This window comes from Miniopterus schreibersii, assembly GCF_964146895.1.
Source record: "Miniopterus schreibersii genome assembly, chromosome: X".
Lineage (NCBI taxonomy): Eukaryota > Metazoa > Chordata > Mammalia > Chiroptera > Miniopteridae > Miniopterus > Miniopterus schreibersii.
This window is the reverse complement of record NC_138104.1, coordinates 45254277-45326365: the sequence shown is the minus strand read 5'-3', so window position 1 is coordinate 45326365 and position 72089 is coordinate 45254277. Positions and strand designations below refer to the sequence as shown.

General features: G+C 34.5%; 1 protein-coding gene across 1 annotated transcript; it reads left to right on the top strand.

The window, feature by feature from the left end:
* Positions 1 to 34394: 34394 nt before the first annotated feature.
* On the top strand, positions 34395 to 64172 carry CYLC1 (cylicin 1; the record flags this gene model as incomplete). The annotated part of the gene is made up of 4 exons (XM_081125368.1): positions 34395 to 34596; positions 46681 to 46799; positions 48180 to 49649; positions 64140 to 64172. The coding sequence occupies 4 exons, from the start codon at positions 34395 to 34397 to the stop codon at positions 64170 to 64172; spliced, it is 1824 nt and encodes a 607-aa protein (XP_080981494.1).
* Positions 64173 to 72089: the final 7917 nt, after the last annotated feature.

Here is a 72089-nt window from a genome sequence, read left to right as displayed (position 1 = left end):
CGGAAATTGAACCCCGATCTCCTGGATCCTAGGCCGATGCTCTACCGCTGAGCCACACCTGGCCGGGCATGCTCTGATCTTTATTATTTCCTTCCTTCTGCTTACTCTGGACTTTTGTTGTTGTTCTCTTTCTAAGCTTTCAGGTTGTAGGTTTAGAGTCTATTAGAAGTTTTTCTTGTTTTTTGAGATAAGCCTGTAGTGCTATGAACTTCCCTCTCAGGACTGCTTTCATTGTGTACCATAGAGTTGGAGGTGTTGTGTGTTCATTTTCATTTATTTTCAGGAAGTTTTTGATTTCTTTCTTGATCTTTTGGTAACCCATTCACTGTTTAAAAACATTCTGTTTATCCTCCATGTGTGTGAATGTTTTTTAGTGTTTTTATTGTGGTTAATTTCTAATTTCATGCCATAGTGATCTGAGAAGATGCTTGATATGATTTCAATCTTCTTGAACTTCTTAGAGACTTTTGTGTCCTAACATGTGGTCTAACTTTGAGAATGCCCTGCGTGCACATGAGAAGAATGTATATTCTGCAGCATCGTGGTGGAATATTCTGTAAATGTCAACTAAATCCATTTAATCTAGTGTGTCATTTAGATTTATTGTTTTGTTTGGATTTTTTGTTTGGAAGACCTATCCAGTGAAGTCAGGGGGACATTAAAGTCCCATAGTATGAATGTATTGTTGTCGATCTCTCCCTTAAAGTCCTCTGGAAGTTGTTTATGAATTTAGGTGCTCCTATATTGGGTGCATATATTTTTATCAGGGTTATATCCTGTTGTTAGATTGAGCCCTTTATTATTATGCAATGATCTTTCTTGTCTGTAGTTATGTTTTACATTTTGAAGTCTATTTTGTCCAATATAAGTATTGTTACCCCAGCTTTTTTTTTCATTTCCATTTGTAAGGAAATTTATTTTCCATCCCTTCACTCTCATTCTATGTGAGTCTGTTTGAAGTGATGTCTTGTAGACAGTATATATTTGGGCCATGTTTTCTTATCCATTCAGCCACTTTATATATTTTTATTGGGGCATTTAATACATTTACAGTTAAGGTTCTTATTGAAAGATATTTATCTATTGCCATTTTGTTTCTTTATGCCTATGTTTCTCATTGTTTTTATTTCTACTTCTAATTACAGCAGTTCCTTTAACACTTCCTGTAATGCTACTTTTGTAGTGATAAACAGTTTTAGCTTTCTTTTGTCTACGAAGCTCTTTATTTCACCATCTATCTTGAATGATAATCATGATGGATAGATTACTCTTGGTTTTAGATCCTTGTTTTGCATTACCTTGAATACTTCAAGCCATTCCCTCCTGGCCTGTAGAGTTTCTGATGAGAAGTCAGCTGAAAGCCTTATGGGGGCTCCTTTGTAGGTAACAGATTGCTTTCCTCTAGCTTTGTTTAAGATTCTCTCTTTGTCTTGAATTATTGGCATTTTTATTTATGAGGTATCTGGGTGTGCCCTCTTTGGATTCTCCTTCCTTGAAATTCTCTTTGTTTCCTGAGCTTGTGTGTCTGTTTCCTTGACCATGTTAGGGAAGTTTTCTGCCATTATTTCATCAAACAAGTTTTCTAACAGTTGCTTACTTTCGACCTTCTCTGGTACTCTTATAATGTGAATGTTGTTATATTTCTTGTTGTCTCACAGCTCCCTTAAACTGTCCTCCTGTTTTTCAATTGTTTTTTCTTTTTGGATCCCTGATTGAGTGATTTTTTCCTACCCTGTCTTCTAATTCGCTAATCTGATCCTCAGCTTCCTCTAATCTGCTGTTTACTCCTTCCAATGTATTCTTTATTTCTGCTATGTCATTCTTAATTTTCTTCATAGTTTCAAAATCTTTTTCTCATACTCTTGAACATCCTTACAATCAGTTATCCAAACTCTATATCTGATAGATTGCTTATCTCTGTTTCATTTAGCCCTTTTTTCTGGAGACTCCTCTTCTTCTTTCATTTGGGGCTTGTTTTTTCTTCTCATTTTAGCTGCCTTTTTAGGTTTGTTTCTAAATATTAGGCAGATATGCTAGGACTGTCAGTCTTTTTGGATGGTCTCTGGTATAGGCCAATGTCAGACACAATTTGTGACTGGCCCTGAGTACCCTGTTTGGGGCTATCAATAGCCCTCACAATCAGCTTGAGGTCTTTTCTGCTGGGACTGGGTGTGTTTGGACAGGACCAAGATGCACACCTAAGTCTACTTTTCCAAGGCCTGGGTCCAGAAGCAGATCAAGCAAAGACTCAAAGCACTCCGAGATCTGCCTCTGCCTGCAGGCTGATTAATGTGATTCTGGTAATGAGCTTCAGGCTGTAGAAGCTCCACAGATTAAGGGAGATGTTTTCCAGCAGGGTGAGGCAATTCCTTCCACCTCAGGCAAAAGCTGAAAATAGTCTGCCTGAGAAAGTTGTCCTCGACAGTCTAGGGTAATCACTCAGCACAGAAATCCAGATGTGTGCCCTCTGATCTCACTCTCCAGAGCTCACAGCCCCAGACTCTCCCCACACATATCCAGCCCACTCCACCACCCCCTCCACCAGAACCCAAGGTGAGTGGCTGCACACAAAACTGTATGTCTTGGCTCTTTATGAGAGTGCTTGCAGGTCCAGCTGCCTCTTTCTGGAAAACAGAAATTCAGCTGCTTTTCACAGTCAGATGTTATGTGGGCACCTTTCTCAGCTCTGGTGCTCTTGCCTGGGAGCCCAGATTGGGGTTTAGGCCCCAGAGTCCTCTGTCAGAACCCCCAAAAGCTGTGATATTCCTCCGGACCTTCAGCTGCTGCCTGTGGGAGCCCAGTCAGCCCTCTCACCTCTGCAGTTCCTGACAGTCCCTGTGCAGTTTCCACTTTTCCTCCTTGGTTATGCAGATGTTCTCCAGCTAGTCTTCATTTGTTTTTCAGGATGGTTTTCCTATGTTTTAGTTGTAAATCCAGATTGGTCCTAGGAGAGTGTCAGTGTAGCTTCCACTCAGTCTGCTGCCATCTTGGATCACCTCAATTCTTGGATCTCCTAGAATTCTTAAATCTTCTTATTGAATTTATTCTTCCAGTATTATAAAATATTCCTATTTATCTTTATTTATTTTATAGTTAACTTAGTTTGAATTTAGTATAATTCCATAAACTATTAGAGTGTGGAAAGTATCTCTGTTGCATTTTTCTATTTTGGGTGTCTTTATACATTTTAGATCTAGCTTTGATAATCCATTGTGACTTTTTTCTTTCAAATGGTGTACTTAATCAATATTTATTTATATTTTTGTGGTAAGAATATTTAATATAAGATTTACTTTCTTAAAGAAATTTTTGAAATTCATCTTTGTTGTTGAAAATGTTACAGATGTCCCCTTTTCCCCCCATTGATCCTCTCTACCCTGCATCCGCCCCATCCTAGGCCTTTCCCATACTATTGTCTGTGTCCCTGGGTTATGCCTATAATTTCTTTGATTAATCTGTCCTCACCCACCCTCGTCTTCCCTCTGAGATTCCTCAGTTTGTTCCATGTCTCAATGTCTTTGGATCTTTTTTGTTCATCAGTTGATTTTGGTCATATATTCCACATATGAGTGAGATCATGTGACACTTTTCTTTCTCTTACTGGCTTATTTCACTTAGCATAATACTCTTCAGTTCCATCCATGCTGTCCCAAAAAGTAAGAGATCCTTCTATTTTACAGCTGCATAGTATTCCATGGTGTAAATGTACCACAACTTTTAGCTTTTTTTTTTAATCCTAATCCGAAGATATTTTTTCCAATGCTTTTCAGAGAGAATGGAAGGGAGAGAGGGAGAGAGAGAGACATCGATGTGAAAGAGACACATCAATTGGTTGCCTCCCACACGTGCCCTGACAGGGACTGGAGATCAAGCCTGCACCTGAGGTACATACCCTTGGGTGTAATGGAACCCGAGACCCGTCAGTCCACAGGCCAATGCTATAACCACTGAGCCAAATCAGCTAGGGCTACCACAGCTTTTTTATTCACTTATCTGATGGGCACTTGGGCATTTTTCAGATGTTAGCTATTGTGAATTGTGCTGCTATGAACATAGAGGTGCATAAATTGTTTCTGATTGTTGTTTTTGGTGTCTTAGGATATCTTGCTAGAAGTGGGATCACTGGGTCAAATGACAGTTTCATATTTAATTTTCTGAGGAAACTTTGTACTGTTTTCCATAGCAGATGCACCAGTCTGCATTCTCACCAGCAATGCACTAAGGTTCCCTTTTCTCCACAACCTTGCCAGCCCTTGTTTGTTGATTTGTTGATGGTAGCCATTCTGACAGGTGTGAGTTATCTCATTGTTGTATTATTTTACATTTCTCTGATGATTAGTGACTGAGCATTTTTTCATATATCTCTTGGCCATCTGTATATCCTCTTTGGAGACGTGTCTAACTTAGTTTTTTGCCCATTTTTTAATCGGATTGTTTGTCTTCTTTTTGTTAAGTTGTATATGTTACTTGTATATTTTGTTATTAACCCCTTATCAGATATGTCTTTGTCAAAGATGTCCTCCTATACAGTAGGCTTCCTTTTTGTTTTGCTGACGGTTTCTTCTGCTATGCAGCAGCTTTTTAATTTCATATTGTTCCATTTGTTTATTTTCTCCTTTGTTTCTTTTGCTGTACAACATGGTAATGTTAACTATAAACACTTTGTTAAACAGAATACTTCTAGTCCTTATTCATCTTAGTACATTTATATTTAATGTAATTACTTTACATTTAGATATAAATTTCACATCTTATTTATATTTATGTGTTGTATGTTTTTAATGAATTTGACAAGGGTGTCTTTATTTTATTTTTTAAAAATATTTATTGGGGTGACATTGGTTAATGAGATTATATGGCAATTAATTGTTCATTTCTGTGATACATGATCTGTATATTGCAGTGTATGCTCATCACTCAAACTCAAATTATCTTCCATCACCAATTTGGCCCTCTTTACCCTTTACAAACCTCCACCATTCCTCCCTCTAAAAACCACCATACTGTTGCCTGTGTCTATGAGTTTCTATTTTATACCCCATATGTGAGTAAAATCACATCGTTCTTAACTATTTCTGACTGACTTAGCATAGTATTCTCTAGGTCAATACATGTCACAAATGACAGTATTTCATCTTTTCTTATGGCTGAGTAGCATTCTATTGTATATATGTTCCATATCTTCTTTATCCAGCCCTCTGTTGCAGAACACTTTGGTTTTTTTCCATGTCCTGGTAACCATAATTAATGCTTCAACAAACATGGGTGCATATAGTTTTTCAAATAAATGTTTTCCATTGTGGGAGGTAGATATTCAGAAGAGGGGTTGCTGAGTAATGAGGTAACTCTATTCTTCTGTTTTTAAAGAACCTCCATACTGTTTTTCATAGTGGCTGTACCACTTAACATTCCCAGCAACAGTGAATAAGGATTCTTTTTTCTCCACAACCTCTCCAAAACTCAATATTACTTGTCGTATTGAAAATAGTCATTCTATAAGGTATGAGGTGGTATTTCATTGTAGTTTTGATTTGCATTTCCTATTAGCTAGTGAAGTTGAACATCTTTTCATATATCTGTTGCATGCTTTTCTGTTTTCTTGGCAGAGGTGTTTGTTCAGGTCCTATGCCCATTTTTTAAAAATTGTTGCATAATTATTATTTTTTTATTATTGACACTATTAAAGGTATCCCCATTCCCTCCTCTAGTCCACCTCCACCCAACTCCTGTCCCCCTTTCCCTCTAGCCATCACACACTGTTGTCTGTGTGTAAGAGTTATGCATATATGTTCTCTGACTAATTCTTTCACTCTCTTTCTTCCAGTCTCCCCTCCCCCCCAGCTCTTCTGACATTTTTTAGTAGGTTCCATGTATCCATGCCTCAGGTTCTATTTTACTTGTTGGTTTGTTTTTTAAATTTATTTATTTATTTTATTAAATGTATTCAGGTGACAATGGTTAATGTGAATATATAGGATTCAAGTGTGGGTTTCTATGTTACAAGATCTGTTTATTGCTTTGTGTGCACACCACCAAAGGTAATATCTTCTCCTGTCACCATATATTAAGACTCCCTTCATCCCCCAACTCCTTCTCCCTGGCAACTACCACACTGCTGTTTATGTCCACAAGTTTCAATTTTATATCCCACATATGAGTGACATCATTTGGTTCTTAGCTTTTTCTGACTGACTTATTTCACTTAGCATAATATTCTTGAGATCCATCCATGTTGTTGCACATGGCAGTATTTCATCATTTCTTATGGTTGAGTAGTATTCCATCGTGTACATGTACCACATGTTTATTCAGTCCTTTATTGCAGGACACTTTGGTTGTTTCCATGTGTTGGCCACCGTAAATAATGCTGCAATGAACATAGGGTTGCATATTTCTTTGCAAGTACATGTTTTCCAGTTTTTTTGATATATAAACAGAGGGACTGTTGAGTCATATGGTAGCTCTATTCTTAATTTTTTGAGGAATCACCAGACTGTTTTCCGTAGTGGTTGAACCAGTCTACATTTCCACCAGCAGTGAATGAGGGCTCTCTTTTCTCCACAACTTTTCTAACACATGTTATTTCTTGTTTTGTTGATAATAGCTACTCTAACAAGTGTGAGGTGGTATCTCATTGTAGTTTTGATTTGCATTTCCCTAACTGCTAGTGAGGTTGAACATCTTTTCTTATATCTATTGGCTGTTCATATGTCTTCTAAGGAGAAGTGTCTGTTCAGGTCCTCTACCCACTTTTAGATTGGGTTGTTTGTTTCTTTGGTGTTGTTTTATGAGTTCTTTATATATTTTGAAATTAAACCTTTGTCTCAGTTACTCTTTGCAAGTATCATCTCCCATCTGATTGGTTGCCTCTTTGTTTGTTTGTCTGTTTCTTTTGCTGTGCAGAAGCTTTTTAGATTGATACAATCCCATTCTTTTATTTTTGCCTTTACTTCCCTTGCCTTGGGATCAAGTTCATAAAATGTTGTCTGTGATCAACGTCCATAAGTTTGGTACCTGTGTTTTATTCTTTTGGGTATCATATTTAGTTCTTTGATCCATTTTGGGTTAATTTTTGTACATGGGGAAGGATTCTAATCTAGTTTGTTTTATTTGCACGTGGCTTTTCAGTTTTCCCAGCACCATTTATTCAAGAGACTATCTTTACTTCATTGTGTGTTTCTGGCTCCTTTGTCGAAAATTAACTACCCATATATATGTGGTTTTATATCTGGGCTTTCTATTCTTTTTCACTGATCTATGTGTCAATTTCTGTGACAATACCATAGTGTTTTGATTATTGTAGCTATATAGTGTAATTTGAATTCAGGTAGCATGGTACCTCCAGCTTCGTTCATTTTTCTCAGGATTTCTCTGTCTATTCAGGATCTTTTGTGGTTCCTTACAAATCTAATGATTTCTTATTCTATTTCTTTACAAAATGACATGGTATTTTGATGGGAATTGCATTAAATCTGTATATTGCTTCTGGTAATATGGCCATTTTAACTACGTTGATTCTTCCAATCCATGAACAAGGGATATTTTTTCATTTTGTTGTCTTTTTAAATCTCTTTTAATAATGCTCTGTAGTTTTCAGTATATAGTGTATATAGGTTTTTCACATTCTTTGTTAAGTTTATTCTTAAGTATTTTATTCTTTTGGTTGCATTTACAAAAGGAATTATTTTTTTATTTATTTTTCTGAAGTATTTTAGTTAATATACAGGAAGGAAATGGATTTTTCTACATTGATTTTGTATCCTGCAAATTTACTGTATTTTTTTTTTATTGTTTCTAATAGTTTTTTTGGTGGAGTCCTTAGGGTATTCTATATACAGAATCATGTCATCCTCCAAAAGTGACAGTTTTACTTCATCCTTCCTCATTTGGATGTCTTTTATTTCTTTCTCTTGCCTTATTGTTCTGGCTAAGAATTCCAGAACTATGTTGAATAAGAGTGGTGAGAGTGGACAACCTTGTCATGCTCCTGATCTTAGATGAAAAGCTTTCAGTTTTTCACCATTGAGTATGATATTAGCTGAGGGTTTATTATATATGGCTTTTATTATGTTAAGGTACTTTTTTCTATTCCTAGTTTATTGAGTTTTTGTTCAAAAATGGACGTTACATAGTATCTTGTGCTTTTTCTGCATCTATTCATAAGATCATATGATTTTTTATCCTTTCCTTTGTTAATGTGCTTGATTTACATATGTTAAACCACCCTTGTGCCCCTGGAATGAAGCTCACTTGATCATAGTATTTTTACATATATTGTATTAGATTTGCTAGCATTTTATTTAGGATTTTTGCATCTATATTCATCTGAGATATTGGTCTGTAGTTTTCTTTTTTTGTGTGTGTTATCCTTGCCAGGTACTGGTGTCAGGATTATATTGGCTTCATAAAATGTATTAGAAAGTATTGCCTCTTCTTCAATTTTTTGGAAGAATTTGAGAAGGATAGGTATTATATCCTTGAACTGTTGGTCGAATTCACTGGTGAAAACATCTGGTCCTGAAGTGTTTTTTTGGGGGGAGGGGAGGTGCTTGATGGTTGTTTCAATTTTCTTGCTGCTGATCAGTCTATTTAGATTTTCCAATTCTTCATGATTTAGTCTAGGAAGGTGTTAAGTAAAGACAATAGGAAGTAGGTGTCCCTTTGTGCCTTCCATTTGTCGTGTTCTAGGAACATTCTACCCTGGAGCACCTAGACATTGACTCTTTTTCAGCAGCAGTTAGCTCCAAACAGCCTACCCAGCCTTCCTGGTTGACCCATAGCTGACCCACTGGTAGAATGCATGAATAGAAACCCATAGAGTTGCCACCCCTCCCCCGTGGTTTTGGTAACCACATGTAGGCTGCCCCATTGCTATAGAAAACTCGATAAATTAAGCGCTTATAAAAAATACTATAAGAATAGCTTCCTGAGGGGCCTTAGAACTCTCCAATGGGGCCGCTAACCGGACACTCCTGAAGCCAAGGAGCTGCCTCAGTTCCCCTGAGTCTTAGAAACACTCTTTGGGTGGTGAGGACTTGCTTTACCCTTTGTCTTACTTTGCTTTACTCTGACTGTTTTGCTTAATCCTCCAATAAATAGTGTTTTGTTGTCTTAACTCCATCTCAAGTGTGCATGGTAAATGTGTATTTGACCTCTAAATTCTGTGGCCACATAAGATGTAGCCCCTTGTCCCTACAAAAGGTTATATATTTCTAGAAACCTATCCATTTCTTGTAGGTTATTGAATTTGGTGGCATATTGTCATTCATAATAATCTAGTATAATCCTTTTTATATCTGTGATGTCTATGGTGACTTCTCTCTCATTTCTAATTTTGTTTATATGGTGCTTTTCCCTTTTTACTTAGTGAGTCTAGCCATGGGTTTGTCAATTTTATTAATCTGTCCAAAGAACCAGCTTTTTTTTTTAAATTAATTTTTGTATAGTCCTTTTGTTCTCTATTTCACTCAATTCCGCTCTAATTTTTATGATTTCCTTTCTTCTGATGACCTTGGGTAGCTTTTCTTCTTCTTTATCTAGTTCTTTGAGATGTGATTTTAGGTTGCATACTTGTAATTTTTCCTGTTTCTTGAGATAAGCCTGTAATGATATAAATTTCCCTTTTATTACTCCTTTTGCTGCATCCCAGGAGTTTGATATGTTGTATTGTCATTCTCATTTGCCTCTATATAACTTTTGATCTCATCTTTTATTTCTTCTTTGATTCAGTCATTTTTCAGTAGTTTGTCGTTTAATCTTCATATATTTGTGGGTTTCTTTATTTCTTTTTTTTGCAGTAGATTTATAATTTCAAACCATCATGGTCAGAGAATATGCTTGGTATAACTTCAATCTTTTTCAATTTGTTGATGCTAGTTCTGTGCCCCAACATATGGTCTATCCTTGAGAATGTTCCATGTGCACTGGAGAAGAATGTGTAATCTGATGTTCTGGAATGAAAGTCTCTGTAAATGGCAATTATGTCCATTTGGTCTAGCGTTTCATATAAGGCTGATATTTCTTTATTGATTTGCTGTTTGGTTGATCTGTCTAGAGCTGTCAAAGGAGTATTAAGGCCCCCAACTATGACTGTGTTTTGATCTGTTTTTCCCTTTAGTTCTGTGAATAGTTGCTTTATATATGTTGATGTTCCTTGGTTGGGTGTATATATATTAAGAAGTGTTATGTTTTCTTGATGTAGTGTCCCCTTTATCATTGTAAGTGTCCATATTTGTCTTTTGTTATCTTTGTTGTCTTGAAATCTATTTTGTCAGATGCAAGTATGGCTAGAGCCTGCTTTTGATGGATGTTATTTTCTTGGAAAATCATTTTACACTCTTTCACTTTGAATCTACCTTTGTTTTGGCAACTTAGATATGTCTCTTGTAGGCAGCATATGACTGGGTTTTGTTTTTTGATCCACTCTGCTTCTCTGTGTCTCTTTATTGGTGAATTCAGACCATAAAAGAGACACAGAGAAGCAGAGTGGATCATTTTATCTATAGCCATTTTATCTTTTGTTTACTGTTAGCTCTGTGCCTCTATTTTTTTGTTTTTTGTTTTGTTTTGTTTTGTTTTTTATTTGTACTTCTGTCTGCTGTTTTGTTTGCTGGCATTTCATAGTCCTTTCCTCTGTGTCCTCTTTTTTTAATCTATGTGTCCTGGTTTGGGGATTTTTGTGTGTGGTTACCATTAGGTTTAAAAAGAATAATAAAGAACGATAAAAAGAATAATAAAGTTACATATATACAATAGATTTTTTTCTTTCTAGTGCATCTGATGTTCATCTTCCTTTGCCAGTTCAGACCTTTATCCCCTCCACCTTTATATATTTGCTGTCACAAATTATCCCTGTTTATGCTGTATTTTGGTGATCTTACTTGCAGTTCTGTTAAGTTATGATCTTTTTCTCAAGTATAATATCTCCCTTGAGTATTTCCTGCAATGGAGCTTTTCTGGCAATAAAATTTCTCAGCCTCTGTGTGTACAGAAATGTCTTTATTTCTCCTTCATATTTAAAGGATGATTTTTCTGGATATATTATTTGTGGCTGATAATTTCTTTCTTTTGTATGTTTGGATATTTGGTTCCACTCTCTTCTGGCTTGCAGAGTTTCTGATGAGAAGTTGAATAAAATTCTGATGGGTTTCCCTTTGTAGGTCACCTCTTTCTTTTCTCTGGTTGTTTTGATAATTTTTCTGTCATTAATTTTTTAACAGTTTTAATACAATGTGCCTTGGAGAGGACCTCTTTTGATTTAGGTAGCTAGGTGTTCTGTTTGCTTCCTGGCTTTGAGAATCTAGTTTTTTCTATAGTTTTGGGACATTTACATCCAGTATTTTTTTGAATAAACTCTTTACCCTTCTCCCTCTCTTCTCCTTCTGGCATGCCTATTATTCTAATATTATGTTTTATAATGGAGTCAGATAGTTCTTGTAGGGATCTTTCATTTTTCTTTATGCTCAGGTCTCTCTCTTCTTCCCTCATTTCCAGATTCTTATTTTTGATATCACTATTTTTTCCTCCATCTGGTTGACTGTTTTCTATGCCTGGTAGTTCATTCTTAATCTTAATAGCATGTTTTATTTCCAGGGTTTCTGATTGGTTCTTTTTTAAAGTTTCTATCTCTGTAAAGTACTCATTTTTTCATTGATTTGTTTTCTGAGTGCACTGAATTGTCTGTCTGTATTTTCTCACATCTCAGAACTGCAATCTTGAAATGTCTTTCATTTATATCACATATTTTCATGTGTTCCAGTTTGCTCTCTCAAGTATAATACTCCCTTGAGTATTCTTTTTGATCATTCTTGTTACCATGGTTATTTATGGTACTTGCTACTCTCCTTTTTCTAGACATAAATTTCCCTTCTATAGCAGTAGTGTTTCTACTATTTTCCACTAGATGGCACTGAATGGCAAGATATTTTTTACCTTTTTTATCTCCCACACTTGACCTCTGCGTCTTCCCTAACCCACAATAACTATGCTGCTTGGGCTTGGGGCTTGTTTTGTCCTTCCCATAATGGCAAACTTGGACCCTAAGTTTCTAGTCCCAAGCATCAAAATTGGGGACCAGTCACAGAAAAAAGTTCCCTGACCTAACACCGAGGGCATCAGGTGGCAATTTGTGGGAGTCTAAGGGTTAGCAGGGCTCTGTGGTTTCATTTCTTTGTCAGATATACCCCGCCTGACAGTGAACAGCCTTGCGGCAGAACTCCACATCCTGTCATGTTTCTGCTGGTTCAGTCACTTTTTACTCTCTTTGTCTTACTGGACTGTCTCTTGCAGCTCTTTGTTTCTCAGGTCCAAAGGAAATGCCTGATACTGCCAGCTTCCTCCCCACTCCTGGCCCCACCATGTTGTGAGCTCCTGGCTGCAGTACTGTGCCTGAGGGCCATCCAAGGTTTCCTCACTTCTTGTCATCCTGCTTATTCCCAGTTTCCCACCTTTAGATGTTTTGATGTGCTGGTTTCTTATGCATGCCTCTGTGTTGAGCAAGGAACTCTTTGTTGAGTTATTGGTGGTAAGTTTGTTGAAATTTCAGGTGTAGAAGCCAAGGGTATCTCTAACTCTGCCCTTGCTCTGATGTCACCTCACATGTCTTTTGTCTGTTTGTTTTGTTCATTAGATTCCACATATAAGTGAGATCATATGGTACTTGTCTCTCTCTGACTAACATATTTCACTTAGCATAACACACTCCATGTCCATATATCCTCTCACAAAAGGTAAGAGTTCCTTCATTTATAGCTGTGTGGTATTTCTTTGTGTAAATGTATCACAGCTTTTTAATCCACTCACCTACTATAGGCACTTAGGCTACTTCCAAATTTTTGCTATTGTAAAAAACTCTGCAATGAACATAGGGGTGCATATACTCTTTTGAATTAGTGCTTTGGTATTTATAGAATATATTCTCTGAGGTGGTATCACTGGGTCAAAAGGCAGGTCCATTTTTTTACTTTTTAAGGAAACCCCATACTGTTTTCCCCAATGATGCACCATTTTGCATTCCCACCAATAGTGCACTTGGATTCCCTTTTCTCCGCAGCCTCACTAGCATTTATTTTTGTTGATTTATTGATGCCAGCAATTCAGACAGGTATGAGATTATACCTTATTATAATTTTAATTTGCATCTCTGAAATGATTAATGAGATTGAGCAGTTTTCATATGCCTATTGACCAACTATATGTTTTCTATAGAGAGGTGTGTATTCAGGTTGTTTGCCCATTTTTAATTGGATTGTCTTTCTGGTGACTATAATATATTGAGATATCATCACTCAATTCCCACTTTGCTGAGAGTTTTTATTATAAATAGGTGCTGAATTTTTTAAATGCCTTTATACAGCTATTGATATCATGTGATTTTTATCTTTCAATTAGCTTCTGTGCTGTATCACATTTATTGATTTGCGAATATTGTACCAACCTTGCATCACCAGAATAAATTTCACCTTGTCATTGTTTATGACCTTTTTAATGGTATTGTTGTAATATTTTTTGAGGCTCTGAACATCTATATTTATCAGGAATATTGGCCTATAATTTTATTTCCTTGTAGTATCTGTATCTGATTTCAAATTAAAATAATGCTGGCCTGGTTAAAAGAGTGTGGAATTCACCCCTTTTCTAGAATATTTGGAATAGTTTGAGAAGGATAGGTGTTAGTTTTTCTTTAAATGTTTTGTAAAATTCTCCTGTGAAGCCATCTAATTTAGGACTTTTGTTTGTGGAGTTTGTTTGTTTTTATACTATTGCTTCAATTTCATTTCTTGTTATTGGTCTATTCAGTTTTCTGATTTTTTCTGATTCAGTTTTGAGAGATTGTATGATTCTAGAAATTGTTCATTTTCCCTGAGATATCCAATTTGTTGGCATATAGTTGTTCATATTATTCTCTTATAATCCTTTTTATTTCTCTGGTGTCAGTTGTTACTTCACCTTTTCCATTTTTGATTTTATTTATTTGGGTCCTCTCTATTATTTTTTTTATGAGATTGGCTAAAGTTTTATCAATCGTGTTTATCTTTTCAAAGAAAGAGGTCTTGGTTTCATTGTTCTTTAGTATTATTTTTTAGCCTCTATGACAGTTATTTCCACTCTGATCTTTATTATTTCCATCGTTCTACTATTCTATTTGTTCTTTTTCTAGTTCATTCAGGTGTAGGGTTAAATTTTTTATCTGAGATTTTTCTTGCTTCTTGAGGTAGGACTGCAATTTTTCTCAGGATGACTTTTGGTATGTCTCATAGATTTTGAATTTCTGTGTTTCCATTTTCATTTGTAGACAGCTAATTTTTTATTTCTTCTTTGGCCTCAGTATTAACTCATTCATTGTAAAATTACATGTTATTTTCCTCCATGTGTTTTACTGTTTTTAGTATGTTTTTTTAGTTTCATGCCACTGTGATCTGAGGATATGCTTTATAATTTTTCAATCTTGAATATAATAAGATGTATTTTGTTTCCTAAAATGTTGTTTACCTTTGATAATGTTCCATATGCACTTGTGAATAATGTATATTTTGCTGCTTTGGATTGCAATGTTCTGTAAATATCAATAAAATTTATCTGATCTAGTGTGTTGTTTAATGTTGCTGTTTCCTTATTGATTGTTTTTCTGGAAAATCTATTCAGTGATGACTTTGGGGTGTTCAAGTCTCCTACTATAAATGTATTGTGTTTGATATCTCCCTTAAAGTCCACCAAGTTTTTTTATATATGTAGGTGCTCCTATATTGGATGCACATATGTTTACCATGGTTATATCCTCCTGTTGGATCAATACCTTTATTATTATGTAGTGACCTTCTTTGTCTCTTGTATGACCTTTGTTTTGAAGTGTACTTTCTTAGATATAGGTATTGCTACACAAGATTTTATTTCATTTCCATTTACTTGGAATGTTTTTTCCATCCCTTTGCTTTCAGCCTGTGTGAATCTTTTGTTCAGATGTGGATCTCTTGTAGAATGTATATATATGGGCTATGTTTTCTTGTCCATTCTGCTACCACTATTTTGCCTGGAACATTTAATAAATTCACATTTATAGTTATTATTGATAGGTATTTACCTATTGTTATTTTATTTCTTTATGCCTATGTTTCTCTCTCTCTCTTTCATATTCTACTTAAAGCCATCCTTTTAATATTTGCTGCTTTGATGGCAATGTACTCTTTTAGCTTTTTTTTTTTTTTAATTTGGGAAGTTCTTTTACTCACCTTCAATTTTATTTTTTTAATTATTTTTCCATTTAAAAAAAATGTCTTTATTGATTTCAGAGAGAGGAAGGGAGAGGGAGAGAGAGATATCAAATCATCGGTGATGAGAGAGTCATTGACCAGCTGCCTCCTGCATGCCCCCTACTGGGGATCAAACCCTTAATGTGGGCATGTGGTTTGACCAGGAATTGAACTGAGATCTCCAGTATCATAGGTCAATGCTCAACTGCTGAACCACACCAGCTGGGCTTCACCTTCAATTTTAAATGATAGCCATGCTGGATAAAATAGTTCTCCATTTTGGTTTGTACGTTTTATTACTTTGAACACTTCATGCCAATCTCTTCTGCCCTGAATTATTTCTGTTGAGAAATCACCTGACATCATAAGTGAATCCCCTTGTAATTAACTGTTTCTGTCTTGCTCCCTTTAAAATTTTCTGTTTTCTTTAAACTTTGCCATTTTTATTATAAGGTGTCTTTGTATGGGTCTTTTTGGGTTCATCTTGATTTGGATTCTTTGTGCTTCCTGAATTTATGTGACTTTTCCTTTTATTATGTTAGGAAGGTTTTCTTTCATTAATTTTTCAAGATTGTTCCTTATCCCTTGCTCACAGTCTTCTCCTTCTGGGACGCCTATGGTTGATAATGTTAGTTTCGTGTTGTCCCAAAGTCCAATAAACTATCTTCATGCTTTTTATTTTATTTTATTTTATTTTATTTTATTATTTTATTTTATTTTTATTTTATTTTATTTTAATTTTATATTTTATTTTATTTTATTATTATTTTATTTATTTAAAAAATATATCTTTATTGATTTAAGAGAGAGGAAGGGCAGGGAGAGAGAAAGTTGAGACATCAATGATAAGAGAGTTGTCCTTGATCAGCTGCCTCCTGCACGCCTTTGACTGAGAATTGAGCCTGTAACCTGGGCATGTGCCCTGATCAAGAGTCAAACTGCGATATCCTCATCCTAGGTCGATGCTCAACCACTGAGCCATGCCCAGCCTGGTTATCCTCATGCTTTTAAACTTTTTTCTTTTTGTTATTCTGATTAGATGTACTTTCTTACTTTGTCATCTAAATGACTGATTCAATCATCTGCTTCATCTACCCTACTTTTTTTTAAATAATTTTATTTTTGTTTAAAATATTACAGATGTCCTTTTTTTTACCCAATGACCCGTTATACCCTGTCCCTTCTCCCTCCTCAGTCCCTCTCCCCACCATTGTCCGTGTCCTTGGGTTGTGCATATATGCATATAAATTCTTTGGTTATTCTCCCCCCCTCAACCCACCCGCCCTCCTCCATCCCTCTGACCTTCGTCAGTCTCATCTATGTTTCCATGTTATTGAATCTGTTCTGTTCATCAGTTTATTAAGTTCTTTAGATTCCACCTATAAGTGAGATCATGTGATGTTTGTCTTTCGCTGCCTGACTTGTTTCACTTGGCATAATATTCTCTAGGTCCATTCATACTGTCCCAAAGGTTACGAGATCCTTCTTTTTTATAGCTGCGTAGTATTCCATGGTGTAAATGTCCCACAGCTTTTTTATCCACTCATCTACTGATGGGGACTTGGGCTGTTTCCAGATTTTAGCTATTGTAAACTGTGCTGCTATGAACATCGGGGTACATATATTCTTTCTGATTAATGTTTCAAGATTCTTAGGATACATTCCTAGGACTGGAATCACTGGGTCAAAAGACAGCTCCATGTTTAATTTTTTGAGGAACCTCCATACGGTTTTCCATAGTGGTTGCACCAGCCTGCATTCCCACCAGAAGTGTACTAGGGTTCCCCTTTCTCAACACCTTCCCAAGCACATGTCGTTGTTGATTTGTTGATGGTAGCCATTCTTATAGGTGTGAAGTGATACCTCATTGCGGCTTTAATTTACATCTCTCTGATGATTAGCGACGTTGAGCATTTTCTCATGTGTCTCTTGGCCATCCGTATGTCCTCTTTGGAGAAGTGTCTATTCAAGTCCTTTGCCCATTTCTTAATTGGGTTGTTTGTCTTCCTCTTGCTCAGTACTATGAGTTCTTTGTACACTTTGCAAATCAGTCCCTTATCACATACATCCTTGGCAAATGTGTTTTCCCAGACTGTGGGGTTTCTTTGTATTTTGAGGCTGTTTTCTTTAGCTGTGCAGAAGCTTTTTAGTTTGATGTAGTCTCATATGTTTATTTTTTCTTTTGTTTCTCTTGCCCTAGGAGATGTATCAGTGAAAAGTCCATTGCGTGGGATGTCTGTGACTTTACTGCCTATGTTTTCTTCCAGGATTTTTATGGTTTTGTCACTACATTTAAGTCTTTTATCCATTTTGAGTTTATTTTTGTGTATGGTGGACTAGTTTCATTTTTTTGCATGTATCTGTCCAATTTTCCCAGCACCACTTATTGAAGAGACTGTCTTTATTCCATTGGATACTCTTGCCTCTTTTGTGAAATATTAACTGACCATAATGGCGTGGGTCTATTTCTGGGGTCTCTGTTCTGTTCCATTGATCTATATGCCTGTTGCTGTACCAATACCAGGTGGTTTTGATTACAGAGGCTTTGTAATACAGTTTGAAGTCTGGTAATGTGATCCCTCCCACTCTCTCCTTTTTTCTCAAGATGGCTGCAGCTATTTGGGGTCTTTTTTAAATTCCATATAAATTTTCAAAATGTTTGTTCTAGATCTGTGAAATAAGCTGTTGGTATTTTAATAGGAATTGCATTAAATTTATAAATTGCTTTGGGTATTATGGACATTTTAATGATATTAATTCTTCCAATCCACGAGCATGGTATATTCTCGCACTTGTTTAAATCTTCTATTTCTTTTTTCAATGTCACGTAATTTTCCGAGTACCAGTCTTTTACATCCTTGGTTAAGTTTATTCCTAGGTATCTTATTTTTTTAGTTGCAATGGTAAATGGTATTGCTTTTTTAGTTTCTCTCTCTGAAAGTTCATTGTTGGTGTATAAGAATGCCATTGATTTCCGGATGTTGATTTTTGTATCCAGCTACCATGCCAAATTCGTTTATCATATCTACTAGTACTTTGATGGAGTCTAGGGTTTTCTATGTACAATATCATGTCATCTGCAAATAATGACAGTTTTACTTCCTCTTTTCCAATTTGGATACCTTTTATGTTTTCTTCCTGTCTGAGGGCTGTGGCCAAGACTTCCAGTACTATGTTCAACAAGAGTGGTGAAAGTGGACATCCCTGTCTTGTTCCGGTTTTTAATGGAAATGGTTTTAGTTTTTGCTCATTGAGTATGATGGTGGCTGTAGGTCTGTCACATATGGCCTTTATTATATTGATGTATGATCTCTCTATTCCTACTTTGCTGAGAGTTTTTATCAGAAATGGGCGCTGGATTTTGCTGCATGTTTTTTCTGCATCTATTAATATGATCATATGATTTCTGTCCTTCATTTTGTTTATGTGATGTATCACATTTATTGATTTGCAGACATTGTACCAGCCTTGCATTCCCAGAATAAATCCCACTTGGTCATGATGTATGATCTTTTTAATGTATTGCCAGATCCAGTTTGGTATTATTTCAGTGAGAATTTTAACATCTATGTTCATCAGGGATATTGGCCTGTAATTTTCTTTCTTTGTAGTATCTTTATCTTGTTTTGGGATTAGGATGATGCTGGCCTTACAAAAACAGTTTGGGTGTTTTCCCTCCTCTTGAATTTTCTGGAATAGTTTGAATAGACGAGGTGTTAATTCTTCTTTGAATGTTTGGTAAAACTCACCTGTAAATCCATCTGGCCCAGGACTTTTGTTTGCTGGAAGTTTTTTGATTAGTGCTTCAATTTTATTAGTTCTTATCGGCCTATTCAGGTTTTCTGCCTCTTCTTGATTCAGCTTTGGAAGGCTGTATGCTTCTAGGAATTTTTCCATTTCCCTCATGTTTTCCAATTTGTTGGCATATAGTAGCTCATAATATTTTCTTACAATACTTTGTATTTCTTTTGGTTGAGTTGTTATATCACCTCTTTCATTTCTGATTTTATTTATTTGGGTCCTCTCTCTTTGTTTCTTAGTCAGTCTGGCTGAAGGTGTATCAATCTTATTTACCTTTTCAAAGAACCAGCTCTTGGTATCATTGATTTTTTTTGTATTGTTTTTTTAGTCTCTATGTCATTAATCTCTGCTCTGATTTTTATTATATCCTTCCTTCTACTTCCTCTAGGCTTTTCTTGCTGTTCTCGTCTAGTTCTTTTAGTTGTGTTACATGGTTCATTAGATCTTTTTCTTGTTTCTTGAGATAGGCCTATAATGCTATAAATTTTCCTCTCAGGGCTGCTTTCGCTATGTCCCATAGGTTTTGGGTTGTTGCCTGTTCATTTTTGTTCCTTTTCATGAAGTGTTGATTTCTTCCTTGATCTCCTTGGTAACCCATTCATTGTGTAATAACATGCTATTTAGCTTCCATCTGTTTGAATATTTTTGAGTTTTTTTATCGTCGTTGATTTCTAGTTTCATGGCATTGTGATCTGAGAAGATGCTTGATATGATTTCAGTCTTCTTATATTTGTAGAGACTTGCCTTGTGCCCTAACATGTGGTCTATTTTTGAGAATGTTCCACGTGCACTTGAGAAGAATGTGTATTCTGCTGCTTTAGGTGAAATGTTCTGTAAATGTCAATTGAATCCATTAGGTCTAGTGATTCATTTAAGGTCTATGTTTCCCTGTTGATTTTTTGTCTTTATGATCTGTCCAATGCTGACAGTGGGGTGTTAAAGTCCCCCACTATGATTTTGTTGCTATCAATCTCCCCTTTAAAGTCCCCCAAGAATTTTTTTATATATTTAGGTGCTCCTGTATTGGGTGCATAAATGTTCATAAGGGTTATTTCCTCATGTTGGATTGATCCCTTTAGTAATATCTAGTGACCATCTTTGTCTCCTGTTATGGTGTTTATTTTGAAGTCTGTTTTGTCAGAAATAAGAATTGTTACTCAGGCTTTCTTTTCCTTTCCATTTGCATGGAATATTTTACTCCACCCCTTCACTTTTAGCCTGTGTGAATCTTTTGCTTGCAGGTGGGTCTCTTGTAGACAGCATATATTTGGGTCCTGTTTTCTTATCCATTCAGCTACCCTTTGTCTTTTGATTGGACCATTTATTCCATTTACATTTAAGGTTACTATTGATATCAACTTATTTAATGCCATTTTTCCCCTTTATGTTGATGTACCTTTCTCTCACTATTCCTTCTTTTTCTTAAAGCAGTCCTTTTAGCATTTCTTACAATGCCGGTTTAGTGGTACTGCACTCCTTTAACCTTTTTTTTTTTTTTTGTCTGGGAAGATTTTATTTCACCTTCAATTTTAAATGATAGCCTTGCTGGATAAAGCAATCTTGGTTGCATGTTCTTGCTTTTCATTACTTGCAGAACTTCATGCCACTCCCTTCTGGCCTGAAGAGTCTCTGTTGACAAATTAGCTGTCAGCCTTATGGGGGTTCCCTTGTAGGTGACTGCTTGTCTCTCTCTTGTAGCCCTTAATATTTTCTTTGTCCTTGACATTTGCCATTTTAATTATGATGTGTGAGCCTCTTTGGGTCCCTCTTGTTTGGAACCCTCTGTGCTTCCTGAACTTGTGTGGCTTTCTCCTTCACCAGCCTGGGGAAGTTTTCTATCATTATTTCCTCCACCAAGTTCCATCCACCCTACTTTTAACTTTTTCCAGTGTATTCTTGATGTTCAACTTCCAAGATATGGTATTCTTCATTTCCAACTGGTTCTTATTCATGTTTTCTATTTCCTTATTCATGCTGTTGTAGTTCCTACTAAGTTTCTTGTAATTCTCACTAAGTTCCTTGAGCATCCTTATAAATATTCCTTTGAACTCTATCTGTTCAATTGCTTGCCTCTGTATAGTTTAGCTTTTTTCTGGAGATTTATCCTGTTCTTTCATTTGGGGCCTCTTTTTTGTTTCTTTATTTTTGCTGTCTTTTTTTCTATGTATTTTTTAGATTTGTTATGACTCAGTTTTCATGGGGTGACCTTATGTACTAGGTGTTTTGTGGAACTCAGTTTTTAGTCTCTTTGATCACCTGAGCTGGATGCTCTAAGAATGTCTCTTGTGTGGATTTTGTGGGCCTCCTTGTTATAATTGGATGTTGATTGCTGTGGGCCTATTTGTAGTGGAGTTTGATCCTCTGGCTGGCTGAATCTGAGGCACAGTTTTGACCATATCATGCAAGCTGTTTCACAGGTGCTTACAGAAAAAAATAAAAACAATAAATAACTTCAAAATAAAAATAAATAATAAACCAAGAACAACAAAAACTACAACAAACGGGGAAAAAAAGAAAAAAGAAAAAAAAAGAAAAATAATAATATTAAAGGAAAAAAAAAGAATAAGAGAATAAAATGGAAGGAAAGACAACATGAAAGGAAAGAAATAGAAAAAAAAATCAATATTAAGACAAGAAAAATGGAAAATGAATCAGAAAAAGAAAAAGAATGAAAATAGAAAAGAGAGAAATAAGAAATATGAATAAAAAAAGAGAAGATAAAAGAACAGCAAAAACAATGAATTAGAAAAGAAAAAAATTAAGAATAAAAAAGAAAACTGTGAAGCTTGTTGGATCCTGCTCTGGTGCTGTCTGAAGCTGGCCACTTAGTGCTCAGGTTCTGGGCTTTCCAGGAGAGTTTTGGGTGCAAACCAATGTCAAATGTTCTCTGGTGACTGGTCCTTGGAAACCTGTTCAAAGCTATAAATGATCCACAGTTTGTGGCTGCCTCTGCTGGGCTTGGCTGGGTGCAGGAAGTACAAATCTGCAACCAAGGCTGGCTTTTACCAGCACAGGGCCCAAGGGCTGGTGACCAAAAGTTCCAAGGCTCCTTAGTATCTGCCACTGCCTGCTTCCACCTGCTGGCTGTTTGTCAGTCTTAGTCACTGAAAAGGCTTAATCTCTGAAAGAGTCTCTGATGAAATCTGGAAGTTAAGGCCACTGGAACTCCCATGGTTGTGAGGTATCATTCACACTTCAGGTAAGATGGTGTATTTCCCTGTCCCTGGGCCACACGTCTGATTCTGATCCATATTTTTTCCTGACCTCAGCATGGCAGAACTCCTAGTAGTCAGACTGGTAGAGACTATAAAGTCCAGAGCTTAGGTCTGCCAGAAGCTGGGGAGGTTGCTTCTATAGGATCTTCCATGTGGTTCTCTGGAATGTAGAGGGAATGATCCTGCCCCAAACCCAGTCAGTGACAACCCCTGAGACTGCCCATGTCCTAAGCCCCAGCCTATGCTGCTGACTCCTCAGCCAGGCTTAAAATGCAAGGTGGGATGATGGGAATTCCAGAGGATGAGGACAGTGGGATTCCATAGTTTGGGGTGATCAAGATTCCAGGGGATGGAAGTAGTTGCGTTTCCCTAGTCTGATGTTTCTGGGATGGGGTTGTTTCTTCCCCCCAAAAAGCTGCTGCAACATTGGAGGATGCCCTAGCACTGGGATATTGGTGGCCACTCCCCTATATCTCTCCCCAAAACCAGACACCCTATATTCTCCTCAGGTGATTACAGTCCTCATTGTCCTTCATCTGCCAGAACCCTTGGTGAGTGGCTGTGAACAAAAATTTTGTGCATCAGTCCTTTAAATGTGTGGCTTTGTCTCCAGCATGCTCTTCCAATCCTTGGTTGACAGAAAACCTCTACTTTTCACAGGTGGATGCTTCATGGACACCTGTTCCCCGCTCTGGTGTTCAGGACTTGGGAGGCATGAATGGGGTCTATGCTTCATGCCTCTCAGTGGGAACCTCCTGAAGCTGAGTTATCTCTCTGTAACTTTTGCCTGCCACCCATTAGCGTGGTGGCCAACTCCTTTTACAATTCGATCCTTCCTGCCAGTCTTGAGGTTGCTTCTATTGTCCTTGGATAAAAGTCTCCTGAGAGACTCCAATAACTAATTCAGGATCATGGTCCTTCAATTTAGTTGTAACTTCCAGTTTGATTTTGGGAGGTTTGTGAGGAAGATCCACATACTCTTGAACCTCTCCCTCTGCCCAATATTTTTGTTGTTGTTAATCCTCACCAGAGGATATTTTTTCCATTGATTTTTCAGAGAGAATGGAAGGGAGAGAGTGAGACAGACAGAGAGAAACATTGATGAGAGAGACCCATCGACTGGTTGCTTCCCGCACACACCCTGGGGTGGGGAACAAACCTGCAATCCAGAGTTCTGCCCTTGATCAGGAATCAAACACATGACCCTTTGCTATGTGGACTAATGCTCTAACCACTGAGACATACCAGCCAAGGCCTTCTGCTGAATTTTAATTGGATTGTTTGTTTGTTTGCTATTGAGTAGTATGAGTTCTTTATATATTTTGGATATTAACTTTTTGTCAGTACTTTTATTTGTAAATATCACCTATCAACCAGTTGTTTGCTTTTTGGTTTGTTGTTGGTTTCTTTTGCTGTGCAGAAACTTTTTAGCTTGATACGGTCCCATTCATTTTTTTGCCTTTGCTTCCTCTGCCTTTGGCAAGGGTTCAATTCATAAAATCTTCTCTAAGACCAAATTCCATATATTTATTTCCTATGCTTTCTTCTATGTATTATATTTTTTCATCTTATATTTTGGTCTTTGATCCATTTTGAATTAACTTTTTGTACATGGGGACGAATTGTACTCTAGTTTCACTCTTTTGCATGTGACTTTTTGATATTCTCAGCACCATTTATTGAAGAAACATTCTTTTTTCCATTGCATGCTTTTGGCTTTTTTGTCAAAAAATCTTTGCCTATATACATGTGGTTAAATTTTGGGCCCTCAAATCTGTTCCATTGGTTGGTGTGTCTATCTCTCTGTGAATTATATATGCTGGGTTTGTTTAAATGGTACTTTGGAAAATATTTTTTTAACTGAATTTAAGATTGGTTAATAAAATTATAGAGGTATCAGTTAATGCAATTCTATAATGCATTAACTGTATATTGAAATGTATGTTCACCACCCCAAGTTAAGTCTTATTCCATCACCACTTACCCCCCAATACCAACTTCTGCCTTTTCCCATTTAACTTACCTTGTTGTCTATGAGTTTTATTTTACTTAATCCCTTCACCTTTTTCACCCATACCTACAACCTCTCTACCTTCTTAAAGCTCTAAGTGTCTTCTTTACCTATGATTCTGTTTCTATTTTGTTTGTAAGATTATTTTGTTCATTAGGTTTAACATATGAGTGAAATCATATGATTCTTGTCTTTGTCTGACTGGCTTATTATAAAAACAGACATACAGATAAATTGAACAGAGTAAAAAGGGCCCAGAAATGAACCCATGCTTATATGATCATTTAATATTGAACAAAGGAGGCCAAAATATACAAGGTAGGGATAGATTATATAATAAATAGTGTCAAAAAACTGGATAGATACATGCAAAAAATGAAAGTAGACCACCTTCTTACACCACACACAAGAGTAAATTAAAAATAGATTAAAGACTAAATGTTAGACTTGAAATCACAAAAACCCTAGAAGAAATCATAGGTAGTAAAATCTTGGACATTTCTTGAACAAAAAAAGTGGGACTACATCAAACTAAAAAGCTTTTGTACAGAAACAGAAATCATGAAAAAAATTGAGACAACCCACTGAATTGGAGAACAGGTTCACTAATGATACATCTGATAAGGTATTCCTATCCAAAATTTATAAAGAATTTCTAAAACTTAACACCAAAAAAGCAAAAAATACATTAAAAAATGTGGAAAACACCTGAATAGACACTTCTCCAAAGAGGATATACAGATGGCCAATAGACATATTAAAAAGATGCTCAACGTCACTAATCATTAGAGAAATGCAAATTAAAACCACAACTAGATATCACCACACAACTGTCACAGTGGGTATCAACAAAAAATTAACAAACAAGTTCTGATGAGAATGTGGAGAAAATTGAACACTTGTGCACTCTTGGTGGGAATGCAGATTGGTGCAGCCACTGTGGAAAACAGTATGGAGTTACCTCAGAAAATGAGAAATGGAACTGCCTTATGATCCAGTCATTCCACTACTGAGAATATATTTTAAGGAACCCAAAACACTTATTAGAAAAAATATATGCTCCCCTATATTCGATGTAGCATTATCTGCAATAGCCAAGATTTGGAAGCAGCCTAAGTTTCCATCAGTAAATGAGTGGATAAGAAGGCTGTGGTGTAGCCCTAGCCAGTGTGGCTCAGTGATAAGAGCATCAGCCCACAGACTGAAGGGTCCCTTGTTTGATCCGGGCCAAGGGCACATACCTGGGTTGCAGGTTCAATTCTCCGCCTTGACTGGGGTGTGCATGAGAGGCAACCAATCTTTGAATCCCTCTCACATTGCTGTTTTTCTCTCACTCTCTCTCTCCCTCCCTTTCATTTTCTCTTAAAAGCAATGGAAAAAATATCCTGAGTGAAGATTAATAAACAAATCTGTGGTATATTTATATATTGGAATCCTACTAGGCCATAAAAAAGATAGAAATCTTGCCCTTTGCAAAAGCATGGATAAACCTGGAGAGCACTGTGCTGTATTATCAGTGCTCTGTAGTAAAATTTGAAGTCAGGTAGGATGATACCTCCTGCTTTGTGCTTTTTTCTCAGGTTGCTCTGTCCATACAAATCTGATGATTTCCTGTTCTAACTCTTTAAAAAATTCCCTAGAGATTTTGATGAGGATAGCATTAAATTTGTATATTGCTCTGGGTAATATGGATATTTTAACTATATTGATTCTTCCAATCCATGAACGTAGACTATGTTTACATTTCATTTTATCTTTTTCAAACTTTTGAAATAATGCTTTGTAGTGTTTGGTATATAGGTCCTTCACTTTCTTTGTTATGTTTATCCCTAGGTATTTTATTCTTTTTTTTAAAATTGGAAACGTGACTATAATTTTCATTTTTTCCTGAAGTTTTATTCTCACTATATAGAAGTACAGTGAATTTTTGTAAATTGATTTTGTATCCTGCAACTTTATTTGTTTATTGTTTCTAAAAGTTTTTCAGTGGAGTCTTAAAGCATTTTCTATATAAATAATCACATCATCTGCAATAAGTGGCACTTTTACTTTTTCATTCTTAATTTGGATGCCTTTTATTTATTTTTCCCTAGCCTGATTGCTTTTGCTAGAACTTCCAGTTCTATGTTAAATAAGAATGATTAAAGTGGACATTCTTTTTTTCCCCCTATCTTAGAAGAAAAACTTCTAGTTTTTCACCATTGAGTATGATATTAACAGAGTTTATTATATATGGTCTTTATTATATTAAGGTCTTTTCCTTCTATTCCTGTTTTATTTAGTGTTTTAGTCATAAATGGATGTTGTATCTTATGAAATGTTTTGTCTGCATCTATTGATAAGATCATATTATTTTTATCCTTGTTTTGTTATTGTAGTTTATTGCATTGATCTATTTGCCTATGTTGAACCATCCTCATGCCCCTGGAATGAAGCCCAATTGATTGTCATGTAGTACTTTTTAATGTATTGTGTTAGATCTGCTGGCATTTTATTTAGGATTTTTGCATTTATATTTATCTGAGATATTGGTCTGTAGTTTTCTTTTTCGGTGTTATCCTTGCCAGGTTTTGATATTAGGATTATGTTTTCCTCCTAAATGTGTTAGGAATTACTCCCTTTTCAATATTTTGAGAGTTTGAGAAGACTAGGTATCAGATATTCTTTGAATGTTTGGTAGAACTCACTAGTGAAGGCATCTGGTCCGATGCATTAATTTTGAGGAAAGTTTTGCGTTGTGTATTAATTTCCTCACTGTTGATCATCTATTTAGACTTTCCAATTCTTCATTATTCAGTCTAGGAAGGTGGATATTTCCAAGAACTTGACCATTTATTCTAGGTAATTGAATTTGGTGTTGATAGTCTTTCACAGTATTCTTTTATGATCCTTTGTATATCTATGATGTCTGTGGTAACTTCTCTTTCATTTCTGATTTTGTTTATATGGGCATTTTCTCTTTTTTCCTTAGTGAGTCTAGCCAGGGGTTTGTCAATTTTACTAATCTTTACAAAGAATCAGCTCTACGCTGTATTAAATTTTGGTATAGCTTTTCTGTTCTTTATTTCATTCACATTTTCTCTAATTTTTATTATTTCTTTTCCTCTGCTGACTTTTGGTTGCTTTTGTACTTCTTTATGCATTTATTTAGGGTATAATGTTGGTTGTTTCCTTGAGATTTTTTTTTTGTTTCTTGAGATAGACCTGGAATAATACAAACTACCCTGATATAACTGCTTTCAATGCATTGCAAATGGTTTAATATGTCATATTGTCATTCTCATTTGTCCCTATATATCTATTTTTATTTTTGGTTTTATTTATTTTTATTTTTTTAATGTTCAAAATATTACAGATGTCCCTTTTTCTCCCCATTGACCCATTCCACCCCACTCCAAATCCCTCTCCAATCCCTCACCCAACCATTGTCTGTGTCCTTCAGTTATGCATATATGCATATACTTTAATCTTTCTCCCTCGAACCATCCACCCACTTCCTTCACTCTGAGATTCGTCAGTCTGATCCATGCTTCAATGTCATTGAATCTATTCTGTTTATCAGTTTATGAAGTTCTTTAGATTTCACATATAAGTGATATCATGTGATGTTTGTCTTTCTCTGCCTGGCTTATTTTGCTTAGCATAATATTCTGCAGGTCCATCCATACTGTCCAAAAGATACAAAATCTTTCTTCTTTACAGCTGAATAGTATTCTTTGGTGTAAATGTACCACAGCTTTTTTATCCACTCATATACTGATGGGTACTTGGGCTATTTCTAGATTTTAGCTAGTGTAAATTGCACTACTATGAACACAGGCGCACATATATTCTTTCTGATTAGTATTTCATGATTCTTAGGATATATTCCTAGAAGTAAGATCACTGGATCAAAAGGCAGTTCCATTTTTAATTTTTTGAGGAACCTCCATATTGTTTTCCATAGTGGCTGCACCAGTCTGCATTCCCACCAGCAGTGAACCAGGGTCCCGCTTTCTCCACATCCTCACTAGCACTTGTCATTTCCTGATTTGTTGATGGTAGCCATTCTGACACATGTAAAGTGATACTTCATTGTGGTTTTAATTTCCATCGCTCTGATGATTAGTGACATTGAACATTTTTTTATATGTCTCTTGGCCATCTGTATGCGTTTTTTTGAGAAGTGTCTCTTTAGGTCCTTTGCCCATTTTTTAATTGGGTTGTTTCTTTTCCTCTGGTTGAGTTGTATGTGTTCTTTGTGCAATTTGGAAATTAGCCTCTTATCAGATACATTTTTGCAAATAGGTTTTCAAATACTATTGGTTTTCTTTCTATTTTTGAAGCTGATTTCTCTTGATGTGCAGAAGCCTTTTAGTTTGATGTAGTCCAATATTTATTTTTTCTTTTGTTTCTCTTGCCCTGGGAGATGTATCAGTGAAAATTCCACTAAGTGAGATGTCTGGTAGTTTGTATTATCAGGATGTTTTCTTCCAGGATTTTTATTTTTCAAGACTTACATTTAAGTCTTTTATCCATTTTGAGTTAATTCTTGTGTATAGTGTAACTTGGTAGTCTAGTTTCTTTATTTTGCATGTACCTGTCCAATTTACCAACACCATTTATTGAAGAGACTGTCTATACACCACTGTATGCTCTTATCTCCTTTGTCAAATACTAACTGACCATAATTGTGTGGATCTATTTCTAGGGTATCTGTTCTGTTCCATTGATTTATATGTCTGATGTACCAATATCAGGCTCTTTTTACTACAATGGCTTTGTAGTACAATTTGATATCCAGTAAAGTGATCCCTCCCAATCTCATCTTCTTTCTCAAGATGGCTGTGGCTATTTGGGGTCATTTTGGTTCCCTATAATTTTTGGAATATTTGTTCTAACTCTGTGAAATATGCTGATGGCATTTTAATAGGAATTACATTGAATCTGTGAATTGCTTTGGGTTATATGGACATTTTAATGATATTAATTCTTCCAATCCATGAACATGGTATATTCTTCCACTTGTTTATATCTCCCTCTACTTCTTTTTTCAGTGTCCTATAGTTTTCCATGTACAGATCTTTTACATCCTTGGTTACTTTATTCCTAGGTATCTTAATTTTTAGTTACAATTGTAACTGGTATTATTTCTTTAGTTTCTCTTTCTGAAGTTCATTGTTGGTTTATAAAAATGCCATTGATTTCCTGATGTTAATTTTGTATCCAAGTACTTTGCCGAATTCATTTACCAAATCTAGTAGTACTTGTTGGAGTCTTTAGGGTTTTTTATGTACAATATCATATCTGCAAATAATGACAGTTTTTCTTCCTTTTCTCCAATTTGGATCACTTTTTTATGTTTTCCTCCTGTCTGATTGCTTTGGCAACGACTTCCAAGGCTAAGTTGAATAAGAGTGGTGAAAGCAGATATCCCTGTCTCCTGCTTGTTTTTAAGGGATATGGTTTTAATTTTTGACCATTGAGTATGATGCTAACTGTAGGTTTATAGCATATGACCTTTATTATGTTGAGGTATATTCTCTTTATTCTGAATTTTCTGAGAGTTTTTATCAAAAGTGGGTCCTTTATTTTGTTGAATGCTCTTTCTGCATCTATTAATATGATCATATGAATTTGTCCATTGTGTTTATGAGATGCATCACATTTATTGACTTGCAGATATTTTACCAGCCTTACATCCCTGGAAAATATTCCACCTGGTTGTGGTGTATGATCTTTTAAATGTATTGCTGGATCCAGTTTGCTAGTATTTTGATGAAGATTTTAGCATCTAGGTTCATCAGGGATATTCGCCTATAATTTTCCTTTTTTGTAGGGTCTTTATCTGGTTTTGGGATTAGGATGATGCTGGTCTCATAAAAAGAGTTTGAGAGTTTTCCCTCCTCTTGAATTGTCTAGAATAGTTTCAGTAGAATAAGGGTTAATTCTGCTTTGAATGTTTGGTAAAACTTGCTTGTAAATCCATCTGGGCAGGACTTTTGTTTCCTGGTAGTTTTTGATTACTGCTTCAATTTCATTAGTTGTTATCAGCTTATTTAGGTTTTCTGCCTCTTCCTTACTCAGCTTTGGAAGAATGTATACTTCTAGGAATTTGTCCATTTCACTCATGTTGTTGAATTTGTTGACATATAGTTGCTCATAGTATTTTCTTACAATCCATGTAATTCTGTTGAGTCATTTGTTATATTGCCTCTTTCATTTCTGATTTTATTTACTTGGGTATTCTCTCTTTGTTTCTTGGTGAGTCCAGCTAAAGATGTATCAATCTTATTTATCTTTTCAAAAAAAATGTTTTTGGTTTCATTGATTTTTGGTATTGGTTTTTTACTCTCTATGTCATTAATTTCTTCTCTGATCTGTATTATTTCCTTCTTTCTACTTCCTCAGGGCTTTTCTTGCTGTTCTCATTCTAGTTATTTTAGTTGTTGTGTTAGATGGCTTAGTAGAGCCTTTTCTTGTTTCCTGAGGTATGCAAGTACTGCTATGAACTTTCCTCTCAGGACTGCTTTCTCTGTGTCCCATGGATTTTGGATTGATATCTGTTCATTTTCATTGTTTTCCAGGAAGTGTTTTTTTTCTTCCTTGATCTCATTGGTAACCAATTCATTGTTCAATAACATGATATTAGCCTCCATGCATTTGAATATTATTGAGTTTTTTTTATAGTGGTTGATTTATAGTTTCATGCCATTATAATCTGTATTCTACTGTTTTGGAAAGAAATGTTCTGTAAATGTCAATTAAATTCATTAGATCTAGTGTTTCATTTAAGGTCTGTGTTTCCCTGTTGATTTTTAGTTTTGATGATCACTTCAGTGATGACCCTGGGTCTTAAAATATCCCACTATGATTGTGTTTCTGTTGATATCCCCCTTAAAGTACATCATGAAATTTTTTATATATTTAGGTGCTCCTATATTTGGAGCATATATATTTAAAAGGGTTATTTCCCCCTGTTGGGTTGATCCCTTCAGTATTGTGTAGTGAAGATCTTTGTCTCTTCTTTTCTTTATTTTGAAATCTATTTTGTCAGAAATAAGTATTGCTACTCCAGTTTATTTTTCATTTCCATTTGCATGGAATATTTTTTTCCATCCCTTCACTTTTAGCCTGTGTGAATCTTTCACTATCAGGTGGGACTCTTATAGACAGCATATATTTGAGCTTTGTTTTCTTATCCATTCAGCTATTCCTTGTCTTTTGATTTGAGCATTTGTTCCATTCACATTTAAGGTTACTATTTATATATACTTATTTAATGCCATTTTTTCCTTTTATGCTGACGTACCTTTCTCTCACTATTCCATCTTTTTCTTAGAGTAGTCCTTTTACCATTTCTTGCAATTCTGATTTGGTGGTACTGAACTCTTTTAGCCTTCTTTTGTCTGGGAAGCTTTTTATTTCACCTTCAATTTTAAATGATAACCTTTCTGGATCAAGCCATCTTGGTTGCAGACTCTTGCTTTTCATTACTTTGAGAACTTCATGTCAGTCCCTTTGGGCCTGAAGAGTTTCTGTTGAGAACTCTGTTGTCAGCTTTGTGGAGGTTCCCTTGTAGGTCACTTTTTGTCTCTCTCCTGCAGCCCTTAATATTCTCTCTTTGTCTTTAGCATTTGCAAATTTAATTATGATTTGTCTTGGAGTGCGTATCCTTGGGTCCCTCTTGTTTGAAATCCTCTGTGCTCCTGAACTTGTGTGGCTTTCTCCTCACCAACGTAGGGGCGTTTTCTGTCATTATTTCCTCCACTAATTTCTCTATCCCTTGCTCTCTTTCTTCCCCCTTTGGCACCTTTATGCTGCAAATGTTGTTTTGCTTCCTGTTTTCCCGAAACTCCCTTAAACTGTCCTCATGCTTTTTAAGTGTTTTTCCTTTTTGCTGCTCTGATTATTTTTTCTTACCTTATCTTCTATGTCATTTGTTCTATCCTCTGCTTCATTGAGCCTGCTTTTAATTCCTTCCAGTGTATTCTTTATATCAGATATAGTATTCTTCGTTTCTGCCTGATTCTTATTTATGATACTTAGCTTTTTTTTTCATATTTTCACTAACTTTCTCAACCTTTCCATTTAGTTTTTGGTTGTTCTTATTAATTTTCTTGATCATATTTATAACCAGTACTCTGAACTCTTTTTCTGATAACTTGCTTACCTTCATCTTATCACTGTCTTTTCTGGTGATTTTTCCATTTATTTAGTTTGGGGGTTGTTTCTTTGTTTCCCTGTTTTGGTGCCTCTTAATATTTGTATCTGTCTATTAGATATATTTGCTGTCTCCCAGCCTTGTGGGGTGAGATTTTATAGTATATGTCCAGGGGTACACAGTGGTATGTTTTCCCTATACTTTCGAGCAATTTGCTCCATGTGTGTCCCTTTTGTGGTTGTCCCTTTTGTGATTTCTTTGGGCTCTCCTGTCTTGTGATTGGGTCTAGATTGTTTTTTACCCTCTTTGGGGAGTACTCTCCTCTCAGGTTTTCTAACTATGTGTCTCAAGCCCAACAACTTCCTGTGATATGTTGTACAGGTTTTGGCAAGGCAATACAATAAACAACCAAACTGCCAAAAAACAAAAGTATCTTACAAAATATTTTTACAATGACAATGAAAACATCCCAAGAAAAAATAGAATTGGGAGAGTGAAGTGAGAACACAAATGCTAGACCCCAAAAAAAGAGAGAGAAAAAAAATAGACAGAGAAAATGATATTATTGCTAATAGTAATGAAAGATAAAAAAAGTAATAATAATAAACTAAAATAAATTGTAAAAAATAAGGAAGGGATTGGAGATTTAAAAAAAAAGCAGAGAAAAGGTTCTGAAAGAGGGGAGAGCAAAAAATAAAGGGTAGTGCATAAGAATAGGAAAATAGTGGAAAGTGAAAAAATAAAAATACAATAAAGAGACAAACAGAAACAAACAATCAAACAATAACACAGGAATACAAAAAGGAAGAAAAAAAAAGAAAGAAAAAAGTTATGCCAATGGAATGAGAAGAGAGAGAGATAATGCAAGGGCAGGGAAGAAGTCCAATAAGATATATGGGGAAAACAATAGAGTAAAGCAGTAAACTTATTGGTTATAATGATAATGTCCTAGCAATTAAGCAGAGAATATCAAGAAAATCTTGATGATAGAACAAAAGATAAAACAAAACAAAGCAAAAAACAAACAAACAAAACAAGACAAAAAAAAAAACAACAAGCAAATCAAAACAAATTAAAAATAATAATTAAAATTTTTAAAAATAAAAAAACTTTTCTCTCTTTTTCTCAAGGAAAAAAAACCCAATCAAGATAGTTTCAACTGGGCAGCTTATTTTCTCTGAGGCTCACTGTTGTGCATGTTGATTTCAGTTCTCCTGGGAGGTACTTGTGTATCAGCCAATGTCAGGAGCTGTCTAAGTTTGGCTTTGGTGTCCTTAGGTAGTTGGCTGATCTGAGGCTCTCTGTGGTGCACCTCCACCTGTCAGCTATTTTGCCTCCCCCTTGTGGTTGCCTAGTCTTACTCGAGAGTCTTCTGTAGAGTCTTCAGGGTGCAGGATGGCTAGTGTAGCTCAGAATACTGATCCCCTTACTTAGAGATTTTTCAGTCAGGCACCCACTTTGCAGAAGTTAGTCTCTGCTTCAAAGCCAGCTCCTCAGTCTCTACCCTATCCTCCAATTTTAGTTCCCCATATAATGCCTACTGCAGTTTCAGACGGACTTCAGTCTATTTCCTTTTCTGTATGGACAGTTTCAGTGGCCTGGGCTCAGTGGGTTTGATTAAAAAACATTTCAGTGAGCACTTTGCTTGCTGCCCCCAACAGGGACTTTAAGCTTTTCCTCTAGTTCCCAAACAACAGACCCTGAGAGTCTTATTCTTGTATTGTTGTCCTGTGAGCTGTTCTCCCTTACCTCTCAGGACTGTGCCCTGTGGGGGATATATGGGGTTTCAGTGAGGTGAACTAGCTCCTTTCCTGTTGGAGGTGCTGCTTCTAGCCTGCAGGAGAGGCAGGCGTGCTCCGACCCTCCTTTTCCAGATGTGGTTGGCTAATCACAGGTGGTGCTAATTTCAAACTCTCCACAATGCAGACATAAATCTCAGCATTCACTGGTCTGTCTTCCCAACGGAAGCCAGAAAGATGGACATCCATTCAGAGATCAAAACCTCAAACATGCACAAAGCAACACACAACAGAGAATCTGACCTGCAAGGTGCTGTTGCCCCTGTGCCTCAGTACCAAACATTAGGGGTCAGAAAGTCAGACCCACTGAGGTCCCCTGGACAGCTGATCTCAGTAAAGCTGGTGCAGCTCTTTGCACAATATCCAGGCACCCCTCAAGGTGGGTCACATATCCCAGAATCACCCCACTGGGCTCTCAGGCAGCGGGGAATCTTATCTGTCCCACAGGCAGCTCTAGTCCATCTCTGTCAGCAGGAGGGCTCTCTTCCCCTTCCCCACACCACACAGATCAAATGCCCTCTTGGGTTGTACACAATGCTTTACAGGAAGGTAGACAGTCCCCGTATGTGGCTGCTCAGTGCATCCTTCTGTCCCCTTTCTATTCATAAGCTTCACACTATGGGACTGCCTTTTCTATGGTCAGTACCTGGTGTGAAAGATGTATGTGGTGGTTGCCATTAGAAGCTTTGTTTCACTAGGAAGGCATGGTCCTCTCCTTGAAAGCACATTGTTCCCCTGGGTCCATCTTCTCTCTGCATGGTGCTCTCCTTTCCTTATCGTCTGCTTTGGGTTTGAGATTCCAGCCTTTGTATGCCAGTGCACACTCCCAATAGAAAGGAGCTTTGCAGGCTCTAGCCTTAGGGTCTCAGAGCCCAGCACGGGCTTCATGAGGGACTCCTTTTATCTATGACCCCTCTTACCAGACTCTATGATGTTTCTTCAGTGCTCCCTACTCAAAATACATCCACTCAGGTATATGTCTCTGGTTTTTCCAAGCTGGTTATGGAGTATTTTAGTGGTAAATTGAGTCTGTGGTTGGGAACAAGGGCACTGTGCTTCTTGTCACAGTGCCGCCATCTTCCCCATCCCTGTCTCTATCTACCTTTTGATCTCACCATCTATTTCTTCTTTAACCCAGTCATTTTTTATAGTATGTTGTTTAATCTGCACATATCTGTGGTGTTTTTTAAACTGTTTCTTTGCAGTTAATGTTTAATTTCAAAGCATTGTGGTCAGAGAATATGCTTGGAATAATATCAATATTCTTAAATATGTTGAGACTATGGTTTATCTTTGAGAATGTTCCATGTGCACAGGAGAAGAATGTATAATCTGATGTTCTGGAATGAAAGGCTCTGTAAATGTCAGTTATGTCCATTTGGGTTGATATATCTTTATTAATTTTCTTTTGATTGATCAATCTAGAGGTATCAATGGAGTATTTAGGTCCCCTATTATAATTATGTTTTTTTCAGTTTCTCCCTTTAGTTCTGTGAGTAGGTGCTGTATATATGTTGATGCTCCCTGATTGGGTGCATATATATTAAGATGTGGTATGCATTTTTGTTGCATTGCCCTCTTTATCATTATCTCTTATTACCTTTCTATCTTGAAATCTATTTTGTCAGATATAAGTATGGCTACAGCTGCTTTTCTGTGGGTGCTATTTGCATGGAGAATTAATTTCCACCCTTTTACTTTGAGTCTATTTTTGTCTTTGCAACTTAAATATGTCACCTGAGGGCAGCAGATAGCTGGGTTTTATTTTTTGATCCAGTCTGATACTCCATGCCTCTTTATTGATGAATTCAGTCCATTTACATTTAGGGTAATTATTGATATATGGGGACTTTTTATAGCCATTTTAACTTTTGTTATCCTCTAGCCCTGTGCCTCTATTTTTTTCCTTTCTCTTGTGTTTCTGACTGCTATTTTTATTTGGTTGTATTCTATAATTTTACACTCGGTTTCCTCATGTTTTAGTTTATGTGTCCCAGTTTTGGTTTTTTTGTGTGTAGTTACCACTAGGTTTATGAAAAATAATATTTCATATATAAGGTATTTTTTGAATGATTTACTCTCCATACACCTTTGCAAATTCAGACCTTTACCCCCTTTTTTATGTTTTTGTTGTCACAAACTATCCTTATTTATGCTGTAAGCTTTTTAAATTTATCTTTATTGTTGAAAGTATTATATATTACCCTTTCTAACCCCCATTGATCCCTTTCACCCCACATCACCCCACCCCCAGGCTTACCACATATCAATGTCTGGGTCCATAGCTTATGCATATGAGCAGAAAAGTTCTTTGATTAATCTCTCCCCACCTACTGACCCACTTCTGCCTTCTGTCTGAGAAACCTCACTCTGTTCCATGGTTTTATGTCCATGGTTTTATGATTTTGTTCATCAGTTGATTTTGTTCATAAGATTCCACATATGAATGAGATCATGTGATACTTGTTTTTCTCTGCCACAGCTTTTTAATATGTTCATCTACTGATGGGCACTTTGGCTATTACCATATGTTAGCTATTGCAAATTGTGTTGCTATAAACATTGTGGTGCATAAACTCTTTCTGATTGGTGCTTTGGGTTTCTTAGGATATATTCCTAGAACTGGGAACATGGGATCAATGGCAGTTCCATTTTTAATTTTTTGAGGAAACTCCACACTGTTTTCCACAGTGGCTGCACCAGTCTACATTCCCACCAGCAGTGTACTAAGGTTTCCTTTTCTCTACATCCTTGCCAGAATTTGTAGTTTGTTGATGGTAGCGATACTGACAGGTGTGAGGTGATATCTCATTGTATTAAGTTGCATCTCTCTGATGATCAGCTACTTTGAGCATTTTTTCATGTGTCTCTTGGCCATCTGAATGTCCTCTTTGGAGAAGTGCCTATTTAGGTTCTTTGCCCATTTTTTTAATTGGATTGTATGTATTCCTTTTGTTAAGTTGTATGAGTTCCTTATATATTTTTGATATTAACCATTTATCAGATGTGTCATTGGCAAATATCCCATCTCATGCATTGGTCTCCCTTTTCATTTTGTTGATGATTTATTTTGCTGTGCAGAAGCTTTTTATTTCAATGTAGTCCCATTTGTTTCTTTTCTCCTTTGTTTCTCTTGCCCTAGGAGATGTATTAGCAAACATATTGCAATGAGAAATGTCTGAGATTTTGCTTCCTATATTTTCTTCTAAAATTTTTATGGTTTCATGACTTACATTTAAGTCTTTTACCCATTTTGAGTTTATTTTTGGGTATGACATAAGTTGGCAGCCTAGTTTCATTTTTGTGTGTGCATATTCCTGGCTAATTTTCCCAACACCATTTATTGAAAAGAATATCTTTACTCCATTGTGTATTCTTGCTCTTTTATCATATATTAATTGAGAATAATAGCTTTATTTGATTTCTGGGTTCTCTATTCTGTTCCACTAATCTATGTTCTTGTTCTTGTGCCAGTGCCAGACTTTTTTTTATTACAGTGCTTTGTAATATAACTTGTTATTCAGTATTGTGATCCCTTCAACTTTGTTCTTCTTTCCTAAGGTTGTTGTGGTTATTCGAGGTTTTTTCGGTTCCATATAAATTTTTGTAGTGTTTGTTCTTGATCTGTGAAATATGCTGTTGGTATCTTAATAGGGATTGCATTGAATTTATAGATTACTTTGGATAGTTTGGAAATTTTAATGACAATAATTCTTCCTGTCCATGAACATGGTATATTCTTCCACTTGTTTATATCTTCCTCTATTTTTTCAATGTCCTGTAGTTTTCCTGAGTACAGGTGTTTTATCTCCTTGGTTTGGTTTATTCCTAATTAAATTAATTTTTAGTTGCAATGGTAAATGGGATTTTTTTCTTTTAGTTTTTCTGAGAGTACATTATTGGTCTATAACTGTGTCACAGATTTCTGCATGTTAATTTTGTATCCTGCTACCTTGCCAAATCATTTCTTAAATCTAGTAGTTTTTTGGTGGAGTCTTTAAGATTTACTATATACAATATCATTTCATCTGCAGATAATGACAGCTTTATTTCCTCCTGTCCAATTTAGGTACCTTTTATGTTTTCTTCTTGTCTGATTGCTGTGGCTAGGACTTCCAGTATTATGTTCAATAAGAGTGGTGAATGTGGACACCCCTGTCTTGTTCTTGTTCTTAGGTGAAATTCTTTTAGTTTTTGCACATTGAGTATGATGTTGGCTCTAAGTTTGTCATACATGGCCTTTATTGTGTTGATTTATGATATCTCTATTCTACTTTGCTGAGAGTTTTTATCAAAAATGGTTGTTGGGATTTGTCAAATGCTTTTTCTGTGTCTATTGATATGAATATGTGATTTTTGTTTTTCAATTTGTTTATGTGATATATCACATTTATTGATTTGCTAATATTGTACAAGTCTTGCATCCTTGGAATATATCCCACTTGCTCATGATGTATGATCTTTTTAATATATTGACGGATCCGATTTTCTAATTTTTTTTTGAGGATTTTAGAATCTATGTTCATCAGGGGTATTGGCCTGTAATTCTCTTTCTTTGTAGTGTATCTGGTTTTGGAATTAGGCTAACGCTGTCCCTGTAAAAAGAGCTTGGAAACGGTCCTTCCTGTTGGATTTTTGGTAAAGTTTGAAGAGAATAGGTGTTAGTTCTTTAAATGTTTGGTAAAACTCCTTTTTGAAGCCATCTAGACCAGGGCTTTTGTGTGCAAGGAGTTTTTTGATTGCTGCTTCAACTTCATCAGCAGTTATTGACCTTTTCAGGTTTTCTGACTCTTCCTGATTGAGTTTTTTAAGGCTGTATTTTTCTAGGAATTTGTCCATTTCATCCCGGTTGTGCAGCTTGTTGGCATATAGTTGTTCTTAGTATTTTCTTACAATCTTTTGTATTTCTGTTGGATCAGTTGTTACTTCACCTCTTTCCTTTCAGATTTTGTTTATTTGGATCCTTGTTTCTTGATGTGTCTACCTAAAGGTTCATCAACTCTGTTTTTCTTTTAAAGGAACCAGCTCTTGGTTTCATTGATCTTTTGCATTGTGTATTTTGTCTCTATTTCATTTATTTCTGCTTTTGTCTTTGTTTCCTTCCTTCTACTTATTCTGAGATTTTCTTGTTTTTCTCTTTCTAAGTCTTTAAGTTGTAAGGTTTGATACTTTACTAAAAGTTTTTTTTTGTTTGTTTGTTTGTTTTTAGGTAATCCTGTAATAATATGAACTTCCCTCTCAGGACTGCTTTCATTATGTCTCATAGATTTTGTGTTGTTTTGTGTTCCTTTTCATTTGTTTTCAGAAACTTTTTTATTTTTTCCATAATCTCTTTTTAACCCATTCATTTTTAAATAACATGCCATGTAGCCTCCATATGCTTGCATGTTTTTTAGTTTTTTTTATTGTAGTTGACTTCTAATTTCTTGCTGTTGTGGTTTGAGAAGATGCTTGATATGATTTCAATCTTCTAGAAGTTGTAGAGACTTGTTTTTTGTCCTAACATTTTGTCTATCTTTGAGAATGTCCAGTGTGAGCACTTGAGAAGGATGTACTTTCCACAGCTATGGGGTGGAATGTTCTATAAATGTCAATTAAATCCATCTCATTTAGTGTGTAATTTAGGTTTACTGTTTCCTTGTTGATTTTTTGTCTGGAAGACCTATCCAGTGAAGTCAGTGGGGTGTTAAAGTCCCCCACTATGACAATATTGCTGTCTATCTCTCCCTTAAAGTCCTACAGAAGATTTTTATAAATTTAGGTGTTCTTATATAAGGTGCATTTATGTTTATCAGGATTATATATATACTCTTTTTGGATCTATCCCTTTGGTGTTATGTAGTGATCATTCTTGTCTCTTGTTATGGTTTTCATTTTGAAGTACATGTTTTTCACATTTGAGTATTGCTACTCCAACTTTTTTAAATTTCCATATGCATGGAATTTTTCCCCCCATCCCTTCACTCTTATTCTGTGTGAGTCTTTTGTTCTGAGGTGGGTCTATTGTATACAGCATAAACTTGGGTCAGGTTTTCTTATCCACTCAGTTACCCTATGCCTTTTGATTGAAGCATTTAATCCATATACATCTAAGGTTATTAATGATAGATTATTTATGCTTATGTTTTTTTCTTGATTTCTAATTCTAATTACAGCAGTCCCTTTAACATTTTCTGCAATGCTGGTTTGGTGATGATAAACTCCTTTAGCCTTTTTTTCTGGGAAACTCTATTCCACCACTATTTTGAATGATTGCCTTCTTGGATAAAGTATTGGTTTCAGCACCTTATTTTGCATTACCTTGAATACTTCATGCCATTCCCTTCTGGCCTGTAGAGTTACTGATGAAAAGTCTGCTGACAGCCTTATGGGAACTCCTTTGTTGGTAGCACATTGCTTTTCTTTTGTTTCCTTTAAGATTCTCTCATTTTCTTGAATTTTTGGCACTTTATGATTTGTCTGGGCATGGACCTCAAGGAATTCTTCTTGCTTGGGACCCTCTGTGCCTCCTGAACTTGTGTGACTTTTTCATTCACCAGATTAGGCAAGTTTTCTGCTCTTATATCTTCAAACAAATTCTTTATCCCTTGCTTATTCTCTTCCCCCTTCTGGCTCTCCCATGATGTGAATATTGTTACTTTTCATGTTGCTCCACAGTTCCCCTAGACTGTTTCCCTGTTTTTTTAATTTTTCTATTTCTTTTTGAATCTCTTATTGAGTTATTTTTTCTACCATTTTCTAATTCTCTGATCTGATCCTCAGCTTCCTCTAATCTGCTGTTTATTCCTTCCAATGTATTCTTTATTTCAGCTATGTCATTCTTAATTTTCTTCATAGTTTCCATATCTTTTCTCATTATCCTTACAATTGGTATTCTGAACTGTATATCTGATAGATTGCTTATCTCCATTTTAATTAGCTCTTCGTCTGGAGAAATGTCTTGTTTTTTCACTTGGAGCTTATTTTTGCTCTCCCCATTTTGGTTGCCTGTTTATGTTTCTGTCTATGTATTATGTAGACCTGCTAAGACTCTCAATCTTTTTGGAGGGTCTCTGGTGCAGGCCAATGCCAGACACTCTTTGTGACTAGTCTTGAGTATCCTGTTTGGAGTTGTCAATAACCCACTGCTTGAGGTCTCTTCTGCTGGGTCTGAGTGCATTTGGAAAGGATCATTATGTACACAAATGTCTACTTTTCCAAAGCCCAGGTCCAGAAGTGGATTAGGCAAAGACTCAAAGCACTCTGAGGTCTGCCTTTGCTTGTAGGCTGATTAATAGGATTCTCTTAATGAGCCTCAGGCTGTAAATACTCCCTGGGGTAGGGCAAGAGTTTCAACAGTAAGTTGGAGCAATTTCTTTTCCCCAGGCAAAAGCTGTTTCGAAAGTTAATGTCTGCCTGAGAAAGATGTCCTCTTCTGTTTGGGGGAATGATTGCACAAGAATTCAGATGGGTTTCCTCTAACCTCTATCTCCAGAGTCCACAACCCTAACAACCCTAGATTTTTCACACATCTCCAGTCCACTCTGCCCTCACTCTGCTGAAGCCCAAGATGAGTGGCTGCACAGGAAACATTGTGCATTGGCTTTTTAAGGGGGTGCCTGCATTTTTAACCATCTCTCTCTGACAGACAGAAATCCTGCTGCTTTTCACATCCAGATGTTTATAAGCATCTTTCTCAGTTCTGGTGCCCTTGGGCTTGGAAGTCCTGCTTGTGGTTTCAACCTCAGAGTTCTCAGTGTAACCTCCTATAGCTGAGATATCCCTCTGGACCTGCAACCGCTGCCTGTGGGAGCCCAACGAGCCCTCTTGTGCATCTACACTTCCTACCAGTCTCTGTGCAGTCTCTGCTTTAGGTCCTTGTTATGAGGGTACACTCCAGCTAGACTTTACTAGCAGTTGATTTTGCAGGATGACTTTTCTATATTTTAGTTATAATTCCAGTTTGGTCCTGGGAGAGTGTCAGCATAGCTCCACTCAGTCCACCCCTATCTTGGGAACTTTTTGCTGTAAGTGTGCTGGTGATTTACTCATATTGTTGTTACCTTTTGTTCTTTGTTTCAAGTAGAATAAACCTTTTGTGTATTTCATGCAGAGTGGGTCTTCTGGTGATAAATTTCCTTAGCTTTCGTATGCCTGGAAAATTATTTCTCCTTTATATCTAAATGATAACTTTCCTTTTATATTCTTGGCTGGTAAGTTCTCTTTGAATATTTGTTTCCACTTGTTCTATATATTTGTTCTTTATTCCTCCTTTTGTCTTTCTCTTTAAATTAATTAAACTTCTCAAATTAAATTTCCCTTCTATTTTTTTATTAGTTTTATATCTTTTCATTAATTTTTGTCATTATCTTAGAGATTACAACATAACCCTTTAAATTATTATAGTTTAGTGAAAATTAGTATTTTTACTTCTCCCCAAATGATGCAAACACCTTGCAACATTTTAATTGTGTTTATTCCACCCACATTTATGTACTATTACTATCATAAATGTTTTCATAAAATTTCCATTTTATTTTTAACTTAACTGATATTATTTTTATTTGTGAATACTTAATGTTTGTGTTCAGTACCCACATAAGTATTTTTTTATTGTCTTTATTTCATCTTGTATTAACTGTGCATCATCTTGGGTCATCTTCTCATACCTAAAGAATTCTCATTTGTATTAATTTTAGTGCTTTCTACTGGCAATAAAATTTGTACATTTTTGTTTGCATAAAAAGTCTTTATATTAAATTATTAAAATATGTTTGTTGTGTAAAAGTTCTAAATTGACTTTTTTTTCTTTTGTAACTTTAAAAATATTATTCCATTTCTTCTGGCATCTCTCTCTCATTTTCTCCCTTATGTGAAGATATAAGTTGGGGTCATGTAGCAAAAAAAATATCCACAGCATAGCTTATAAAATTTAAAAACAACATGCTTTAAAAGAAGAAAACTATTTCAAGGTTTAATTATATTTGAGCTCTAATAACCTGAGGCAAAGACCACATTTATATAAAGCAAACATGCCATAATATATGGCTCAATCATCCTCTTTTCTCACTGTTCTTTGATTGCTTTTCTAGTGTTAATTTGCACAAATTGAGGTGCATATGTAAATTTTAAAGTATGTGAATAAGATAATTTCAATGTATATGATTTATTTCATCTTTAAAATCTATCTTAATGTGTCATTCATATAAGGTATATTACTGCAATAGAATGTAAATTGTATTCTAATTGTGTCCAAAAGAAAGTTTTGAAAACACTACTTTAGACTGTAGTAAGGAAGTGAAAATCAATGTATGTGCAATTTCTTTTTCCAAGAATATGAAAGCAGTGATCTAGTTAGCATATCATATTTTCTAACTTAAACTCCCAGGATCACAGGCCACAATATCTTCTAGCTTCACTATTAAATGAAAATGTGTTCAACACAAATTAATTGATCATTGATCATTTGACTTGTGTAAAAGCAAAAGGCACATGATTGAACTACTTCAGGTATCTATGAAGCTTTCTTTTTCAAGGCCATTCAGAGCTGTGGTTCTTAAACAGAACTGAGTACCAAAACCACCAGAGAAAATTTTTAAATGCATATTTGATTAAGCACACCCAGAGATTCTGCTTCATGAATCCAGGAGTTCTCAGGAGTGTTTACATTTTGAAAATTGCCAAGTTAATTATTATATTTGCCTTTAGTTGAGAACAACTTGTTTATATATTTTAAACTAGGGTCTCCAAAATCTTCATAAATAAGTTAGTAATTATTTAGTGATGAGTATGAATCAGGCTTTGTGCTAGATACTAGCGCTTTACTTAGGAAATGAAAACATATTTGATTCAAACATAAATACATTTGACTAGTTTTACTTATTTTTGTTTAAAATTTGATGGTTTGGAAAAGTAAAAAAAAAATGTTCTAAAGTATCCGTGTATATAAATACGATCACAGAATCAAGAATGGTCACAATTCATTGTCCCTGCTAACTAATAAGGAAGTATTATTTTAAAAATAAATTATACCATGTATATCTTCAGTAGGCAGTATGATTGTTTCCAGATCAAATTTGCACTTTCCAAATGGAACATATCATGGATCAACTTTCCCTGTGTGTAAGAAAAATTCAAAATCTTGATTAATAGTTACATATGCCACTATCACACATCATTAGTGGTTTGATTTTTTGTAAGTACTGAGAAAACCAAAAAATGAAGGGTTTTTTTAAAAAAACTTATTTAATGAATTTAGAAAATATGTGGGTTTACTACTGTTTTAGACTTTTTCACTGGAAAAATTGAAGGTATACTGGTTGGATTTATTGTCTTATATAATTAAATAAAATATTTTACATATTTTAAGTTATGTCAAATTAATGTTTTTATTTCATCATTCATTCCATTATTTTTGTTGATATTTCTGGTGAAAATAAACTTTTGTTCATCTATAACTTGATTTAGAGGAGAGATGTGATATGAATTATAAGTATGTTTTTGGATAATGAAATCCAGAGAATTCATAAAAATTTTCAGTTTTATTATTGAGAAGTTATTATTATTATTGTTGTTATTATTCATAGTACAAATTTACTTAAAGTATTTTCTTTTTTTAACAGACAAGAAGTAAACATCAAAGCATATGATAATTCCATGCCAAGTAAGAATTTTGTCTTTGTAGTTCAATATTGTTTGATTATATTTGAGAATAAACTTAAGAATGAATTACTAGTATCTTCCATTCAATATGATAAAGCATAAAATGCCTTGAATTTTAGTTAAAATTTAGAAGAATCATGTATGTGTGTATATGTGTATGTCTATGTTGGTATGTGCGTATGTGTAAAATATTCTGACCTTAATGTGGGCATGCACACATTATTTTGAAAGGAAACATTTAATTTATTCTTCCTCATTATAAAAAACAACCTTAGTTTCATAAGGCTCCCTTGTGTTTAAAACCACTATAACAAAAAGAAAAGTAGAAAAAGAAAATACAGTTATAAAGATGAAAGTGGATCATTCATTTGTTACTCAAATACAACTTTAGGAAAGTTCTCCTTAATAAATTGAGTTTAAATCTGTCTGCACTGCTACAATGTTTACCCATTGGTTCTAGTTCTTCTTTCAAGAAACACATAAAAGAAGTTTCTAACTTTGTGATGAAGAGAATAGACACTGGAACCAAACTGTTTGACTTTTAATTCTTATACTTTATGATTTTGAGCAAATAATGTAAACTCTCTCAGTGCTTTATTTTTCTGTATCTGTAAAATGAAAGCAATTATATATTATATTATCTAATTCAAAGTGTTGTTTGAGGATTAAATGAAATGATGTGTATAAAGTGCTTAAAACACTGTCTGACACATAGTAAGCAATATGTTAGTGTTAGCAGTTGCAGCTATTCTATAAATGCTGTTACTACTATTCTCCCATATAACATCTCCTTAAATATTTGAACATAGAGAGCACATTTTTGCTTAGTGTCCCCAAGTCCTGGAGAACTGTCCTTAGTTACCTTACTAGTTTCTCTTTTGACACAGCTACCAGAGAGTGTGATCCTCTTGATCACTCTATTCTGGATATCCTCAAGTGTTCATATGTTCCTTTAACACATTTTATTAAAGTTATTGGGGTAACAATAGTTAATAAAATTATATAGGTTTCAAGTGTACAGTTCTACAATACATCATATCTATATTACATTGTGTGTTCACCACACCATATCAAGTCTCCTTCCCTTTTAAAAATATAGTTCACAAAAATGAATGCAATATTTTCATCTGTGGCCCTAATTCTTGTGTCTTGAAATAACACTGAGGTCAGAGGAGTACTGAAATAAATAATTAGATTTGATCAATTGAGATTTTTACTATTTCCTTTATGCTCAACATTGTGCTAGCTATTATGGGAACTATACAAGTAGTCATGTGGTCTTCAACCTAACTAAAAGGATATAAAAGAAACCAAAATAGAGAAAACTATGGAGATGTTTAAAAAGAAATAATCTTTCTCTATTTTCCATTCTTACTGTTGATTGTACTATTTTAACTATTATAATTTAAATATCTATCTGTAAAAATGGTTTAATCTAAAAAATAAAATTATACGTGATGAAAGAATATTTTACTTTAGGTGGTGAGCACACAATGCAATATACAATGATTTACCTTAGAATTGTACACTTGAAACCTATATAATCTTATTAACCATTGTTAACTGATAAATTTAATTAATTTTTAAAATTAAAAATGCCATTTTTAAACATAGATATTGCAAATAGGGAGATAATCTTTTATGGGAAAATCTCATTGAAATCCCTAATTGATATTCAAAGAAACTACAAACTCCAGAAAGAAAATGGATATTTTGAGTTATAACTTAGTTTAAGCAATATATTTCTTACTTATGAATATCTCAGTGCTTATGAAAGTCTGTCTACTAATTGCAAATTATTTATTGTCTTCTCTTATGTTAGTCAGCAAATCAAGCAGAAAATTATGGAATCAAGAATGCTTCACTTTGACAATTCCTAAACCACCTCAGCCAGGTAGAAAAAAGAGATCAAGACCTTCAGAATTACAAATCACAGTTCCTGTAAGTACTGAAAAGGATATTTTAAAACTAAACCTAAGATTATACATTATATACATATAGATAGAGATACATAATTTAAATTTTACTATTGGTAGCAGATATTTTAAAATATATAATTCCCCATAAAACAGATTTCCCTCTTCTGTTTCAGATTAAACTTTTATTTTTATGTGGCTCTCCATTTCAAAGGCATTATATAGCTAATAGAATAGGCAAGCTAAAGAATCAAATGCTGCAAATGGTGGGATCTCTCAGGAAATTTTTACTAGCTGCAAAAACAAAAAATTTGAAACTTAGAGCAGTAGCTGATCTTGATGAGGTTATAAGAGCCTCTCCATTTTCCTTAATCTGGCACCAAGGATACTAGATACTGGGAGAATCATTTTTTACTGCTTTTATGAAGTGGCGTTATCAACAGCAAAAAGAAAGACTAGTGCTCAGAGGTCAACCCATGCTATTACCAAAATATATTTCAAAAACATCTCCCAAAGCAGAGTTACATTCAATTAATTTAGTCAAGAGTTATTCATATATCTGTAGTGATTCAAGCACATGCTTCTCTTCATGGTCTTCTTTCAATTCCATATAACCATTTCATTGACTGGTGATGTCTCTACTGAATAGCTGAAAAGATATAATAAGTAAATGTAAAATTAATCTATGTGGCCACTATGATATTCATATTTGACAAATGTTTGGGTGGGAGTTTTAAAAAATTACACTACTGCTTCACAAATTACTGTGAATCAAACATTTGTTTTATTTTATGTATTTGCTTTTGACAATACTTAACAGCAGGGCTTACAGGCTTTTAATTTTATCAGAGACCTTGAAAGCAAGAGTAGAAATAAGGCTTGGCCTGAAGCCTACAGCTATCACAAGAATTGTCATGACAATCTTGATGGGCATAAGCTTATTTCTGAAATAACTTGAGGGTGAAGGGTGTACAAAATGTTCCAAAAGACCTCTCCCATATTTGGGTCCAAAATGAACCCACTATTAATTTTAAGTTCAGGCCTTGGAATATCATGGATCATTGTGGGTCTGCTTCAATCTCAAAGTGAATCAATATATGAATAGCATTTCTTGTAAAGCAATTTTATTTCCAAAGTAGAGTTATCTCACATAAACACACAAACACACATAGGACATTGAAAAATAAAATAAAAAATAAGTTTTAAATGAATGGTTAAGAAGAAGCTAGACTATTTTCAAGTTTTAATATATAATTTGATTTTGATTTTATGAAAATTTTAAATTAAATTTATTGGGGTAACATTGGTTTATAAAATTATATAGGTTTCAATTGTACAATTCTATGATACATCATCTGTATATTGCATTGTCAAAAATTCTTATTATTTTAACCAATCTTTTTAGAGATGTGACAAAAGAAAATTAGAGGAAGTTCATAAGCCACCTCATATATGGATAAGGCATTTTTTAAGAAAAATTTTCCAAAGGCCATCTAATTACTTCACTGTCAGGAGACAGGCTCCATTTAGCCATCCTTGTACTCCTAAAACCCATCCTGGAAAGGCAGGATCTAAAAAGTTGGAAGATTACAATAAAAGAACAACTTTTAAGAAAGATTCCAAGAAAAATACTGGCCCACATGAAACAGCTCCAGAATCCAAGGAAACAGGAAATAATAAAAAACCTAAAAGAGGAGACAAAACAGACAAAACTCCATCAAAATCATCACATGAAAGTGAAATATCTACGGAGTCAAAGTACAAATCAGGAACAAACCCCAAATCCAAAGATTCTCAGGCAGTCTTAATGAAGCAACCAAAAAAATGTAAGAGAGATTTCAAAAATTCCAAGGAGACAGATATTGAATCCATATGTACAAAAAAGGAATCTAAGAGCTCAAAGAACAATTTTAATGCCAAATCTGAGGCTTGCTCAATAAACATTTCAAATATGGATTTAATGACATATTTAGAGGAGTCTGGTGCTGAATCCACGGAATTTGATATGTGGTTAAACAATTACTCACAGAATAATTCAAAGAAGCCTCCGAAGAAGGAAGCAAAGAAAAGCTCTGATGCCGAATCTTCAGATTCCAAAGATACAAAGAAGGATAAAAAAGGTAAAGGGAAAAACAAGAAGAAGGATGCAAAGGAAACAGAGTCAACTGATGCAGAATCTGAGTCTGAATTGGAGTCAAAAAAGGATAAGAAAGATTCAAAGAAAGGTAAGAAAGGTTCAAAGAAAGATGACAAGAAAAAGGATGCCAAGAAGGACATGCTGTCAACTGATGAGGATCCTGAATCTGAACAGATTTCAAAAAAGGATGAAAAAGTTGAAAAGACCAATAAGAGAGAGTCAAAGAAAGATGACAAAAAAAAGACTGCAATGAAGTCTGAAGAGTCTAGTGAAACTGAATCTGATTGGGACTCAAAAAAGGAAATAAAAGCTAAGAGAAAGTCAAAGAAAGATGCCAAGAAACAGGATGCAAAGAAGAGCATAGAGTCTACTGATGATGAATCTGATCTATCTTCCAAGAAAGAAGAAAAGAAGCCAGGGATGAACAAAAGTTCAGATGCTGAATCTGAAGAGTCAATGCATAAACCTAGGGCTAAAAATAAAGGCGTTGATGAATCAGATGCAACATCTACAGATTCAAAGAAGGAAGCACTGGAAATAAAAAAAGATTTTAAAACTTCATTCAGAAAGACGACATTCAAAGGAAAAGAAAAACAAGCAGTTGCAGGTAGAGTTCCTCCATCAAGAGAAAGTTCACTACCATCTCCTTGCGAGCCTTTACAACTATCACCTAAGATCAAACGTCTCTGTCGGTGCAAGATGGATCCTCTGCCTCCAAAACCAAGATATGCTCCTTTGGTATGTTTACTTCTCTTCTATTTTAGAGACATATATTAGAAATGAAAGATATTTTAAAATTTTGAATTCATACTTTCTTTAAAGAATAGTCCTCTTTTGCTGGAATATTGACAAGTTTGGGACTCTCAGGTAAGAAAGATAAAAAATACTTCAAAATGACTCAAAATAGTGGCAAAACAAATGTCAAAAAGTTAAGAAGAATATATAGATTGGAGCATAGAGAACTAGCTTGTGATTTAAAAAATCATTTAAAATTACTTGTAAGGGGAGCCATATTACAAAAGTGGTTAATGGTTCTATACTTAAGAAGAAACAAACATGAAAGTAGACTAAAACTTGTACAGGCACAGATCTAAGTAAGGTGTAAATACATTTTCTAGGAAGTTGCTGAATATAGTAAAAAACATAACCAAAATCCAGTCAGAACTGTTTGGAAATATAACATACCAGGATTCATATAGGCAAAATATTAATTATTAAATCCATATCTGAACTAAGTTTCTATATGACATATTATCCTTACCAATGATCAGAAAAAAGTTAACTTACCAGACGTAACTCAATCTCCTCTGATTTACAAATGTCTCTTTTTGGTTAACTCAGTCTCTTTGGGGATAAATATTCCATAAATTTAAATTTTCCATTTCTGTCCTTCAGAATATCACCTCTTTCATTTTCCTTCATCCATAATCTTGCTGTAAGGGTAAGCTTAAGTAGACATCTCACTTTGAGAGGAGTGACTTCTGTCCTCCCTTTGTAGCTTTCTCTGATCATTGGTTGAGGTGTAGTTCATTTGCATGGTTTCTGTGTATCAGCCTGTGTTTCTCTGCTTTCTCACATAGTGTTTTTTTATCTGTTTTCAGCATGGTAGGGATAAATCTGCTAAAATCAGAGAATATGTGGATATGGATGGGTCTTGACCTTGAGCTTCTAATTTTAATTTATTCCTCTGCTTTCTCCACTTCTTCCCTGTTCTCCTATTCTTCTTTCTCAAAGAGCTTCAACTTCTAATCTTATGGGAACCTCCATTTGCTTTTCATACATTTTTCTTTTTTGGAATTTATAAATTTCTTTTATCTCTCTCAGAAAGTCTGGATTTTAATTCCATTTTCTCCTGCTAGATTCAAAAAATCAGCTTTGAGACTCAAAGCTGAAATAACAATGGCCTTGTTTAGAGGTCAATCTTATAGGTTGAGTCAATGGGTGGGAAGTCATTAGGACAAGAATGAATATATATTGCTGGATAATTTTTAAGGTAAATGGGAAAATAACCTCAAATAGCTGGAATATTTTCTACAAGCAGTTTTTATAAAAACTAAGTAAAATGTAAGGAAACAAGCTGGGGCCAAAGATAAGTTTTATTTATGAAAAACAACTTCAGGGTATGTTCTGGGTTTGTATACATTCACCACCAAGTGTCTTCAAAAACTTTCATATTCTTAGCTACCATCCAGCCAGACTCTTCCATTCCAACCACTTCATGAAAGTGCTCTTTTCAAGATTACCAAATACCTTGTTGGGGCCGCATCAACTGGTCTCTCTTCTCACCTCATCCTTTTTTTATTGTTGACAGTATTACAGATTCCCCCCACTCCCCCCCATTCTTACTGATAGCTTTTTACTAACTTTATTGTATCCTCCTCTACCTAACCTTTAAGGAGGGAATGACCTAAAACTTGATCCTGAACCTTCTCTATCTAAAATCCTCCCGTGGTGAGTTCACTAAATGCAATTATTCTAAATATTATTTATGTATTGATGAGTCCAAAATTATTACATATAGCTCTGATCTTCCTGAGTTTCAAATTTTTTCTTTTAAATATATCTTCATTGATTTCAGAGAGATGATGGGAGAGGGAGAGAGAGTTGAAACATCAATGATGAGAGAGTCATCATTGATTGACTGCCTCCTGCATGCCCTGGACTGGCCCCACAACCCCGGGCATGTGCCCTGACCGAGAATCGAACCAAGATCTACTGGAGCCTAGGTCGATGCTCAACAGCTGAGCCATGCCTGACTGGGCGCTGAGTTTCAAATTCTTATATCTAACCACTTACTTGAAATTTCATTGTAGATTCTACTAGGCATCTCAAACTTAACATATCTTAACAATACTCTTAACCCATGCCCAAATGCATTCCTCCTCAGTCTTCCCCACCTTAGTAAATGACACCACCATTCACCTACTAGATCTTTTCAAACCTGGATATCATCTATATTCCTCTCTTTTCCTTATCACTCACATATATGCAATCAGTAAGACTAATATACCTTATTTCTAAAGTTATCCTCACTTTTCTCCATCTGAGTCACTAATACTACTTCCACGGTCCCAATGAATATTGTTTTTCCTGGAATACTGCAAGAGTTACTAACTAGACTTGCTATCCCTACTCTTCACTGCTTAAAACATTATAGTGGTTTCCTATTACATTCAGGAAAAAACTCAAACTTCTTTCCTAAGCTTTAAATGACTATATCATCTAGGCTTTACCTGTTTTCCACCCTCATCTGTACCACTTTCTCCCTTTTATTTTATGATCTAGCTAAACTGGCATTCTTTGTGTTTCTCAAACAAGCCAAGATTCTTTTCTTCCCAAGCCACTGCGTAGGCTGTTCCACTGCTTGGAATTCTCCTCCCCAGATCTTTGCATTACTAATCCTTCTCATTGTTTTGCTTTTTAAGCTTATATGTTATCTCCTTAGAGAAGCCTTCCCTGATTGCCATATCTTATGCTATCTCTTCCTGCAACAACTTTCCATTCACTCTCCAAACCCTAAATACTATTTTATTTCTCTTTATAGAATGTATCTTTATCTAAAATTATATGTTTATTCATTTCTTTATTAATTACATTCACCAGTAAGATTCAGGCTACATCCAGGTGGTGAAAATTATCTGTTTTTTCATTCCTGTATCTACAGTTCCAAAAGAAACACCTGGGCAACATTTGGCTGGTTAAGAACTTGGTCTGTCTAAATAGCTGCAGATCATAGCACACTAGTAGACTTTCTGACTTCCATTTTTCCAATAATTTCTACTCTAGCAATATCAGACTAAAATGAACAAACAGCAAGGCATTTTGGAAAGAGGGGAAGTCACAAAAAATGCTACTTACATTCTAAGTAGATGTCTGAAAAGAATACGTAAATATCCTCATTTGTGTGGAGGGAACTTATGAGCAGACTATATTAATGCATCTTAGGTTTCTTTCAATATGGCCTCAAGAAACCATACTAATTATCTCTCCCACCCTCACCAGAGTCCTATTGATTCTCATAGCAGAACATAAATAAGGCTATTGCCATGTTTCAGAATCAGATCTATTTATACTCCTGGACTAAAATAACGCACATTTGAAATAATGTTTGTAGAAACTTGCCATGTTTCTCAAAAATAAATGAAAAAGTCTTTATATTCTATTTACTGTGGTAAACAACTAGAGTTTTATGTTTAGAGTGTTTGTTTTTTATTCTAATTTTTTATTTTTTTATTTAGGTATAATTGACATATAACATTATGTTACTTTCAAATGTACAACATAGTGATTCAATATTCATATATATTGAAAAATGATCACCACAATAAGTTTAGTTAACAACCATTACCATACACAGTTACAAAATGCTTTATTTGGTGATGAAATTTTTAATATATACCCTCTTAGCACTGTAAAATATGTAACAGTATTATTAAGTATGGTCACCATATTATAGTCTCATGACATTTATTTTATAGATGGAAGTTTGTACATTTTAACCCCTTTCACTCATTTCACTCACTCCCAACTTCCTCACATTTGACAGGCACCAATATGTTCTCTTTATATATTAACTTTGTGTTTGTTTGTGTTTTCCCACATGTAAGTTAGATTATACAGTATTTGTCTTTATCTATATGACTTATTACATTTAGCATAATTCCCTCAAGTTTCATACATGTTGCTCTAAATGTTAAGATTTCCTTTTTATGGCTGAATACTCTATTCTGCTATATATATATACCGCATTTTTTTATCCATTGATTTGCTGATGGACACGAAGGTACATATATCTTTCTGAGTTAGTTTTTGTTTTCTGTAGATAAATACCAGAAGTAGAATTGCTGAATCATATTAGTTTTATTAAATTTTTTAGGAACCTCCATACTGTTTTATAAAGGGAATACCAATTTACATTCCCACAAACAATGCACAAGTCTTCCCTTTTCACCACATCCTTGTCAGAACTTTTTATTTTTAGTCTTTTTGATAATAATAATTTTAACAGGTGTTAGGTGATATCTCATTGTTTTGATTTACATTTCCCTGATGATTAGGGATGTTGAGCACCTTGTAATTTACCTGGTGAACATCTGAATGTCTTCTTTGAAAAAATGTCTATTCAGATAATTTGCACATATTTTAATTGGATAACTTGTGATTTGCTGGAGTTTGTTTTTGTTTTTGATATTGAGCAGTAAGGATTGTTTATATATTTTAGATATAAACCTCTTATCTTATATATGATTTGCAAATATTTTCTCCCAAATAGCAGGTTGCTTTTTCATTTTGTTAATGGTTCACTTTTCCGTATGAAAGATTTTTAGTTTGATATAGTTACACTTACTTATTTTTATTTTTGCTTGTGTTGCCTTTGCTTTTGGTGTTAAATCCAAAAAATCACCGCCAAGACCAATGATGTCTCAGAAGCTTACCAGGCAAAAGCTTACAGCCTATGTTTTCTTCTAAGAATGTTATGGTTTCAGATCTTCAAATCTTTGATCCATTTTGAGTTAATTTTTGCCTGTGGTATAAGATGGTGATCCGATTTCATTTGTTAACATGTAGTTGTTCAGTTTTCTCAACACCATTCAGTGAAAAGACTGTCCTTTCCCCTTTGTATTTTCTTGGTTCCTTTGTCAAATATTAATTGAACATACATACATGGGTTTATTCCTGGATTCTCTATTCTGTTCCATTAATTTATATGTCTGTTTTTAATGCTGATACTATACTGTTTAGATTATTGTAGCTTTGTAATGTAATTTAAAATCAAGGAGTGTATGCTTCCAGCTTTTTTCTTATTAAGATTGCTTAGGCTGTTTGGGGTTTATTATGATTCTATATAAATTTTAATCTTGATAGTTACATTTCTGTGAAAGGTGCCATTGACATTTTGATATAGATTGCATTGAATCTGTTGTTTTCCCTTGGTAGTATGGACTTTAACAATATTAATTCTTTTAATCTATGAGCATAAAATACACTTGCATTTATTTGTGTCTTCATTTTTTTTCATCAGTGTTATAGATTTTAGTGTACAGGTCTTTCAACTCCTTGTTTAAATTTGTTCCTGTGTGTTTTACTTTTTTATGCAATTGTAAGTTTTCTTAACTTTTCTTTTTGCTAATTTGTTCTTAGTGTATAAAAATTCAACAGATTTTTGTATATTGATTTTGTATCCTGCAACTTTACTGAATGTGATCATTAGTTCTAACCATTTTGGGGGGAGTCTTTAGGGTTCTCTCTATATAATATGTCATCTGCAAATAGGAACAGTTTTATTTCTTTTCTGATTTAGATTCCTCTTATTTCTATTTCTTGCTCAATTGCTCAGGCTAGATTTTCCAATTCTATATGAAATAAAATTGGTGAAAGTAAGCATTTTGTTTTTTCTCTGATCTTAGAAAAAAAGCATTCAGCTTTTCACCATTAAATATGAATTTAACTCTGCGTTTGTGATATATGGCTTTTATTATGTTAAGGTACATTCCTTTTATACCCATTATTTTGAGAGATTTTGTCATCAATAAATGTTGAATTTTGTCAAATCCCTTTTCTGTATTTAAGATTATTTTTATCCTTCGTTTTGTTACTGTAGTGTATCTAATGGATTGATTTACAGATGTTGAACCATCCCTTGAATAAGTGCCACCTCAATATGGGTTTGGTCCTTTTATTGTATTGTTGCATTAGGTTTGGTAATATTGTATTGAGGATTTTTTGCATCTAGGTTTATCAAGGATGTTGTCCTTCAATTTGTTTTTCTTGTGGTGTACTTTTCTGGTTTTGGTATCAGGAGAATGTTGGCCTCATGATATGAGTTTGGAAGTGTTCTCTCTTCTTTTATATTTCGGAAGAATATGAAAAGGATTGGTATTAATTTTTTTGTTTGTTTGTTTGCTAGAATTAAACGGGACAACACTGTTTTCCTGCACTTTTGATTGTTGGGTGGTTTTTGATTACTGATTCAGTTCACTTACTAGTAATCAGTTTGTTCAGACTTTCTACTTCTTCATGATTCAATCTTATTGTATGTTTCTAAGATTTATCCACTTCTAAGATGTGCAATTTGTTTGTGTATAATTGTTAATAATAGTCTTATCATCTTTGTTTTTCTGCTGCATCAGTTGCAACATTTTCTCTTTTATTTTTATTTTTATTTGTTTGATTCCTTCCTATATTTTCTTGATGAGTCTAGCTAAAGATTTGTCAGGCTTTTTTTCAACTTCGTTTTATTGATTCTTCCTATTTTCTTTGGGTTTCTATTTCATTTATTTATGCTCTGATAATTATTTCCTTTTTCTACTAACTTTGAACTTTATTCCTTCTCTTTTTCTAATTCTTTATTGAATAAAATTAGTTTCTTTATTTGAGATTTCTTTGTTTCTGGAGGCAGGCATTTATTGCTATAAACTTATCTCTTAGAACTGCTTTTACTGCATCCCAAATACAACTTTGGTAAGTTGTACTTCTATTTTTATTTGTTTCAAATGATGTTTTAATTTTTCTTTTGATTCTTTCTTTGACATATTGGTTGTTCAGTAGCATATTGTTTAATCTCAACATAATTTTAAATTTCTCAGTTTTTATCTTGTAATTGATGTCTAGTTTCACCCATTATGGTTGGAAAGGATGCTTGATATGAGTTTAATCTTTTTAAGTTTACTAAGACTTGTTTTATGACCTAACACATAACATGTTTTGGAGAATGTTCCATGTGCACTTGAGAGTAATGTGCATTTTGTTTATTTTGTATGAAAATTTCTGTATATATTTGTTAGGTCTATATGGTCATTTAAGGAAAAGGATTCCTTATTGATTTTCTGTCTGTATGATTAACTTCTATATGTATTTTTTACTAACAAATGATACAATTTTTATAACAACTGAAACAATACAAAATATGTAAGTAAAATTCTTTAGATCTTTGTGCCCACTCCTTCACTCCATACTTCTCTACAATTCCATCCATTTGAGGTAACCAATGTTAACAGCTTGGTGTCCATTTTTCTTTTACAATATCTTACATACAAAGATATGTAAGTAGATAGATACATAGATAATTTGTTTTGAATAAAATTAAAATGCATATTGAGACATAGTGACAGTATTTTATATTTGCCTTTTCACTTGACTATAACCTGTTCATCCTTGTAAGTCAGTAGATATATAATTAATGCTATTATTCTTATTGCCAAATCCTTCATGATAAAAGACACATAATTTTATATAACAAGATACTATACATCTTAGATTAGTTTTCCTTCAGTACTTTTGATTTTTGCTTGTTTTTCCACTCATTTCTTTTTTTAAATTAAATTTATTGGGATGACATTAGTTAATAACAAACAAAATAGAAACAGACTCATACATACAGAGAACACTCCTCATTTTTATACTCATCCATTGCTACCTCTTATCTTCACCCCACATATTTTTTTTAAAAAAACATTCTTTGTATTATTCCGTACTTTTCTCCAAGATTCACTTTACCATATTAAACTTTTAAACATGTACACACACACACACACACAGAGTGGGGAGAGTGGTGCAGAGAACAGGAGAGAAAGTGAAGTTATGTTACTGTTTTATTTAAAGACCATGAAATAATGCATACTTCTATGCATCACAGTCAGCGATAGATGTTAAATCTCTTCCTTTTGCTATTCGAATAGATGAAAAGTGATACTTCACTCAGACTTTAATTTGCATTCCCCTCACTACTAGTGATTTTGAATATCTTTTGAATTTTTGTGGTCACTTGGTTTTGATTGCTTGAGAATTATATCTTTGTATATTTTATTCATTTTCTCATGAGCTATTTGTATATTTTTTGTTAATTTATGAATATTATCTTCATATTATATATATTAATTCTTTGTCTATCTTCTTTGTTGTATTTTCCTCAACTCTCATGTGTTTATTGACTTTTTCATGATTTACTTCGTTGTGCAATAATTTTTAAATTTTATATAGCCAATTATATGCATATAATTTATTTCATTTATTCTTAGTTTTCTACAGTGATGAAAATTATATTCCTCATGGTGAAATTTTCAACAGAGGTTAAAAAACTAGTCCTTAATAAAAAATAAACTCTTATCAGCTCCTCAGCTCCGAGTATTGTGATAATCAAGGTTTTATTGTACTGAACTCTGTTAAAAAAGTGATCCAATAATATCTTCTAAAAGTACTAAATAATTTGTTTGAAAATAGGAAGCATCGTGTATGTTGTACAATCAAGTAGCTACTATCTAAAGTTTTGGAGTCAGACAGCTTTGATTTAAATTTTTCTCTACCACTTAACATCCAGATATCTTTGGGGAATTTTCTTATTTATTTAAACATTAATTTCCTCAAGTATAAAATGAAACATTGATAAAACCTTCCTTATAGGAAATTGAAGCATGTATAGTGCTTCAGATAGTATCTGGCATTGTATGTATTATGCATTTTCATGGAGTTCCACTACTATTAATATTGATCAAATAATGATGTATGCATATTTTAATTTTATCCAAGCATATAGTAAAAGAAACCAATTTAGTACAAAATGTTATGTCACTAAATAAACCAAGCAATATTTTAATTGTTATTCTCTCCTCAAAATCAGTCAATTGATAGTTTATTTCATTTTCTAAGAGGTACTGTCATTTATTGAGAACCCAGAATTTAGGTAAAATTATACTCAATACTAGGCATTTGATTAAATAGCTTATTTTGTCAATTTTTACAATTAAAAGTAAAAAAACAAAAGTAAAACCAAATAACCAGAAAATCCAAAGAAAGAGGCTACAAGACAATTTTTTGTTCCTATTCAAAGAAAATAAATGTTGTTTGTATAATACTAGAGTGCACCTCAAAGTACTTATTCTATGTGAAATCAGCTTAAAAACAAATTGAATTTAAACACAAGAAAACTCTGGAACTGTGGGATCCTGTTAAATTTATACTTTTTTTCTAAGAAAACATGTTGCTTTTTGATAAAATAAGGCAAGTATATGCCTTTCTTATTCAAGATATTTTTCTTCATTTCCAAAGGAAGAATTGAACTAGATGAGCTCAAAATTGAAACCAAGAAGTGTTTGGTGTTTTTTAACTGTTCATGAGAGACATAGGACATATATCTACTCATACTTGGGATGAAATAAGGATGAAATTCCCCTAATGAGCTGGCATGGTTGGTTAAACTACCATAATGCAAAAATTAATAATGACACTGAATGAAAACTATTGTCTCATGGAATAATTCTTAGGAAAGAATAGAGGAATTCTTAAGCATCACTGATTTCTAGAGTTTTTAAAAAAAGATTTTATAGATGTATGTACAATATATTGGCATGAGTGAAGAGGTTATTTTTTTCTGACACTGTCATTATCTAATTTGCTCTATTTTTTAAAAAGCTCCTGTTGCTTTAATTTGAAACCATCTCACTGTATTTGATGATGACATATTAAAGTACTAGGATAATTTAATAATTCAGACAGTGAAAAACAGGTGCATATTAATGTGCTGCTGTTTCAATTTCATTTCTTGGTTACTTCCATATCTATAAATAATGTAATTTTCTGGTAACTTCTTAGATTTACACATTTTCTATTGGTTTTCTTCCATAATGAATGAAGATTTTATGTCCATCATTTTCTTTCTCTTTTTCTAATATGTTTTTTTCTTTGTTTTTATTTCTTTATTATTTACCTTTGTAACTTTAAACACTTGTAACTTTTTTCCTGGTGATCTTACTTTTCTCTTAAGTTCTCCTTTCCTGTCCCTTTTCTCTAATTCTTCTTTTATTATATTTTAATTAAATTTATCAGGGGTCACATTGGTTAATAAGATTTTATAGGTCTCAAGTGTACATTTCTATGATACATGACCTGTATATTGCATTGTGTGCCCACAACCCAAAGTCATCTTTTGTCAACATGTTTTTGGCCCCCTTTACCCTTAACTATTCCCTACCCCCTTCCCTCTGATAATTCCATACTATTTTCTGTGTCTATGTGTTTCAATTTTATATCCCACATATGAGTGAAATCATATTATTCATAGCTTTTTCTGAATGACTTATTTAACATAATACTCTCAAGGTCCATTCATGTTGTTGCAAATGGCAGTATCTAATCTTTTTTATGGCTAAGTAACATTTCATTTTATTGTACCACATATTCTTCATCCAATAATCTTGCAAAGTATATTTTTGTTGTTTCGATGTCTTAGCCACCATGAATAATGCTGCGATGAACATAGGGATGCAAATATCTTTGCAAATGTTTTCAAATTTTTCAGGTGGGTATCTAGAAGAGGGATTGCTGGGTTATATGGTAACTTTCTGCTCAAATTTTGAGAAATCTCCATATTGCTTTTCATAGTGGCTGTACCAGTTTTTATCCCACAACCTCTCTAAAACTGGATGTTACTTGTCTTGTTTATAACAGCCATTCTAACAACTGTGAGGTGGTATATCATAGTAGTTTTTATTTGCATTTCCTTAAGCTAGTGAAGCTGAGCATCTTTCATATATCTGTTGGCCATTTGTATGTCTTCTTGGGAGAAATGTTTGTTCAGGTCCTCTGCCTGTTTATTAATTGCATTGTTTGTTTGGTTGGTTTTGAGTTGCATGAGTTCTTTATATATTTTTGGATATTCACCCTTTGTCAGAGTGGTTGTTTGCAAATATCTTCTCCTACTTGGTTGGTTGCCTTTTTGGTTTTTTGGTGATTTTTTTTTTCTGTTCAGAAACTTTTTAGGTTGATATAGAATCATTTATTTATTTTTCCCTTTACTTCCCTTGCCTTTGGGGTCAAATTCATAAAATCTTCTCTAAGATCAAGATCCATAAGTTTAGTACCTATGTTTTTTTCTATGTAAAAAATTGTTTCAGATCTTATATTTAGGTCTTTGATCCATTTCAAGTTAATTTTTGTATAGGGGAAACCTGTAATCTAGTTTCATTCTTTTGCATGTAGCCTTTCAATGTTCTCAGCACCATTTTTTGAAGAGACCTTCCCTTCTCCATTGTATTTTTTGCTCCTTCGTTTAAAAATGATTTGTCCATATACATATGGATTTATTTCTGAGCTCTCAGTTTTGTTCCAATAGTTTGTGTGTGTGTGTGTTCTTCTGCCAACACCACACTGTTTTGATTATCATTGCTCCGTAGTGTAATTTGAAGTCAGATAGTGTGTTACCTCTGAATTTGTTCTTTTTTCTCAGGAAAGTTTTAGCAACTTGGGGTATTTTGTGGTTCCATACAAATCTGATGATCTTTTGGTCTATTTTTTTTAATGCCATTGGGATTTTGATAAGGGTTACACTACATCTGTATATCATGTGGGGTAATATGGACATTTTAGCTATGTTGATTCTTCCAATCCATGAACACGGAATATCTTTCCATTTTTTGTGTCTTTTTCCAACTCTTTTAATAATGCTTTGTAGTTTTCAGTACATAAATCTTTCACATCCGTTGTTAAGTTTATTCTTATGTGTTTTATTCTTTTTGTTGCAAATTCATAAAGAATTGTCTTTTTCATTCCTTTTTCTGAAATTTCATTTTTAGTATATAGGAATGCAGTGAATTTTTGTGCATTGATTTTGTAACCTGCAACTTTACTGTATTTGTTTATTGTTTCTAATAGTTTCTTCAGTGGAGTCTTTAAGGTTTTCTATATAAAGAATCATGTAAACTGGAAAAATCTAGCATTTTTTTTCATTCTTAATTTGGGTACCTTTTATATCTTTCTCTTGCCTGGTTGCTCTGGCTAGGGCTTCCAGTTCTATGCTGAATGAGTGGCAAGAGTGGGTATCCTTGTCTTGTTCCTGATCTTAGAGGAAAAGCTTTCAGTTTTCACCATTGATTATGATATTAGCTGAAAGTTTGTCATATATGGCCTTTATTATGTTGAGGTATTTTCCTTCTATACCCATTTTACTGAGTGTTTTAATCATAAATGGATGTTGTATCTTATCAAATGTTTACCCTGCATCTATTGATAAGTTCTTACTATTTTATCATTTTTTGTTAATATAGTGTATTACATTGATTGATTTGTGTATGTTGAACCACCCTTGTGCCCCTGGGATGAATCTATTTGTTTGTGATAAATTGCTTTTTTAATGAATTGCTTTATATGGTTTGCTAGTATTTTGTTATCTTGAAATCTATTTTGTCAGATATAAGAATGGCTGCATCTGCATTTCTGCAGATTCCATTTACTTGGAGAATCACTTTCCATCTTTTTATTTTGAGTCTATCTTTCCCTTTTCAGCTTAGATGTCTCTCCTGAAGACAGCATATGTCTGGGTTTTATTTTTTCATTCAGTCTGCTACTCCATGCCTCTCTACTGTGAATTCAGTCCATTTACATTTGAGGTTATTATTCAATATATGAAGATTTCCAAAAGCCATTTTGTCTTTTGTTTTCTGTTAGCTCTGTGCCTCAATTGATTCTTTTCTTTTGTGTTTCTGTCTGTTGTTTTTGTTAGGTGATATTGTATCATTTTTTTTCTCTGTTTCCTCTTTTTGTAATTTATGTGTCTCAGATTTGTGTATGTGTGTGTATGTATGTGTGTGTGTGATTACCTTTATGTTTGTTAAAAAAGATTTCGTGTATATATAGTTGTCCTGTTTCTTTAAAAGTGCTCTTTTAAGGATCTTCTGTAATAACCTGTCCCTTCTGACAGTTGTCAGTTTGTTCCAGATATCCAAATATTTGTTAAGAGTCATAATGTCAGAAAGAATATTGAACCATGAGTCTAGTGTTAATAATAAAACATGTTTATTAAAATAAAATAAAGATCTTTATAATAAATGGTCAAGAAATAAGAACAAATGATTTATGCAGGATTAAATAGATATAAAAACAAATCATGAAAAAATATGTTATGTAGTATTAGTAATCAAATAAAACCCATGAGGTCCTTTTTCATTTAATAATGCAGTAAATATATATACAAAAATTGTGTAAATGCAAAATATATAAATTTTATATATATTAAGTATGTAAGATATATTGCATAAAGATAAGACATTGATGATAAATAGATGATGATAGATAGACAGATAGGTGATAGATAGGTGATAGATAGATAATGATGATAGATAGATGATAGATAGATGATAGATAGATGATAGATGGATAGATGATAGATAGATAGATATAGATAGATAGATAGATAGATAGATAGATAGATAGATAGATAGATGATAGATAGATAGATGATAGATAGATAGATAGATAGATAGATAGATAGATAGATAGATAGATAGATAGATGATAGATAATATATTATAGAGAGACAGATGATAGATAGATCTTATGTAGAGCTGTTGAGGCTTCAGGGTCAGTGGTACATTTAATCACTGCTGACTGCAAAACAAGAATGAAAAACTGGCATAACTTTCCTTTGGGCCTACATGGGACTATGTAAGAAGGATCATAATTGGAACAGTACTATTTTACTCAGTAATCTCATTACTAGATATGTATTGTAGTGAAAAAATTCAGCAGAAGGAAAAACAAGCTCTAGGCATAAAAATGATGATACAGAACTGTCTATAAGAGAAATATTTGAAATTAAACTAAACATATAAAATTAAGGGAATGGTTTAGTAAATCATAAAACAAAATAGTATGTATTTATTGAAATTATAATTATGAAATCTTGAGAATTCAAGGGAAAAGTTCATTCTATGATGTTATGACTAAGCAAAATCTGCATATTTGTGGAGAAAGAGTAGAGAGAAGTACGCAAATGTAAAGTACTTGTATTAGTGTGGTGTAATTTGGAGTGACTATCAGTTATTTTTAATGTATTTTTGTGTTTTTTGTTCATTATCAATTTTAAAATTTCTAGTATATTAAAATAGTTGTGAGACCTTAGATTCATAATATAACATTGTTGGGACTTGATTGCCTACACAAATACTGGTGGTTGGGCTGGAATTCAGTACTTCTCATCTTTCAGTGGATTTTAGAATCACCCAGGAAAGTTGCTGAAAATGCACACTGTTAATTCCATCTCAGAATTTAACTTCATAGGTTTGGGGTAGAGTCCATGGACCTGTATTTTTAAGAAATAATTAATATTTATATCCACATTCTCTTCCACCTATGGTGTTCTGGGTTTTGACGTGGTTCTTAACACACAAGAAACTCTATAATTAATAGATAAGTAACATTTTACTTTTTCTTTTCTTTTTCCCCCCCTTTATTCCTTAGCCTGAAGCAAAGTGGATTCATAAGCTGCTTTAAAGGACAGCGGAGCACTTGTTTTCACAGAATGGCCTTACCACAGTAAACTCTAGCTACTCTCAAACGAGCATTTCTACTTCTGTGGGATTGTAATAAATAAAAACAAGTCTTCTGTGAGTACCAGGATCTGATTTTTTCTTGCATGTAATTTATAGAGATGCTTTGTGGAGATGTGTGCTTCACTTATTAAATGTCTAAACCAAAATACTGCAGTATTTTACCCTGTGTCCTGAAGCTTCACTTTGGAAGCCGTTTCTTAGTTTAGGTTAAAATGTAGTGATCTTCCGTTGGATCCACTTATTATATTGTGTTAAATTTCTTTGCTATCACTTAAAAAGAGTAAATAAAGCTCTGGCCAGTGTTGTTCAGTGGTTATAGAGCCCTCACACCTAAAGATTACATGTTCAATTCCTGGTCAAGGGCATGTACCTGGGTTGCAGGTTTGATCCCAGCCCAGGTCAGGGTGCTTACAAGAGGCAACCAATCAATGTGTCTTTCATATTACTCTCTCTCTTTTTCTCTCTCTTTCTCTCTCCCTCCCTCTCTTCCATTCTCTCTAAAAATCATTGGAAAAAATATATATCCTAGGATGAGGATGAACAACAACAAAAAAGTAAATAGAATGGAAGTAAGTAAGCATACCTTTCATACTCTTAAAAGAAATAGTTTTAGGTATATAGTAACTCTCACTTACCACATACATATACACAGTTCTCAATGTAATAATTTGCCTTCAGACAATTTCCCTTTAGTTTATTATTTATTTAATGATAAACTGAAAGTGTCCCTAGAATAATAACACACATTTGTAAATTATTTTACATATTTCCATGATTATGCTTGTCATATACTTTCCTGAGACCAGGAAAGGGGTGTGGAATGAAAGATAATTAATGATGATAGATGATAGATGATAGATAGATAGATGATAGACAGACAGATAGATAAATGAAAGATTACTGTTTATGTACTATAAACTTGATAGCTTATAAAAATAGAAATTTACTTCACACAATTCTGGAGATTGGGAAATACAAGATCAAAGTCCCAGGAGATTTTATGCCTGGTGAGAGCCCAATTTCTGGTTCATACACAGGATTTCTCACTCTGTCTTCATGGTAGAAGAAGACTAGTGAGCTACCTCTGTGAAGATTCTTTTATAGAAACACTAATCTAATTCTTGAAGGCTGCACCTTCTCAAAGCACCTCCCAAAGTCCCTACCTAAGACCAACATTTTGGGCATTAAGATTTTAACATATGCCCTGCTGGGCATGGCTCAGCGGTTGAGCCTCAACCTAGGATCCAGGCGATTGGGGTTTGATTCCCGGTCAGGGCATATGCCCGGGTTGTGGGCTCGATCAATGACTCTCTCATCATTGATGTTTCTATCTCTCTCTCTCCCTCTCCTTTCCTCTCTCTGAAATCAATAAAGATATGTTTAAAAAAGAAAAAGGATTTTAACATTTGAATTAGGGGAGCATAAATATTTAATCTGTAGCAATGATATATATGCAGATATAGTTAGATATAAATGTGAAAACCTCTTGCCTGGCCATCGTGGCTCAGCAGTTGAACATCAACCTATGATCCAGGAGATTTTGGTTCAATTCCTGATCAGGACACATGCCCAGGTTGCAGGCTTCATACTCAGTGGGGGACGTGCAGGAAGCAGCTGATCAATTACTCTCTCATCATTTATGTTTCTATCTCTCTCCTCCTTTCCTTGCTCTAAAATCATTAAAGATATATTTTCTAAAAATATATAAAAACCTCGTTCACTTCACCTAGTTTGTTTTCTGTCTTTTTGTTATAATCTTCACTTCTATTTACTCTCAGAAATGAATTTATATCAAATCCAATTTTTAATTTTTTTTAAAGTTTTAATTTATCTTTATTGTTGAAAGTATTACAAATGTCCCATTTTTTTTCTGCCATTGATCCCCCACCCTACACCCCTCCCCCATGCCTTCACCACACTATTACCTGTATCCATGAGTTATGCATATATGCATATAAATTCTTAAGTTAACCTCTCCCTACCCACCCCTGCATTCCCTCTGAGAGTCATCAATCTGTTTTTTGCTTCTGTGTCTCTGAATCTATTTTGTTCATTGGTTTATTTTGTTCATTAGATTCCACATGTGAGTATGATCATGTGGTATTTGTTTTTCTCTGAGTGGCTTATTTCACTTAACATAGTACACTCCAGGTCTTGCCATGCTGTCCCAAAGGTTAAGGGATACTTTTTTTACAGCTGCATAGTATTCCATGGTATAAATGCCCGAGAAGATGACTGATATGATTTCAGTCTTCTTGAACTTGTAGAGACTTGTTTTGTGTACTAACATATGATCTACTTTTGAGATGGAAAGATCTTGAATATAAATTTAAGTGAAAAAAAATCAAGGTGCTGAAAGGAGCTCTGCCAGCCCCACCCCCTCCATGAGTGGAGCCCATGGGTGCTCATGACCCTCCTTACAAGTAAAGGAGTACTGCTCACCCTGTGAGCATGAGCAGAGGTTGCAGTCCATCACACACACTCCATCAGCTCAGGGTCCTCCAACAGTGGAGCACCCTGCTTAGCCCACCCAGCAGCAGAGTATCAAGACCTGCCACGCCAACCCACCACACCTGACCAGGCACCCTTGGACAATGGACCCTGCTTATTCGAAGAGGAGCTCCCAGCCCTGCCATCATGACTCAAGGCTCCCAGAAGCACAGACCACCACCATGACACATTGAGCCTGACACAGCACCCCTGGATAAATGTCACCACAACTTGACAACTGCCTGGTAGCAGTGACTTAACACCCCCAGATAGAAACACCTGCCTCCCCAACCAGGTAAGCCTGATCTGTTACCCCTGAAAGTCTAAACTTGCTGCAACCTGATGCACATGGACACTCTGACCTGCCACAGTGACCCAGTATGCCTAATCCGGCAAGACCAGAAGATCTGATCCACTGCTGTGTCTTGGTGTGAACAATCACCTCTGGACACACAAATCTCCCACAGCCCCACCCACCTCAACTGGAACCCCAGACTATGGATCTTCTAAAAAGGGGAGACAAAGAAAAAGCCGCCAAATGACAGAAAAGGAGGGATTTGCAGAAAATGAATTAAATGAAATGGAGGCTGGCAGTTTGTCAGATTATAAAGGTGCTCAAACAATTTTGTGAGACCTACAAGCAACCTAACAAGAACAATAAGGAGCTTAATAAGAAATACACCAGTCTGAAAAAAGTGGTTGAAACATTGAATAAGAATCAATAGGAAATGAAGAATGACATAGCTGAAATAAAGAATACCATGGAAGAATTCAACAGTAGGCTAAATGAACTTGAAGACCAAATCAGCAAATTAGAAGAAAAGGTAGAAAGAAACACCCATTCAGAGCAGGAACTGGGAAAAAATTTAAAAGCAGGAGGAGAATATAAGGGAGCTTTGGAACAACATAAAACATCACAACATCTGCATTATAAGGGTACCAGATGGAGAAGAAGCTGACCAAAGAATAGAGAATCTGTTTGAAGGAATAATGATAAAAAACTTCCATGACCTGGTGAAGAAAAAATTTAGACAAGTCCAGGGAACACAGAGAGTCCCAATCAAGATGAAACCCAAAATACCCACACCATGACACATCACAATTAAAATGGCAAACATTAAAGAAAAAGAAAAAATCTTGAAGGCTGCAAGACAGAGACAGACAGTTACCTACAAGGGAGCTGCCATTAGACTGCCAACTGATTTCTCTATACAAATAGTTCAGGGCAGACAGGAGTGACATGAAGTATACAAAGTAATAAAAAGCAAGGGCCTGAACCCAAAACTACTCTATCCAGCAAGGCTATAATTCAACATAGGTGAAATCATGAGCTTTGCAGACAAAACAAGGCTAAAGGAATTCAGTACCAGCAAACAAGTCCTGCAAGAAGTGCTAAAGGAACTGCTGTAATAAGAAACAGAGGAACACAGGCATAAAGAATAATAATGGCAACAAATTATGTTGTATCCATAATCTCAAATGTAACTGGTTTAATGTTCTAATCAAAAGACATAAGGTAGCTGAATGTATAAGAAGAAAATATGAACCATATATATGCTGTCTACAAGAGAACCATCTCAGAGCAAAAGGTTCACACAGGATGAAAGTAAGTAGATAAAAAAAATTTTCATGCAAATGGAAATGAAAAAAAAAAAAGCTGGGGTAACAATACTCATATATGACAAAATAGACTTCAAAATGAAGACCATAAAACAGACAATGAAGGCTACTTTGTAATGCTAAAGATATCACTACAAGAGGATGTAACCTTGGTAAACATGCACACTCAATATAGGAGCACCTAAATATATAAAAATACTTCTGGAGGATTTAAAGGGAGAGATTGACAACGATACAATCATAGTAGGGGACTTTAACATCCCACTGACATCACTGGATAGATCTTCTAGACAAAAAATCAAAAAGCAAACAGTGACCCTAAATGGCACACTGGATTAAATTAATTTAATTGATATTTACAGGGCATTCCACTCCAAAGCTGCAGAGTATACATTCGCCTCAAGTGCACATGGGACATTCTCAAAGATAGACCACATGTTAAGACACAACTTAAGTCTCTAAATTCAAGAGGATTGAAATTATATCAAGCATCTTCTTCAGCACAATGGCAAGAAACTAGAGATAAACTACAATAAAAACACCACAAAACATTAAAAAACATGGAGGCTAAATAGCATGTTACTAAACAATGAATGAGTTAACAATGAGATCAAGGAAGAAATAAAAACCTTCATATAAACTAACAAAAATGAACATACAATCACTCCAAATCTATGGGACAGAATGGAAGCAGTCCCTAGAAGGAAGTTCATAGCACTACAGGCCTACTTCAAGAAACAAGAAAATTTTCTCATAAACTCTCTAATCCTTCAACTTAGACTTAGCAAGTGAACAACAAGAAAAGCCCAGAGTAAGTAGAAGGAAGAAAATAATAAAGATCAGAGCAGAAATAAATGACGTAGAGACTAAAAAGCAATACAAAAGATCAATGAAACCAAGATCTTGTTCTTTCAAAAGAAAAACAAGATTGATGACACTTTAGCCAGACTCACAAAGAAACAAAGAGGACCAAATAAATAAAATCAGAACAGGAAGTGGTGAAGTAACAACTGACACCACAGAGATAAAAAGGATTGTAAGGAAATATTATGAACAACTATATGCCAACAAGCTGGATAATGTGGATGAAAAGGACAAATTTCTGGAAAATTACAACCTTTAAAAACTGAATCAAGAATAATCAGAAAATCTGAATAAGCTGATAACAACTAATGAAAGTGAATCAAAAAACAATCAGCAAACAAAAACCCTGGCCTGCAATACTTCACAAGGAAGTTTAACCAAACATTCAAAGAACTAAGATCTATCCCTCTGAAATTTGTTCCAAAAAATTCAAGAGAAAGGAACATTTCCAAGCTCTTTTTATGAGGCCAGTACAATTCTAATTCCAAAACCAGATAAAGACACTACAAAGAAAGATAATTACAGGCCAATATCCCTGATGAACATAGATGCTAAAATCCCCAACAAAATATTAGCAAATCAGATCCAGCAATATTTTAAAAACTGCATACACTGCAACCAAATGGAATTAATTCCAGGGATGCAAGGATAGTACAGTATTCACAAACAAATAAATGTGATACATCACATACATAATTTTTTTAAAAAATCACATGATCATATAAAAAACACAGAAAAAGCATTTGACAAAATCCAACACTCATTTTTGATATAAACTCTCAGCAAAGTGGGAATGATGGTATCATACCTAAATAGAGTAAAGGTCATATATGACAAACCTACAGCCAACTTTATACTCAATGGGCAAAAATAAAACCACTTCCCCTAAGAACAGGAACAAGACAAGGATGTCCCCATTCTCCATTCTTATTCAACATAGCACTGGAAGTCCTACCCACAGTGATCAAAGAAGAAAATATAAAAGGCATCCAAATTGCAAAGTAGGAAGTAAAGCTGTCACTTTTTTGCAATGACATGATATTGTACATGGAGAACCCTAATAACTCCACCAAAAAACTACTAAATTTAATAAATGAATTTGGCAATCTTAGCAAGATACAAAATTAATGCCCAGAAATCAATGCCAATTTTATACACCAATAATGAACACACAGAAAGAGAAACTAAAAAAAAAATCCCATTTACCATTGTAACAAAAAAATTAAGATGCTTAAGAATAAACTTAGCCAAGGAGATAAAAGACCTGTACTCAGAAAATTACAGAACATTGCAAAACGAGATAGAGGAAGATATAAACATGCAGAGGAATATATCGTACTCATGGATAGGTAACATCAACATCATTAAAATGTTCATACTACCCAAAGCAATCTATAGGTTCAATGAAATTCCTATTAAAATACGAATGCCATATTTCACAGATCTAGAACAAATATTCCAAAAATTTATATGGATCCAAAATGGACCCCAAATAGCTGCAGCAATCTTAAAAAAAAGAAAAAAATTTGGAGGAATCACCATACCAGATATCAAGCTACAGTACAAAGCCACTGTAATCAAAACAGCCTGATATCCGCAAAATAATAGGCATATTGATCAATTGAACAGAACAGAGAACCCAGAAATTAACCCAAGCCATTAGCCTCAATTAATATTTGACAAAGGAGGCAAGAGCATACAATGGAATAAAGAGAGTCTCTTCAATAAATGGCAGTGGGAAAATTGGACAGGTACATGCAAAACAATGAAGCTAGACTACCAACTTATTCCATGCACAAGAATAAATTCAAATTGGAAAAAGACTCAAATGTAAGTCATAAAATCATAAAAATCCTACAGTAAAATGTAGGCTGAAAAATATCAGACATCCCCCTTAGCAATTTGTTTGCTGATACATCTCCCAGGGCAAGGGAACAAAGGAGAAAGAAACAAATGGGACTACATAAAAATGAAAAGCTTCTGCACAGCAAAAGAAACCATCAACAAAATGAAAATGGAGCCCACTGTATGAGAGAACATATTTGCCAGGGATATACCAGTCAATGGGTTAATATCCAAAATATATAAGGAACTCAAAGAACTTAACTACAGAGAGACAAATAATCCAATTAAAAATTGGACAAAGGACCTAAATAGACACTTCTCCAATGGCACATACCTATGGCCAAGAGACATGAAAAAATGCTCAACATCACTAATCATCAGAGAGATGCAAATTAAAATGACAATAGGGTATCACCTCACACATTTCAGAATGGCTACCATCAACAAATCAACAAAGGACAAGTGCTGATAAGAATGTGGAGAAAGGGAACCCTAGTACACTGTTGGTGGGAGTGAAGACTGGTGCAGCCACTATGAAAAACAGTATAAAATTTCCTCAAAAAATTAAAAATGGAACTGACATTTGGCCCAGTGATCCCACTTCTAAGAACATATCCTCAGAAACCCAAAACACCAATCAGAAAGAACATATGCACCTCTGCTTTCATAGCAGCACAATTTACAACTGCTAAGATCTGGAAATAGCCCAATTGCCCATCAGCAGATGAATGGATATTAAAGCTGTGAGACATTTGCACCATGGAATACTATGGAGCTGTAAAGAAGAAGGATCTCTTACCCTTTGAGAGAACATGGATGGACCTGGAAATTATGCTAAATGAAATAAGCAAGCCAGAGAAAGACAAATATCACATGATGTCACTTATATGTGGAATCTAAAGAACATAATAAAGTGATGAATAAAACAGATTTAGTGACATAGAATCATGGAAGAGACTGATGAATCTCAGAGGGAAGGTGGGGATGTGGGGGTGGTGGGAGAGAGATTAGCCAAAAATTTATATGCATATATGCATAA